The 68,186-nt window shown below is 46.1% G+C and overlaps 7 protein-coding genes across 17 annotated transcripts in view; 2 read left to right on the forward strand and 5 right to left on the reverse strand.

The window, feature by feature from the left end:
* The first annotated feature begins 9,173 nt into the window (after positions 1–9,173).
* PAIP2 (poly(A) binding protein interacting protein 2) lies at positions 9,174–29,330 on the forward strand. 2 transcript variants are annotated; one of them, XM_040444626.1, is made up of 4 exons: positions 9,174–9,293; positions 24,063–24,226; positions 25,848–26,027; positions 28,313–29,330. In XM_040444626.1, the coding sequence occupies exons 2-4, from the start codon at positions 24,089–24,091 to the stop codon at positions 28,367–28,369; spliced, it is 375 nt and encodes a 124-aa protein (XP_040300560.1). In that variant the 5' UTR covers positions 9,174–9,293; positions 24,063–24,088; the 3' UTR covers positions 28,370–29,330. The 2 variants fall into 2 exon arrangements, with proteins under 2 accessions (XP_040300560.1, XP_040300558.1); XM_040444624.1 differs by lacking the exon at positions 9,174–9,293 and adding an exon at positions 9,453–9,591.
* On the reverse strand, positions 21,809–42,978 carry SLC23A1 (solute carrier family 23 member 1). 5 transcript variants are annotated; one of them, XM_040444620.1, is made up of 16 exons: positions 42,693–42,972; positions 41,574–41,635; positions 40,800–40,934; positions 40,179–40,336; positions 39,349–39,437; positions 39,121–39,188; positions 38,754–38,935; positions 38,523–38,643; positions 38,070–38,226; positions 37,620–37,767; positions 36,965–37,070; positions 36,594–36,723; positions 36,351–36,494; positions 35,748–35,843; positions 32,764–33,027; positions 21,809–22,044 (listed from the first exon to the last, which is right to left on the reverse strand). In XM_040444620.1, exons 1-15 carry the CDS (start codon positions 42,772–42,774, stop codon positions 32,783–32,785), a joined length of 1,923 nt encoding a protein of 640 aa, XP_040300554.1. In that variant the 5' UTR covers positions 42,775–42,972; the 3' UTR covers positions 21,809–22,044; positions 32,764–32,782. The 5 variants fall into 5 exon arrangements, with proteins under 5 accessions (XP_040300554.1, XP_040300553.1, XP_040300555.1 ...); XM_040444619.1 differs by lacking the exon at positions 21,809–22,044 and adding an exon at positions 25,811–27,783 and having other exon boundaries at positions 42,693–42,971; XM_040444621.1 differs by lacking the exons at positions 21,809–22,044; positions 35,748–35,843 and adding an exon at positions 25,811–27,783 and having other exon boundaries at positions 42,693–42,976.
* On the forward strand, positions 22,035–22,522 carry LOC121010785 (protein BEX5-like). The gene has a single exon (XM_040444627.1). It carries the CDS (start codon positions 22,080–22,082, stop codon positions 22,419–22,421), a length of 342 nt encoding a protein of 113 aa, XP_040300561.1. The 5' UTR covers positions 22,035–22,079; the 3' UTR covers positions 22,422–22,522.
* A 1,428-nt stretch (positions 42,979–44,406) lies between the features above and the next one.
* MZB1 (marginal zone B and B1 cell specific protein) lies at positions 44,407–47,279 on the reverse strand. Its single transcript, XM_040444645.1, has 4 exons — positions 46,612–47,279; positions 45,360–45,484; positions 44,880–44,990; positions 44,407–44,782 (listed from the first exon to the last, which is right to left on the reverse strand). The coding sequence occupies exons 1-4, from the start codon at positions 46,813–46,815 to the stop codon at positions 44,626–44,628; spliced, it is 597 nt and encodes a 198-aa protein (XP_040300579.1). The 5' UTR covers positions 46,816–47,279; the 3' UTR covers positions 44,407–44,625.
* A 194-nt stretch (positions 47,280–47,473) lies between these two features.
* On the reverse strand, positions 47,474–52,106 carry PROB1 (proline rich basic protein 1). The gene has a single exon (XM_040444628.1). It carries the CDS (start codon positions 52,038–52,040, stop codon positions 48,975–48,977), a length of 3,066 nt encoding a protein of 1,021 aa, XP_040300562.1. The 5' UTR covers positions 52,041–52,106; the 3' UTR covers positions 47,474–48,974.
* A 1,404-nt stretch (positions 52,107–53,510) lies between these two features.
* SPATA24 (spermatogenesis associated 24) lies at positions 53,511–59,140 on the reverse strand. 4 transcript variants are annotated; one of them, XM_040444638.1, is made up of 6 exons: positions 58,639–58,899; positions 57,743–57,808; positions 57,385–57,515; positions 57,222–57,292; positions 54,237–54,339; positions 53,511–54,155 (listed from the first exon to the last, which is right to left on the reverse strand). In XM_040444638.1, the coding sequence occupies exons 1-6, from the start codon at positions 58,642–58,644 to the stop codon at positions 53,624–53,626; spliced, it is 909 nt and encodes a 302-aa protein (XP_040300572.1). In that variant the 5' UTR covers positions 58,645–58,899; the 3' UTR covers positions 53,511–53,623. The 4 variants fall into 4 exon arrangements, with proteins under 4 accessions (XP_040300572.1, XP_040300571.1, XP_040300573.1 ...); XM_040444637.1 differs by lacking the exon at positions 58,639–58,899 and adding an exon at positions 58,979–59,140 and having other exon boundaries at positions 53,536–54,155; XM_040444639.1 differs by lacking the exon at positions 58,639–58,899 and adding an exon at positions 58,979–59,130 and having other exon boundaries at positions 53,967–54,144.
* A 6,420-nt stretch (positions 59,141–65,560) lies between these two features.
* Positions 65,561–68,186, reverse strand: part of DNAJC18 (DnaJ heat shock protein family (Hsp40) member C18) — a 27,824-nt gene continuing 25,198 nt past the window's right edge. For all 3 annotated transcript variants that reach the window (XM_040444633.1, XM_040444632.1, XM_040444636.1), the window contains exon 9: positions 65,561–68,186. This exon is cut by the window's right edge and continues 772 nt beyond it. The gene's annotated coding sequence lies outside the window, so the exon portion shown is untranslated.

Genomic DNA, 68,186 nt, shown 5'->3' on the forward strand with positions numbered 1-68,186 from the left:
GTCTCCATTATAGAATATAGCTTAGTATAGCTGAAAGCTCAAGTATTGAATGGTAATGAGTTTGGGATTGTGTTCTCTGGCAACCCTGAGCTGTTTGTTAGCTGGGGTTAAAATGCCCTTCCAGGGACACCTGGCTGGCCCAGTGGGTAGATTTTGTGACTCCCCCCCCCCCCATGTTTATTTGCAAGAGAGAAGGAGACAATCCGAAGCAGGCTCCACACTCAGCTGCCAACACAGAGCCTGATGTGGGGCTTGAGCTCACGGATTAGGAGATGTGACCTGAGCCAAAGGTGGAAGCTCAACTGACTGAGCCACCCAGGTGCCCCTGAGCATGTGACTCTTGATCTTGGGATTTTAAGTTCGAGCTCCACATTGGGTATAGACGTTACTTAAAACCTTTTTAAAAGCAGAATGCCCTTCACTTTGATGCTAGTCCTGTGACTGTTAGGCATGAGGTCAAGATTTTTTTTTTTTAATTTTTTTTTAACGTTTATTTATTTTTGGGACAGAGAGAGACAGAGCATGAACGGGGGAGGGGCAGAGAGAGAGGGAGACACAGAATCGGAAACAGGCTCCAGGCTCTGAGCCATCAGCCCAGAGCCTGACGCGGGGCTCGAACTCACAGACCGCGAGATCGTGACCTGGCTGAAGTCGGACGCTTAACCGACTGCGCCACCCAGGCGCCCCATGAGGTCAAGATTTTTTAAGAGTTGGGGCACTTCAGTGGCTCAGTCAGTTGAGCATCCGACTGTTGATTTCAGCTCAGGTCATGGTCTTAGTTCATCAGAACAAGCCCCATGTCAGGCTCCACGCTAACAGTGCAGAGCTTCCTTGGGATTCTCAAATTTTTAAAAAAGATGCTTAGAGTCAACACTAGTAACAAAATGATAGTGTGAATTATTTTCCTTTAGTTTGGTTCTCAAATGTTAGCATGCATCAGAATTACCTGGAAATTTTGTTAAGACGTGGCTGTGGAGCACCTGGATGGCTCAGTTGGTTAAGCATCTGAATCTTGATTTTGGCTCAGGTCATCTCAGGATTCATGAGATCAGGCTCTGTGCTCACAGCTTGGAGCCTGCTTGGGATTCTCACTCTACCCTTTCCCCACTCAAGTGCTGTTGTGTGCTCTTTCTGAAAATAAAATGTGGCTGGGTCACTAGGCACTAGCTGGGTTAAATTTCTAATTTGCTAGTTTAGGGGTAGTCTTGATAATTTGCATTTTTAACAAGTTCCAGGTGATGGTGATGTCACATAAAGAGGCCACACTTTGAGAATGATTGTCTTACCTGTAGCTGAACAGAAGTATTTTGGTTAAGCAGTTGAAATCGAGCCTGCTTTAGGAACTCCTTTGGAAGTGCTGCTTTTGCTACTGTTGCAAACAACTACAGGAAATGGTGGAAAATAATCACCATTTGGAAGCCTGTGCAAAGCATTTTTATAAAAACTAATGGGAGATACTCCATTTCAGAACCCTAGATACTGCTTTCCCAAGTGTGTCTTTTATCTTTTGCTCAGAACATTCGAGTCGTAATTTTCTGAGGACTTGGTACAATCACATTTCAAGGAGAGCTAGTGCGGCAGAAACAACGTCTTGGGAATTCACTATTTTGCCTAACTGGATGTTTCTTTTCCTTTTTTCTCTTTTTCCACTGTGAATTACAACATAGTAACTAGTGAAAAAGCTTAGTAACAACTAGTTTGTTGAAGTTTCAAGTGAATAGCAAAATGAAAATAGCTACCTCAGTCCCTCAAGTATGTATAACTTGCTGATTGATTAACTGTCTTTGATACTGGGTGAGGCTCAAAGTGCTCATTATTAGGTAAAAATCTGAAGGTAAAAACAGGTATCAGATTACAGAGATTAAAATGAAAAAATTATGGGTGAGGACTGTTGGAATGTAATACTAATTTTTAAGATTATGTTAACGTACTACAGGATTTATCGTAAGATTTTTAGCACTGGCCTTTCTATGAACATAAAATTCTAGCCTTAGTTTATAATTTCAACATAATTTAAGAACTCCGTAAAGCCAAATGTACAATGAAGAATGTGAAAATTAATGAAAAGGAAAGGCAGTCTATATTGGATGTGGTAGACAAAAAAATGGACATTAATGCCCACCCCAGTAGCATATGTAAACTTGGAGTGGGATGGCATTAAGTACAGCTTTGAAGACCTCTGAGCCATGATGTCCTTTTGCTCCATACGTGGTAGCATTGATAATGAAGTATTGGCCCCAAAGACCTGATGCAAAGTGCGATGTGCCAAGAGCACCAGAGATATCCTACCTTTGATACAGGACAGTACTCAGGTTTCAGTCTTTGCACTTGTATATGCAGTGTTAAAGCAGGACCAATTCCTATTTGCTCAACTTTGCTAGCTTTCAATCAGAAGTAGGGGTTTCTCGGGGTGCCTTGGGTGGCTTATTTGGTTAAGCGTCCAACTTCAGCCCAGCTCGTGACCTCACAGTTGGTGAGTTCCAGTCCCACAACGGTCTCTGCTGTCAGCACAGAGCCCGCTTCCTCTGTCTCCCTCTCCCTGCTCCACCCCTGCCTCAAACTCTCTTTCAAAAGTAAATACTAAATAGATAAAAAACATTAAAAAATATTTTTAAAAAGCAGTAGTTTCTCATTGGCTATTTGACTCCAGATTTAAATGACTTTTGTGGGGCGCCTGGGTGGCGCAGTCGGTTAAGCGTCCGACTTCAGCCAGGTCACAATGTGAGTTCGAGCCCCGCGTCGGGCTCTGGGCTGATGGCTCAGAGCCTGGAGCCTGTTTCCGATTCTGTGTCTCCCTCTCTCTCTGCCCCTCCCCCGTTCATGCTCTGTCTCTCTCTGTCCCAAAAATAAATAAACGTTGAAAAAAATAATAAAAACATATTGGGAAAAAAAAATAAATAAATAAATGACTTTTGTTCCATTTCTAAAAGTTGGCTATAGCAGTGCCTGGCTGGCTCAGTCGGTAGAGTATACGAGGCTTGGCCTCAGGGTTGTTAAAGTTGAGCCTCACGTTGGGTGTAGAGATCATTTAAAAAGTTTTTTAATCTAGTTGTTTTTGAGAGAGAGCACGAGCAGGGGAGGGGCAGTGACGGAGACAGAATCTGAAGCAGAGTCAGGCTCTGAGCTGTCAGCACAAAGCCCAATGTGGGACTCGAACTCGTGAACCGTGAGTTCATGACCTGAGCTGAAGTTGGACGCTTAAACGACTGAGCCACCCAGGTGCCCCAAGGGTGTAGAGATCATTTAAAAATAAAATCTCCTGGGGCACCTGGATGACTCAGTTGGTTAAGCATTGGACTTCGGCTCAGGTCATGATCTCGCAGTTCACGAGTTCAAGCCCCACTTAGGGCTTTGTGCTGAAAGCTCAGAGCCTGGAGTCTGTTTTCTGATTCTGTCTCCCTCTCTCTCTGCCCCCTCTCCCCCCACTTGTGCTTTGTTTCTCTCTCACAAAAATAAAACAATAATTATTTTTTTTAAGTTGGCTATAAACATCAAAAGGCTTTAGCAATTGGATTACAGCTACTTTCTTGGCAACTACAAATCTATATGGACTTTCGTTTTCTATTTTTATTGCTCCAGTTGTATCAGGATAATCCCCAGTTTATCCTTTTTTTATGTGCATTCTGTAGTTTATTTTGCGGTGTCATGAGAGCCTGTGGGTGGGAAGGTATTGCAGTTCATTAGTGTGATGGATGGTGAAGCTGTAGTGATACCTCTTAATTCATTTTTCTGATTGTGGCTACTTATCACAAGCAGCAGGTATATCTCTGGCCTGGCTTTTTTCCTTTATTCATTTTAATGCTTTTAATTAGAGAAAGAGCACAACCAGGGGAGGGGCATTGAAAGAGAGGGAGAGAAAATCCCAAGTAGGTTCCACACTGCCAGCATGGAGCCTGGCACGGGGGCTCAAACTTACAAACCATGAGATCATGACCTGAGCCACAACCAAGAGTCAGTTGTTTAAATGAGCCACGCAGGCACCCCATGACCTGTCATTTTAAGCAGCAGCTTTGAGCTGTGTAAAGCAAGCACAATGGGTTTGGCCAGTCTTAGGGGAATTGCCTCTGCCCTTCCACCTTCCAGTATTCTGTAGTATGTAGACACACATCCACCTTCTGCAGAAACCTTTACCTACTCTGCATCTTCACCTTACTTTCTAACTCCTGTTCATCCTGCCTACTCCACCTATACAAATTTGATCCTCCTTTTAACTAAGGATAGGTTTTTTTTGGGGGGGGGAGGGGTAAAATCTATATAACAATTTATCATCTTAACCATTTTTAAGTATACGGTTCAGTGTTGTTACATTCACTTTGTTCTGCAACCGTCCTCCATCCCCATAACTCTTCCATCTTGTAAAACTGAAGCTATCTATTAAGCAATAACTCTCCACCCCTTCTCCGGGCCCCTCACAACCATCGTTACCTTGTTTTTAGGATTTTGACTCTCTTGTTTAAGTGGTATCCTACAGTATCTGTCTTATTGTCACTTATTTCACTTAATGTACGTAGGTTTCATCCATGATGTAGCATATTGCAGAATTCCCTCCTCAGAGACTAATACTTCATTGTATTTATATGCCATATTTTGCTTACCCACTAATCTGTTAATAGGCATGGGTTCTTTCCACATTTTAACTGTTCGTAATGCTATGAACATAGGTGTACAAATAATGTCTCTGAGAGCTGGCTTTCAATTGTTTTGGATATATACTCTGGAGTGGTATTGCTGGATCATATGGTAATGTTATTTTTAAATTTTTGAGGAACCTCCATGCTGTCTTCCGCAGCAGCTGTACCATATTACATTTCCACCAACTGCACAAGGGCTCCAGTTTCTCTACATTCTTGCCTTACTACGTTTTGCCTATTTGATAGTAGCTGTCCTAATGGGTGTGAGGTGGTATCAACAACTTTTCTAGGAAAAGATCATGCCAGTTACTGCCATGTGATGTCTATGTCTAGGACGCTTCTGGCACATGGTAGGTGTTCATAATTTGTTGCCTGATGCTCTTGTGTCCTCATCTGAATTATAAATATTCAGAGCAGGGGCCATTGCTAACCACCACAGTACAGTGCTAGGTCCTTTCTAAAGACTCGGTGATGCTGGGGTACATACTCTTCCCAGCTTCCACACGGTACAAATGAGCATAGGGACAAGACCATTACCAAACTGCTAAAGGAACATAAGATAGATTTTATTTAAGGTGTGATTTTTTTTTTTTCTGTTTATAAATGCAATTGAGAATTCAGACTATATGGGGCACCTGGGTAGCTCAGTGGGTTAAGTGCCCGACTTTGGCTCAGGTCATGATCTCTCAGTTTGTAAGTTCAAGCCTCATGTCAGGCTCTGTGCTAACAGCTCAGAAACTAGAGCCTGGTTCGGATTCTGTGTGTCTCCTCTCTCTGTCTCTCTCTGCCCCTCCCCCCACTCGTTCCCTCTCTCTGTCTCAAAAATACATAAAAACATTTAAAAATAGAAAAAAGGGCCCCTGGGTGGCTCAGTCAGTTAAGCGTCTGACTTCGGCTCAGGTCATGATCTCGCGGTCTGTGAGTTCGAGCACCGCATCCGGCTCTGTGCTGACAGCTCAGAGCGTGGAGCCTGTTTCGGATTCTGTGTCTCCCTCTCTCTGACCCTCCCTCGTTCATGCTCTGTCTCTCTCTGTCTCAAAAATAAATAAACGTTAAAAAAAATTTTTTTTAATTCAGAAGACAGTAAATCTTTGGAAATCTAAGGTACTTTTTATTCTAAGGTTTTGAAATCTAAAGAGACTATTACAGATACTGCTATGCCATCAGATATTTGCATTTATACCCACATACACTTATTCTTAAATATATAATTTTAGAAGCTTATGTGTGCTATTTTGCAGTCTTTTTTTAAAATCAAGTATCAAACCCTACCAAGGGATATATGCATCTTTTTAATAACTAATATTTTATTGTTACACCATAATTCATTTAAAGTTTAGAGTGGGAGCTTATTTACAGCCATCCTGGGACTTCATTACTATACTCTCTTCTGGTTCCTACTTAGATCTCCATCTCAAGTTAGTATTCATTTTACTAACTAAACCAAATAGGTTTCTGCACTGTATTTGAACTGGACCTCTAATAGTCTCATTGAAGTGTCTGTCCTTATAATTGGCAAAATGTTGATAGCGTCTGCTCTACTAACAGCACTTTGCATTCATAGATCATCACCACCACTATCCAGACATAGCATGAGCATTTTTGCAAATGAGCAGAGGGTCCTTTGAAGGATATCCAGAATATATCAAGGAAGTACTCTGGGCCCGTCAAGCTTCCTCAGCCACGATGGTGAACCCTCACTGTGAGCTGGGAATAGTATTTGAACTATATTCCCAATTTTTTTGTCTTTAAGTAAGCTCTATCCCCAAGATGGGGCTCAAACTCCCAAATCACAGTCAAGAGTCACATGCTTTTATGGGGCGCCTGGGTGGCGCAGTCGGTTAAGCGTCCGACTTCAGCCAGGTCACGATCTCGCGGTCCGTGAGTTCGAGCCCCGCGTTGGGCTCTGGGCTGATGGCTCGGAGCCTGGAGCCTGCTTCCGATTCTGTGTCTCCCTCTCTCTCTGCCCCTCCCCTGTTCATGCTCTGCCTCTCTCTGTCCCAAAAGTAAAATAAAAAACGTTGAAAAAAAATTAAAAAAAAAAAAAAAGAGTCACATGCTTTTATCTACTGAGGCAGCCAAGTGCCCCAGGAATTGAAATCTTAACCCCTTTGTGTGAGAAAGACAGTGCAAGCCTTTAAATGGTTCAGATTAAAATAAACCAGGATTTACTGGAGTCCCTGGGTGGCTCAGTCGGTTAAGCATCCAACTCTTGATTTTGGCTCACGCCAAGATTTCATGTTTTGTGGGTTTGAGCCCCCACATCGGGCTCTGCACTAACAGTATGGAGCCTGCTTGAGATTCTCTCTCTCTCTCTCTCTCTCTCTCTCTCTCTCTCTCTATCTCTATCTCTTTTTTCTGCCCCTCCACCACTGTCACGCTCTCTCTCTCTCAAACAAACTTTTAAAATAAATGAGAATTTATCAAAGATACTTTTCAATATTACCAGTATAATCAAGTAGTTTATACAAAGTCACAAATTCTAATATTTTGTGATTGGCTTCTAAGTGTCTGGTTCAACTACAGATTATATAAACATCTATTTTGGTTTTGTTCTCCTCACCTGTTCATGCCTCTTCCAGTCTCAGGTTGATAGTTTATCTTTCAGGTTCCTCAGATGAATCATATTCCACAGACCTGTAAAACCACACCATCTCCTTCTTCCCAAAGATGTTTGCCCAGCAAGCAACAAAGCCAAACCTTTCCTCCCAGTTTAGACTATAGCTCTGAAAATGTAGAGCCAAAGACGTTCACCCAGGGGCTATGGCAGAACAACTGTGTTCACTTCTTTGGGGCTTTGGATTGACCAAAAACAGAATTTTTTTTTTTAATTTTTTTTTCAACGTTTATTTATTTTTGGGACAGAGAGAGACAGAGCATGAACAGGAGGGGCAGAGAGAGAGAGGGAGACACAGAATCGGAAACAGGCTCCAGGCTCTGAGCCACCAGCCCAGAGCCCGATGCGGGGCTCGAACTCCCGGACCGCGAGATCGTGAACTGGCTGAAGTCGGACGCTTAACCGACTGCACCACCCAGGCGCCCCAAAACAATTTTTTTAAAGGTTTATTTATGTTTGAGAGAATATGAGCAGGGGAGGGGTAGAGAAAGGGGGACAGATGATCCAAAGCAGGCTCCACACTGATGGGAGTGAGCCCGACATGGGGCTCAAACTCACAAACCCTGAGATCATGACCTGAGCCAAAATCAGTCACTCAACCAACTGAGCCACCCAGGTGCCCCCCACCTTTTTTTTCTTAAGCAGATCTTCAATGAGTGAAATGGCCCTAAACGTGAGTAGCCCTCTTCTAGATTCCTTCCCGTGGAGGGAACTTTTTTTCTTTTTTTCTTACTTTTAGTAGACACTAAAAGCATGTTGGGGGTTTTTTGTTTGTTTTGTTTTGTTAAGTAAGCCCTATGCCAACATGGGGCCAAACTCACGACCCCAGACCCCCAGGATCAAGAGTCGAAACCTCTACCAACTAAGCTAGCCCAGGCACCCCTCTGTGCTTTAAAATTTTTTTTCTTTACATTTATTTATTTTTGAGAGACAGAGTGAGACAGAGCATGAGCAGGGAGGGACGGAGAGAGGAGACAATCTGAAGCAAGCTCCAGGCTGGGAGCAAGCGTTCCGCACAGAGCCCAACGCGGGGCTCAAACCCACAAACCCACGAACCATGAGATCATGACCTGAGCGAAAGTGGACACTTAACCCACTGAGCCACGCAGGCGCCCCCGGTCTGTGCTTTTTTAATATTCAAATTTTACAAAAGTAAAAAAGTAAATCTCAGTCCTTTATCTTCCTTCCCCAAAGGTAAGAAATTACTTTTTGTGCCTTTCTAATACAGTGTATACCTATTCAAACATCCAATTTTTTTTACACATACTATACACTATACATTGATTAGTATCAGTAAAAATATATATGTTGAGGCTTGCCAATGATGATTGCAAGGATTAATGTATGGAAGGCAGTGCAACCAGGATAATGGAAGAGGAAACTCTTGGACCTTGAGGTCCCACTCTTCTATATTATCTCTGGACAGAATATTTCCTTTCTTAGCTACAAAGAAGATTTCATATATTGCCTGAGGATCATATACACATAATTTGCGACTGTGTGCAAAGATCTAGCTTCAGAGTGTGTGTATGTGTGTGCCTGAACCTGACTAAGTGCAGATGCTTGTAGACGAGTTAGTATCCTTCTGTTAGTTTGTCTTAGCTTATTGTTTCTATATATTTTTTTAAAGTTTATTTATTTCGAGAGAAAGTGGGGTAGGGGCACAGAGGAAGGGGGACAGAATCCCAAGCAGGTTCTTCTCAGTCAGTGAGGAGCCCTACCAACTGAGCCACCCAGGCGCCCCTGTTGTTTGTTTCAGGATCTCTGGACGTCATTGGGTGGGTGTCACTGTTAGTGTGACACTGTGTATCACATACATACACCCAACAAATGGGCTGTTGTTATCTAGATTAGATGTTCCTGTTTCGTGTCAATGTATTGGAGGTAACGTAGTCTGTAAGGTGTATTCTTCAGTCCTCAGCTCCCCCACTCACTGCATGCCAACATTCTTGAAAGACGGGTGTCCGGCACAGGCTCGGCCCAGCTCCAGTCTCCCAGAAAGAATGCGACACGATTTCCCGACTTCCAGTATACCCGTGTGCCAGGTATGCAGAAGAGGTCGTTGCGCATGCACAAGTGTGCAGCCTGGGATATGAAGGGAACGTTGGGGTCGCTCGTTCTCTCGCGCGCTCTCTAGTGGCTTCAGAGAGCAGCGTTGACAGAACGAGGGGGCGGAGCCGACGGCGGCGGAAGTGAAGTCACTTCCGGGCTGGGGTGTTTGTTTGGACTGGAGAAGGGAGGCGGCGGGCGAAGCGCGCGTCGAGAGGGGGAGCGGCGCTGCCTGTGGAGATCCGTGGAGGCCGACCGGATTCGTTGGCTGCCGTCCCCGCTGCCGTGCACTGGGTGAGGGGTTCCCTCGGGTGGAGCGGCCAGAAGGGTGCGGCGTCCCCGGCGGTCGAGGGACAGCACCTTGGCGACGGTTGAGGGTCCCCTGGGTTGTTGGCCACCAAGCCTTGTATGGCTTTCTTACTCCTTGCGTCTTTCAGTCGGATCTGAGGGATGAGCTGGGACCGACTTAGACTCTTTCTTCTTTGAGAAATGGCCGTCGCTTTTTTTCTCATTGTCATTATTATTTATGATTTGGATCTCGCAGCACTCTATCCGGGTCCTCGGTAGCGCGCGAGGGTTGCCGGGATAGCACTTTCTCGTGGCCCCCCTTCCTCCCTCCACTTTCTTCACCTCCCCCTGGGTACCCTTTTCCCCTGCCCCCCACTGCCGCTTCGGCAACAAAGCTCATTGTTTCTCCCCAGTTTACGCCTGCGCGTCGCCACGCGCAGCCCATAGTTGCTGCGCGTGCGCGCTCCTCCCGTTGCCGGGGTTGGGGAAGAGAGGGGCGGAGGGACTGGCGGGCTGGCGAGCGTCCGAGGGGAGCTTTCTACAACCGTCCACTGGCCAGTACCTTTCGGATCCGCTTTCTCCCGTTTCTTCACCTTTCCTTACTCCTTATTGTTAGTTATATTGTTTCCCATGCTCCTGATAGAAGGGCTGGAATCCGTGCTCCGGAGTATTGGAAACCATATGAACTTCAACGGCCCGTCTAATCACATTCTTGGATTCCGGTCCTCCTTTTTAATTTCTCTTCCACTATACGCTTACTCCCCACTGCCACTAAACTTATATGGCTTGCGGTGAAGTTTGTTTTTTCAAAACATTTGTTGAAGCAGCCGGCAGTGGTATTTTCTGGTGACTCAAAAAGAGGCCTTTTCTGCTTCCTTTTGTTGTCTTGCACTCCCTGATTTTGCAGCCCCATCACCTCATGGAAACCGCAAACTCTAGAAAGAATTTGGCTTTCAGTTTGCCGTGGGAAAAAGTCTAACAGCTGACAGCTTTTGACGTTACAACAGAAGACAAATTCCCATTTTCGTGCGCTGGCAAATCTTGTAGTCTCGTGGCATGGTTTTTCACAAATTGCAGTTGAGCAGGTGTTGGTTTGCATTTTCAAGTTACGTTTATAAATAAGAAAAAGGTTTCTGTAAGGATTTAAATATGATTCCCAGTGTTTGCTGGTTTGTGCTTCTGATTCCAATTTGTGAAAGGATATTTGGGGCAAATTAGCTTGTTTATGCTGCTTGTTAATTGTGAACTTGTACAAAACAATTCTTTCTCACAAATAAGTGTCTACGATAAATAAAGATAGGTAACTTTACAAAAATTACAGCCTATTTATCTCTTTCTTTAAAGGATGGTTGTTAAGCAATGGAAGTAATGTTTAAAGTCCTGGGAGCTTAGAGAGTTTTTTTATAATGTCTATTACTGCTTAGGGTAGATGATCTCTACCCTCTTTGGAACAGAGTAAGTTTATCGTAGGCTTTTCCTTCAGTAGGCACTGTACACCTTATTCAGGTTTCCCCCTTTCTGACTGTAGAGAGTGATGCTCCACTTTTAATAGAAAATGTAAACATTTATAAAATGCTGTTAGCATAGCAATTTCATTGATAATGTGGGAGGTGAAAGAAGGTAGAAAATAAGGCTTCAGCCCCCTTTCTTTTGTGATTTTACATATTTTTGTAATTTACAGACTTTATTATAACTGTGAAAAAGGCAGAGCAAGTTTTATCTTGCCCATTTTGAAATTGAGGAAATACAGGTTTTAGAAATTATTTTATTAGGCACATATTTCCACAGCACTTAGTAATGCCAAGCATTGTTCTAAGTGTTTTTACAAGTATTTAATCTTCACCCTCCCTAGGTGGTAAGTACTACTGTAAAATAAAGCTAACAAGTGAGAGATGTGAATTAACTTGTCCAGTGTACACAGCTAGTAAGAGCTGGAATTCAAACCCAAGTAGTCCAGAGATTATGTGCTCTTAACCGTTTTACTGTTTAGTGACATACCCAGGATCTGGTAGGTTGTTAGTGGCGTATCTTAGTTTCGGACCCAGTGCAAGATTAAAGTTGCCCAGGCTATACCCTCTTGCATAGGTACATTAGTAATTTGCATGTGATACAGCCTAAGTTTCAGTTCCAGTAACAGTCTTTTTTTTGTTGTTCTAGATTTCCTTACTGTTTAGAGCAGTGCTGTCCAATAAGTACTAATAGCACATGTCTGTTGAGCATTTGAAATGTGGCAAGTGCAGCTAAAGAACTAAATTTTTTATTTTATTGAGTTTGAATTAATTTATTTTTATTTAGCCATACATAGCTGTTGGCCCCACCACATTCGATAGTGTGGATATAGAGGTTTGAATTCCTTCTGCTTATTTTTTGTGTCAGTTTTTATAAATAAGGCTGGTGTTTCTGATGTTCTTTGAGCTTTTATCCAGTAGTGATGATAGGCAGTGCTGACCCATCCTTACTCTCACCAGATCACCTTTGTTATACCTTGTTAAGATTACGATTATAGTCCTCCTTCCGGCACATTGTTTCACTCCTACAGGTTTTTGGACATGTGATTTTTTTACCTTATACCTTGCTCTAACAACCTTTAATTGCTATAAATGTTTAATAAGCCCCAAAATAGATAATACTGTTATGGCTGGGCTCTATGCATAGATACTATTATTATTACCATTTAATAGATGGGAAATCTGAGACGCTGAAAGGTTAAATAACTTGCCCTTGGGTTCCAGAGCCATTGCTTTTAATCATTATACTGCCAAACATTAAAACAAAAAATTCAAAGCTGCTTACAAACTTCAGTGGAAAACAAGCAGAAGCAGAGGTTTCTTTATCCTCTTTCACTGCTGGAGAAACAACTAATTATAGTAATGTGTGTGTATGCAAATAAGGTTAAGGAGTCACAATTGTTCAAAATAGAGTCCAATGGAATAAGAAAAGGTGTCTGTGGAGTCAGATTAAGGAAAGAAGAGAGAACTGTATTTGAATTTTAATGTGAATACTTTAGAGATGAAACTAGGGAGAAGTTTCTAAAACTCAAAAGATTTCTATAATTTAAAATTTCATAAAGAATATAAAAGAATGGACATTGCTGGAAACCTTATTTATTTGTTTACTTTAATGTTTATTTCTTTAGAGAGAGAGGGTGACAGCAGGGGAGGAGCTGAGAGAGAAAGGGAGAGAATCCCAAGCAGGCTCCACCCTCAGCTCAGAGCTGGATGCAGGGCTTGATCCTACAACCCTGAAATCATGAGCTCAGCTGAAATGAAGAGTCAGATGCTTAACCAACTAAGCCACCACACGCCCCATGAGCAGGATCTTTGCAAAAGAAAAACTAACACAATGAAAGCTGGAATCTTTGCAGATAATAGAAAAGACAGAAGTCTAAGTCTGTCCCATTTAATATTATTTAAATAGAAAAGCAAAAGACATTTTGAGACATGCAACAGCTGAGAAATTAATACTTTTGCATGACCTTTTGAAGAAATATTAAAGATGTCAAGTTAGGGGAAGATTGTGAATAAAAGAAACAATGATAATAATCTAGTAAAAATATAGACAATAATGTTAATTGTGTTTGGTTAAAAAATTCTAAAAGATCTATACCTAAAGAAAAACCAAACAGTATGGAACTAACACTGCTTAAGTTATTTCCACAAAACAAAGGAGATGGAGTGGGAGGAAGGAAATGGGATAAGTAAAATCATTCTAAAGGTTCTTTCCTTGTCTGGGAGCAGGGATTGGGTTGGAGACCCTGAACAAGGAAAAGCATTCTAAATGTCTTGAATTGTTTGGAGGTGTATAGAACATGTTTTTAATGAATAGGAATCTATGTAAATCTATTTTAATTTCACAATAGATGTAAGTCACATTATCATGCTCTACACCTTAAACTTACAGTACTGATCTCGATTATATTTCAGACACGGGAGAGAAAACCAACTGAGATTCCTTAGTAGTTTGTAAGTCACAGAAAATAAATCTGATATTTTTTAAAATAAGAGTTTATTACACTCACTGGTATGCAGAGTTCCTAAAAATAGGAAAATAAACACTACAGGAATACAATATGAGAAAGTATAAGAAAAATTTAAAAATTATGATGGAAGACATAAAACCAACCTTCAGTTATGAAAAATGATAAATCTCTGAGACTGGTTCAAATAGTCTAACTCTTAGAGTATAGGACTTGAATAGACCACTTTCAGAATTTAACAGATTAAGTAAAAAAAAAAAAAAGACCATTTATGTATCTATATTTAGATTTAGATATAAACGTAGATATGTAAATACATATTTTTTTGTACCTTAGAAATAGAAGTCACACATTTCTCTCTTTAGACCCAAGGGGTTTGCAAAAACCATAGTTGTCTGCAAACAAAACAATAATAAGCCCCAAAAGTGAAGGTTTTTCTAGCTGCATTTTAAAATATTTATTTTTGAGAGAGAACACAAGCAGGGGAGGAGCAGAGAGACAGAGAGAGGCACAGAATCTGAAGCAGGCTCCAGGCTCTGAACTGTCAGCACAGAGCCTGATTTGTGGTTTGAACCCACTAACCATGATCTTATGAGCTAAGTCAGACTTAACTGACTGAACCACCTAGGTGCTTCACTGGCTACATTTTATAACATAATGAAGTCAAACTAGAAATCAGGGAATCAAAGGGTAAACAAAAGAACCATTTGGAAATGTAAAAATATTCTTCGAAATAATCTCTGGCTCATTATAAATTAAATAATTTGTAAATACCTAAACTTGATGAGAACTAAATTCAAAATACATGGAAAATTTATAGATACAAATCATTTATTAAATGGAAGGTTGAAAATAAACACGTTTGTCGACTTAAAAATCAGAGTAACAAATTGGTAGAAATTTAGTGAAGGGAAAATAAAGTGAAAAAACAAATTGATAAAATAAAAATATGTAGAAAAAATGAATTAAAGTAGGGGCTTTGTTTATTAAAATTGAATTTTTAATAGGTATCCATTCAAAATTCAATGGATGAATGTAACAGTGTCTCTCCCCACCCAGTTATCTCTGTAGGCATTGAGTGTTGTTTTTTGACAGTTCTTTTTTTTTCTTCTTTAATGTTTGTTTATTTTTGAGAGACAGAGACAGAGTGCAAGTGGGAGAGGGGCAGAAAGAGGGAGACAGAATCTGAAACAGGATCCAGGCTCTGAGTTGTCAGTACAGAGCCTGACATGGGGCTGGAACTCATGGACCGTGACATCATGACCTGAGCTGAAGTCGGATGCTTAACCAACTGAGCCACCCAGGCGCCCCTTAACAGTTCTTACTGAGCTATAATTCACTGCCTGTAACTCATTTAAAGTATACAGTAGAGTTGTTTTTAGGATATTCAGAGAGTTGTGCATCCATTACCACAATTTTAGAACATTTTTGTTACCCCAGAAAGAAACCTCATACTCCTTAGGTGTCATACAGTATGTAGTGCTTTGTGACTGGCTTCTTTCACTTAGCATAATGTTTTCAGTGTTCATCCATGATACAGCATGTATCAAGTATTTCATTTCTTTTCATTGTCAAATAATATTCTGTTGTATGGAGATACCACATAGTATTTATCAATTGGTGGACCACTGGGTTTTATTCACTTTTTGGCTATTATGAATAATACTGATATGGAAATTTGTGTACAAGTTTTGTGTAGGGCATATATTTTCATTTCTCTTGGATGTATACTTAGTATAAATATCGGGTTCCATGTTTAATCTTTTGAGGAACTGCTAGACTTTTTCAAATCAGCTGCATCATTTTAACATGCCCATCAGCAGTAAACGAAGGTTCCAATTTCTCCACGTTTTCACCAATACTTATCTTTTTTTATTACAGCCATTCTAGTGTAAAGTGGCATCCCATTGTGATTTTGATTTGCATTTCCCCCACGATTAATGATTTTGAGTATTTTTTCATGTATTTATTGATATTTGTATGTTCTTTGGAAAACTGTTGTTTGCCCATTTTTAAATTGTGTCATTTTTATTGAGTTGTAATAGTTCTTTATATATTCTAAATACAAGTTCCTTATCAGATATGATTTGCTTCTCTGTTTTATATGTTCTCAGAGATTCTGTGCATTTGAAATGCACAGATCTTCCTCTTAATACATATATAGGAAGAGTTTATTAGACTCACGGGTATGCACATTGCAAACCTGGAGTTTTTTTTCTAAGATAAATCTCTAAATGAGGAAAAGGAACATATAATCAAATTATATGTAATGAAACAAGTTAGAATAGTTACATTCTTTGCAATTTTATAACAAAATTAAAATTGCGGAGAAAATGAAATTTTAATGAAATATAAATTACTGTAATTAACCAAAGAGGTAAAAAACCTGAATACACTAATCATAACAAGAAAAACAAAATTAAAGGTTGTTAAAGATATTTTAAGAGCACTGAGCCCATGTAACTTTAGATTCGTATGTCAGGATCCCATCATTCTTATTATTCAAACTATTCCTGAATAATAACAATGGAAATATTCTAGTTCATTTATGTTTGTAAGCTGTTTTCTGCCAGGGTCTGGCATTCTAGCAGTTTTCTTTCAGTTTAGTTTTTTGCTTTTTATTACTGAGAATATGATTTTTCTTGTCACTTGTTTGAAAATAATGTTTTTTGTCTTTTAAAAATTCCCTTTGATATTCTACACTTTGACTCTTGTATCTTGGTTTGTAAATATTTATCTTTTCTTTTTTTTTTTTAATTTTATTTTTGAGAGAGAGAATCCCAGGCAGGCTCCTCACTGCCAGTGCGGAGCCTGACACAGGCTCAAACTCACGAACCATGAGATCTTGACCGGAGCCAAAATCAAGAGTCAGATGCTTAACCTACTGAGCCACCCAGGCACCCCTGGCCTCTGTGGTTTCTAATGTGAAATCAACTGTTAATCTTGTTTTGAGGATTCCTTGTATTAAAGAGACACTTGTATTGCAGATAATCTCTTCTCTTTGTCTTTCAGTAATTTGATTATAATGTGTCTTAATTGTGGATCATTTTGAGTTTATACTGCATGGAATTTGTTGAGCTTTTGGATATGTAGAGTAATACATACAGATTTGTTATCAAGTGTGAGGAGTTTGGGGTCACTATTTTCTTTTTTTAAAGGTTTTATTTTTAGGGGCACCTGGGTGGCTCAGTCAGTCGTCTGTTTCTTGATTTCGGCTCAGGTTGTGGTCCCAGGGTCATGGGATCAAGCCCCACGTCGGGCTCTGTGCTGAGCATGGAGCCTGCTTGGGATTCTTTCTCTCTCCCTCTGCCCCTCTTCCCCTGCTTACTTATTCTCTCTTAAAAAATATATATATGTATATATTTTTAATCAATCTCTACACTTAATGCAGGCTCAAACCCACAACCCTGAGACCAAGAGTCCCAGGCTTCACTGACTGAGCCAGACAGGCATCCCAAGAGGCCGTTATTTCTTAAAATATTTTTTCTGGCCCCTTGTCTTCTTCTGAGAGTCCCATTATTTGTATGATAGTTGCCCACTGGTCTCTAAGGTTCTGTTCATTATTCTTCATTGTTTTACTTCCCTCCCAAAGCTCATTAATGTCAATTGATTTATCTTTAAATTTGCTGATTTTTTTTCTCCTTGATCAAATCTGTTGTAATCCTTTGATAAATTTTTCATTTCAGTTATTGTACTTTTCAACTCCAGAAATTCCATTTGGTTTCTTTTTAATAATTTTTCTATATTGATATTCTCTATTTTTTTCATGTTTATTTATTTTGAGAGAGAGCACATGAGCAGGGGAGGGGCAGAGAGGGACAGAGAGAGAGACTCGCAAGCAGGCTCTTGCTCAGTGCAGAGCCCAATGCAGGGCTTGATACCACGGCCGCAGGATCACAACTCAAGCTGAAATCAAGAGTCAGACATTTAACCAACTGAGCCACCCAGGTGACCCCCCACCTTTATTTAATGTTTGTTTGTTTATTTTGAGAGAGACAGCACTAGCAGGGGACTGGCAGAGAGAGAGGGAGAATCCCAAGCAGATGCTGCACTGTCTTCACAGAGCCGGATATAGGGCTTGAACCCACAAACTATGAGATCATGACCTGAGCCAAACCAACAGACACTTAACTGACTGAGCCATCCCATCACTCCTGATACTCTCTATTTGATGAGACCTCTTTATTATGGTTTCCTTTAGTTATTTTGTACTTGATGTAAAGTCTTATAAGTCCAATGTCTAGGCTTCCTCAAGGAAGTTTGTTTTTTCCTGTGTATAGGCCATATTTCTTCTTTTCATGACTCCTCATTTTTGTTGAAAACTGGACATTAATATTATAATGTAGTGCCATTAAAAATCAGATTCTCCTTTCCGCAGGGTTTTTGTTCTGCTTGTTATTGATCTGTTTAGTGATTTTTCTGAACTAATTTTATAAAAGTTTGAGTTCTTTCTGTATGTGTATGGCCGTTGAAGCCTTTTAGCTTAGTGGTCAGATAGTTATTTAAAAAGAGATTTTCTGAGGTCCCTGGCTGGCTCTGTCTGTACAGCATGCAACTCTTCATCTTGGAGTTGTGAATTAAAGCCCCACGTTGGGTGTAGAGATTGCTTAAAATAGAATAAAATAAAAATCTTTAAAAGATTTTTCTTTGGGTGCCCGGGTGGCACAGTCGGTTAAGTGTCTGACTGTGGCTCAGGTCATGATCTTGTGGTTTATGAGTCCGAGCCCTGCGTCGGGCTCTTTGCTGACAGCTCGGAGCCTGGAGCCTGCTTTGGATTCTGTGTCTCCCTCTTTGTCTCTGCCCCTCCTCCATTCCCTCCCTCTCTCTCTCAAAAATAAATAAACGTTAAAAAAATTTTTTTTAAATACAATGTTTCTTAAATACCTATGAACAAAAAAATTCAGTCTTTGTAGGTAGATTCTTGTTTATGTTGAGGCATACCTTCAACACTCAAGCAGTTCACAGCTTTCTTAGCCCTCATTTTATGTGCATATACTGAAGGTCAGCCAGAGTATAGGGCCTTCACAGGTCTTTTTTTTTTAATGTTTATTTATTTATTTTGAGAGAGAGAGTACTTGCGGGAGGGGCAGAGAGAGAGGAGGAGAGAGATAATTCCATGCAGACTCCGTGCTGTCACTACAGAGGCTGACATAGGGCTCTATATCACGAACCATGAGATCATGACCTGAGCTGAAATCAAGAGTCAGACGCTTAACTGACTGAGCCATCCAGGCACCCCTCAGGTCTTTTCTGAGCATGCTCTCAGCATTGGACTTGCCCAGGGCCTTGGTTCCCTAGAATATGCAGGAGTTTTTCAAAGCCCTTATGCCCAAAGTATTTACTTCACCCATCTTTTTTCCCATGCTTTTTTCTTGGTGTTTTGTTTGCCACATCTCTTCTTCCTTGCCCTAGGTGGCTTTGGCTGCTATATTTGCCTTTAACTGTTTTTAACAAATGCCAATCCGACACTTTAGAATCATAAATTTATATACACAATGGAATACGTGGCAATGAGAAAGAATGAAATATGGCCTTTTGTAGTAACATGGATGGAACTGGAGAGTGTTATGCTAAGTGAAATAAGTCATACAGAGAAAGACAGATACCATTTGTTTTCACTCTTATGTGGATCCTGAGAAACTTAACAGAAGACCATGGGGGAGGGAACGGGAGAAAAAAAAGTTAGGGAGGGAGGCAAACCTTAAGAGACTTAGAGACTGAGAACAAACCGAGGGTTGATGACGGGTGGGTGATGGGTATTGAGGAGGGCACCTGTTGGGATGAGCACTGGGTGTTGTATGGAAACCAATTTGACAATAAATTTCATATTAAAAAAATAAAATCATAAATTTTATGGTATTTGGGCTATATACCCAATTTTTAAAAAAATATTTATTTTTGAGAGAAAGAGAGAGCATGAGCAGGGGAGGGCCAGAGAGAGAGAGGGAGACACAGAATCAGAAGTAGACTCCAGGCTCTGAGCTGTCAGCACAGAGCCCAATGCAGAGCTTGAACTCACAAACTATGTATCATGACCTGAGCCAAAGTCAGACGTATAACTGACTGTGCCACCCAGGTGCCCCCTCCCCAATTTTTTTTTAATAAGCTCTATACCTAGCATGGGGCTTGAACTCAGGACCCCAAGATTAAGAGTCACATGCTCTATGAACTGAGCCAACTAGGTGATCCTATACGCAGTTGTTGGTTTGTTTTTTTTTTTAATGTTTACTTTTTGAGAGAGAGACAGAGTGTGAGTTGGGGAGGGGCAGAGAGAGAGAGGGAGACACAGAATCTGAAACAGACTCCAGGCTCCAAGTTGTAAGCACAGAGCCCAACATGGGGCTCGAACCCACGAATCATGAGATCATGACCTGAGCTGGAGTTAGACACTCAACCGACTCAGCCACCCAAGCACCCCATCCTATACCCAGTTTTTAAAAACAGCAGAACATGCAGAGGATCCAGTATGAAGAATGTGGTCCAAGAAGGGTCAAGAACAAGTCATAGAAAAAAATTTAAAATTTGATACATCACGTTATATTAGAATACCTTATGTTCAATAATTGTAAGTTGTCAACATTCTGAAAGAAAATGATCCTTACCCCTCTGGCTTTCACCTGGCTGGCTGTAGCCAGAAATTTGGTCAGCAGTTGTTCCTTCCCTCAGCTGTCTAAGATACAAGATTAGTGTTTGGGCTACAGTTTGTTCTTTTTGGTTTCAGTTATGATTTGTTTCCCAAATATTGCTTAATAAAATAGTTTTATTTAGTCCTTTATGGACTCTTTCTCTAGGATGTATGCCAAAGCCACAGCTTGTTTGATGAAGTGATAATGAGCAAAAAAGCTGACCTAGAGCCTTGTCAAATACAGGGATTGGGCCCTTTTTGCTAAGCACTGTTGATATTTTCTTTGTTTACTGGTAGGCATCAAAGAGAGAGGGGAGTCCTTTGGGATTCTCAGACTATAGAATTTCCTGAGCACATTTTTCATGGTTTACATAAGCTTGTGCTCATAAATTGAATGGACTTTAAAAAAAAAAATAGATTGCCTTTACATGTAGATATAATTTGATTACAGAGGCATATTTATTTAATTTTTTTTAAAGAGACATTTTATTTTTTTAATGTTTATTTTTGAGAGAGAGCACAAGCAGGAGAGGGGCAGAAAGAGAGGAAGACCTAGAATCAGAAGCAGGCTTGAGGCTCTGAGCTGTCAGCACAGAGCCCAGTGCGGGGCTTGAACTCACAAGATTGTGAGATCATGACCTGAGCCGAAGTTGGACGCTTAACCGACTGTGCCACCCAGGTGCCCTTGTTTTGCTATTTTTTTGAGAGCACATGCATGCAAGTCGGGGAGAGGTCAATAGAGGGGGTGACAGAGGATCCAAAGCAGGCTCTGCGCTGACAACAGACAGCCCAGTGTGGGGCTCAAACTCACAACCCCGAGATCAAGAGTCACATGCTTTACTGACTAAACTAGCCAGTTGCCCCTTTCTTAGATTCCTTTTATGGACTTAACCTTAAGAGTACGTATGTATAATGAAAACTCATACTATTCATATAATGTGAATTTAGTCTCTTAAGCTGGGGCTGGGGTGTTTATATCCTGAAACACACAGGTATTTTCTGAAATACTGAATACTACTGACAGTAGCATCATGGTAGTGACATCTGTATTTGTTAAGAGGTCCTCAAATATAAGTTACTAAGAACTGCTGCCCTAGTTATTTATTATTGTATACATGTGAAAGAGAAGCAGAGACAGACTGAGATTTATGTGCTAAGGTGTGGGTAGAATGAAAATAATAGAAGGCACTATAAAAGCAGACAGGACAGAAAACAGAGAATGAATATCTTTGATAAAAAAGTTTAAAAAAAATAATGAATTAGGACTGGCAATACATATAGAGCAAGTGCTCCCTGAACCTTACCCAAGGAAAAAACTATTTGTGGTAGGATGTTTTAGTTTTTAGTGTTTTTCTTGATTATAACTGGAGTAAGAACACCTGAAGTTTTTTAAACTCTATTCTCATATTAGGTATGCTGATTTCTTCCTTTGGCACAGGTCACGCTGCTGTTTGAATTTATGTACAAGTGACTCATGTAAACTCATTTTTAGCAATTTCATACTTAATGAATTGGTAGAATATTGTAGAATCTGACCCTTAAGTTTTACACTTTTAGCCAGCAGTGTATCAGCTGGTTTAGATCATGTTATCATTTAATGAATAGTATATAAGAAACCCAGTCTACTGTATTAGATATTGTTGTGTTTTTACTCACATAGAAAGAGATTAGATGCTTGAACTAGTTGGAGTCTGGTAGTCCTTTGTGGCTGTGCACCTGCTTGCTGTTGCTGTGAAGGTGGGTGAGTCTATAGCCCTGGGAAGGAAGAAGTCATAGAAGCTGACTTATCCATAACAGGTCTTTAGGTCCATTGGTGCAGCAAATTTCAAGGCTAAGAGAGGAAGACTGCTTCTGATCCCTGTAGGAAGGGGAAGCAGGAAAAGAAATCTCAACATGGAAAAGGTCTCCCAGGAAAGCATAGGAGAAAAGCAGGCTGCAGTGCAGAATAAAGAAGAAGCCCATCCTTTGGGAAGTGGTGAAGGCCAGGAGCTTGGAGGAAATATTAGAACAGGTTGGGCCTCACCTGCCCATGATGTTAGACAGGATATGCCCAATAGGCTTGTCAGTAACCTTGATATGATAGATGGAGTTGCTGATGATATGGAACGGTTCATGGAGGAGATGAGAGAGACAAGGAGGAAAATTAGGGAGCTTCATTTGAGGTACAGTTTGCACATTCTTATAGGACATCCCCCTCATCCTGACTATCGTGATGAGTTTTATCTTCTGCCTTGAATGCTGAGGTTAATATTAATAATAAAACCTCCTGCTTCCCAAAGTAACGTTTTCTTGATGTACCCTTTGCTGTGAATCTGGTGTTCTGTCATATTTCTTTCTTTCTTTTTTTTTTTTTTAATAAAGTTGTTTGTTTTTGTTTTGTTTTGGAAAGAGAAAACGGGAGGGGCAGAGAGAGGGGGAACAGAGGATCTGAAGCGGGCTGTCGTTTTTCTGTTTGGATATTTCATTTTGAGTTAGTCTGGAAGTTTTTCTGTCAGCAGGGGAGTTTCAGAAACTTGCATGGAAAAGCTTATTACATACTGTGAAGGTAGTAAAGCAGTTTAAAAAGCAGTCTGTAGATAAACTCTCTCATTTAAAAGCATGCATATTGGGGCACCTGGGTGGCTCAGTCACTTAACCATCCAGCTGTTGACAGTTGTGAGATTGAGCCCAAAGTTGGGCTCAGCACGGAGTGTGGAACCTGCTTGGGATTCATTCATTACCTCTCCCTCTCTCTCTCTCTCTCTCTCTCTGTCTCTCTCTGTCTCTCTCTCTCTAAACAAACTTTAAAAATAGATGCACCTGGGTGGCTCTGTCAGTTGAGAGTTCATCTCTTGGTTTCAGCTCAGGTCATGGTCCCAGGTCATGGGATTGAGCCACTTGCATAAGATTCTCTCTCTTCCTCTCTCTCTGCGCCTCTCCCCAGCTTGTGCTCTCTTTCTAAAAAAAAAAAAAAAAAAGAAGAATAGCACGCGCATATATATATATATATATACACACACACACACACACATATATATGAGATTTATATATATATATATACACACACACACACATATATATGAGATTACTTGGCTTGAAAATCATTGTACAGTGGACAGATCCAGACATGGAGAAATTCGACATGGACCCAGAGATACAAAGCAAATAGAGAGTGTGGTATGAAGTCTAGAGATCCACAGCATTCTTTACCTTGGGACTGAGGAACTAAGAGGTTATTAAAAGTCTGTTTTCATTTGCAATCTCTGAGCTTTTTAATATCACCTGTTAAAAGTAGAATTTGCTTTTCATAAAGTCACTTGATTTAGATCTTCCAGACCATGCTTGTTTTATAAAGCAAGAGATATCCTTGGGGCGCCTGGGTGGCGCAGTCGGTTGAGCGTCCGACTTCAGCCAGGTCACGATCTCGCGGTCCGTGAGTTCGAGCCCCGCGTCGGGCTCTGGGCTGATGGCTCAGAGCCTGGAGCCTGTTTCCGATTCTGTGTCTCCCTCTCTCTCTGCCCCTCCCCCATTCATGCTGTGTCTCTCTCCCAAAAATAAATAAATGTTGAAAAAAAATTAAAAAAAAAAATAAATAAAGCAAGAGATATCCAGTATTTAAAAAATTGGTTGATTTGGGAATTACGTTCAAGCTGTTGATTACTGTCATTTGCTGTTACCAGAAAGCACTAGATGAATCTAGGCTATTCTCAGCACTTTCTTAAATATTGAGATCATTTGAGAAAAAAAAAAAAAATTAAACTTTCCACTTGCTTGGTTTATCATGTGCCTTAATACATCATGTGCATATAATACCTAACCACGATTCCTGGAGATAATAGCTGCTCACTAAGAACCGAAAGAATGACTAACACAATTAACTATTGTTTTTCTTTTAAGGTTAAAAACGACAACTAACGCCAACCATGAAAGATCCAAGTCGCAGCAGTACTAGCCCAAGCATCATCAATGAAGATGTGATTATTAATGGTCATTCTCATGAAGATGACAATCCATTTGCAGAGTACATGTGGATGGAAAATGAAGAGGAATTCAACAGACAAGTTAGTTTTATGTACAAACATACTCTCTTTTGTAGCCCATAACAGCCCTCAGTACTTGACCCTGAAGCTTGTTTTATTTCATCCCTTATATATGAAATATATGAATTAATGTGCCACTAATCCTCTTTTATTTGGATGCTGATTACTACCAGGTTTATCTGCTCAATGAAATAATTTAGGGAGGTTTTTTCAGCATTCCACCCCAGATATTCTTATTCAGGAGGACTAGGGTAGAGCCTAGGAAACTTTTTTTTTTTAATTTTTTTTTTAACGTTTATTTATTTTTGAGACAGAGAGACAGAGCATGAACGGGGGAGGGGCAGAGAGAGAGGGAGGCACAGAATCAGAAGCAGGCTCCAGGCTCTGAGCCATCAGCCCAGAGCCCGATGCGGGGCTCGAACTCACGGACCGCGAGATCGTGACCTGAGCTGAAGTCGGACGCTTAACCGACTGAGCCACCCAGGCGCCCCGAAACTTGTTTTTTAAAAGCTCCAAGATGGGGTGCAACTAGATGGTTTATTTGGTGGATCATGCGACTCTTGATCTCAGGGTTGTGAGTTCGAGCCCCATATTGGGTGTAGAGACTACTTGAAAATAAAACTTAAAAAAATAAAGTTGGTTCCAGTGTACAGTTAGGTTTGGAATCCATTGCCATGCACCAATCAGATTGCTGTTAAAAGAGTAGAAAGCAGGAGGAGATAGTCCTAGCTACTAGGGTACAGAATTGTGTTGTGTTTCACCTGAGGTTCTCAATCTGATGAGCCTGAAAATCTGCCACCACTGTTCTCTTTAGAGAATGCTCAGACATTGATGAATGTTGTCTTTTATTTCCATATTTCTGGCATCTGTTCCCATGTTTTGTCTAGTTCCTCCCTGATCATGGCTTTGGTAATCAGTAGTCAGCTGGATTTCACCATATCCAGTAATGGATATTCTGGAGTAAAACAGTGTAGTCTTAATTCAGTGAGAATCATTTGGGCTGTTTTTGTTAGTTTGGATTTGTTTTTAATTACCCATGCCTTGACCCTACCCTGTACAGAATTTTAGTCATTTTTGGTTGGGTTTAGGGTTTTCGCAGTTGTAAAGTATCACAAGTAATTCCAATAGGCATTCCTCAGTGAAAGCACTCCTTTATTTAATACTTCCCCACTTTCTGCTACTACACATAAAGACAGCAAAACCTTAAACAGATCCTCCCTAGTCTTACAGTAAACGTTTTTTTTTCTTGGCACAGGAGCAGAGAAGAAGGTTAAAATAGTGTGTTTTTAAATGCTTTAAATTGCTTTTCTTGTTTCTGTTTTTTTTGTTTGTTTTTTTGTTTGTTTTTTTTTTTTGAGAGAGGAAGCATGCACATGAGCTGGTGAGGGGCAGAGGAAGAGAGTGAATCCTAACCTAAGCAGGCTCCACGTCCAGCACGGAGCCCAGTGCAGAGAGCTCAATCCTACAACCCTGGGATCATGACCTGAGCCAAAATCAAGAGTTGGATGCTCAGCCAACTGAGCCACCCAGGCACACCTTAAATGCCTTAATTCAGGATATTTTAAATCATTCCTAGTGACACATTCCTAGTGACACATTACCAAGTGTGCTATCAGTGATGCTTTATTTATTATAAATCCAGATAGAAGAGGAGTTATGGGAAGAAGAATTTATTGAACGCTGTTTCCAAGAAATGCTGGAAGAAGAAGAGGAACATGAGTGGTTTATTCCAGCTCGAGATCTCCCACAAACTATGGACCAAATCCAAGACCAATTTAATGACCTTGTTATCAGTGATGGCTCTTCTCTGGAAGATCTTGTGGTAAAAAGTTATTTTTCATCTTTTTAAAAAACTAGCTCATCTTTCCCTTAAGTGGAAAAGCCAGCAGTATCTGTTTAACAAGAGTTCTACATTTCTTCCCCTTCAGAAATTGTACTGCTTCTTTCTATGGAAGCAGGGGCCTCTCAGTCTCACTTATGACTTAGAGTGACTTCTGGCAACACTCTGGAGCTAGTCTGAGACTGCTAACAGACTTCTTGCCACTACTTTTAGTTTTGATAACTATATTACCCTAGGATATGTAAATATCTTAAAGCTTCAATCCAAAAGAAGTATATGGTATGTCCATGTGACTTGCCTATACAAAAGTAGCTTGATGAAGAAGTTTTGCTCATTAATTTTTTCTTAAACATTTGGCGAAATTTGCACATTTTTATCTGAAAGGTGAAAATTTGGAGATTTTTTTTTTTTCCTGCCCCAAGATTTTCATTGAGTTACCCTAACTCCATTTGGAACTGGGATTTAATATGGACTTCTACAAGCTTTTGGCAGAAAAGGAACAAAAACCTATTTACATTTTTACCTACTCTCTATGTCTCATTGCTGGGGACGGTAGATACATTTGCAGTAAATTTTTTCAGGAATTAAGATAAATAGGCATCAGTGCTAGAATAGAACATGATGAATCGTTTGCTAAAATTAAGATAAAATGATCTAAAGTCATAATGGTGACCTTTCTGTCCATATTGACAGTCTCTACTTGCTTTTACAATATAGTTCTCTGGGATTTACTCCTAGACTCACAAATATTTTTTGCAGTTATTTTTTGTTCACTGTGCATTGATTTCCTAACCTGGCGATATATCATCATTACCTGTGAAGGATTAAAACCAAAAATAAGTCCCTTAGCTAGATCCCAGACTTGCAAACCAGTTGTCTAGGCATAAAAAACACTCCTAGGGCATACTGCCAGCCTGCCCCATCAGGCATTTGGGAACCATTCTTCTAAAGGGCTGTATGGAGAACACTGAAATTTACATTGTAGTACAGATTTGTTGTAGTAAATGACAACCCAGTTGAGCAGATGTGTGATCTCAATAGTCTGTTGTGATATGCTTGCTTATGACTACATTAGTCATTCCACAAATAATCCTGGTTGCTCTGATGAGTGAAGTCCTTTGCTAGTCATAATGTATAACTTTAATCTGGACCCAATACAATTTCATTGTCTAGAAACTGGCTTGTTCTTCTTGGTCTATTTGAGATTGTTCTTGAATGTGCAATGCTTTTTTTAATTTAAACTTCACACTTTTAAAGTTTAGATAGATTTCCTTTGAGAGAAGTGAGAGTATGTCCTGTCCAAGGAAATGGCTGTGTATAAATTATAAAATTAATATTAAATTGTTGCTTCAAGATGTTATTTAATATACTTTGGTCATGAAGTAAGTGGCATAGGGGGATCATATTCAATCTAAAAGCCTACCAGTATTCTGACATTTCAGGCCCTGTAATACATTTTGATTTTTTTTCATCTTTATCAACTATGGTGGAGGCAGATTTCCACCTATTGTGGAATGTCTGACATGTCTGCTTAGGAAAGTCAAGATTTAGAGATCTAGAATACTGGCTCTTAAAGACTTTGGCCCATTCTTCCTCTAACTGATGCAGAAATAGGGTTCCAAAGAGAGTGACTTATCCAGGCTTTCATAGGAAGTTAGTTTAGAGCAGAGCTGGAATTCCATCTTAGGGTCTTCTCATTCCCCATGTAGTTTTCTTTTCCTTTTACAAACCTTGCTTCCTGTAGTAATTAGAATACAGCAGTTTTAGAAAGACAACTCTATATTTTCAATGAGGATCATAAGCAAAATTAATCCATAAACAATTCCCCAATCCACTTTAATCATCATTTCAATACTTGTTTAATATTTTTGCATAGTATGAAACTTAAAATCAAATATAGTTAAATGAACAGAATTCCTTATTCAGTGACACCTTTTTAGTTTGTGTGTAGATAGTGGGTTTCTGATTACACTTAAGCAAATTTAATTTCAATTTTTAGTTTCTCTTTAGAAGGCTATAAGTTTTCATATATTATGTATGCGTATATATATATATATATATGCATACATAATATATATAGTTTACTTCTGGTTCCTTCTTTCCCTTCTATAGATAAGATTTTTTGGGTTAAGTTTAACTGTACAACCTGAGTTCTTTTGTCTTACGTTTTTTGGAAGATATTTTTGCATGAGGATCTGGGTTGAATGCTTTTGAGTATCTGAAGCCATCTGTTAATGAACTTGATTTTTTATGTACTTATTTTCCAGGTCAAGAGCAATCTGAATCCAAATGCAAAGGAGTTTGTTCCTGGGGTGAAGTACTAAAATATTTGAGTAGACGGGGCCCTCTTTTGGTGGATGTAGCACAATTTCCACACTGTGAAGGCAGTATTAGAAGACTTAATTGTAAAAGCTCTCTCTTGTCACTGTGTTACACTTATGCATTGCCAAAGTTTTGTTAGTCTTGCATGCTTAATAAAAGTGCTGAGACTGTTATTAAGTAATAAGCTGTCAAACATTTACTGAAAATAGAATTGGCCCCATGGCTTGATGTGAAGACAGCGAGGAAAGAAGCACCAGTCAAGATGTAACAAAGCGCCAAATTAAAATGACCTCTAAATCTTCGTGAATTGCCTTTTTTGAGGCTAAACTGGTCCCTGAGCGTTAGCTAACCGTTGTTAATGTCCAAACTTTTTTTTTTTTTTTTAACGAGTAAATTTAAGTTCAAGTTGTTAGGCACATTTCTCAGTTCAGACTTACTAAATTTGCATTTGTCACTATCAAGAAGAATTTCCTTTTTCTGAAGAAGGCCTTGTTAATTAATTTGAAACAATTCATTATAGACAAGTAAGTCTTTGGTTACTGAGGTTATAAGGTAATGCTCATGATGAGAACTAACCCTGGCTTTTATGGTATGTTATCACGTAAGAAATGTGAATCCTTCTAGTGTTAGATCTGAGGAAGTATTGCATCTTCTCAGGTGTCACTGCATCATAGCCATGCCTATGTGAAGTGCAACATTTGACCCACCATAATCCAATTGAACAAAGAAATTGTAACATGATTTGAGTGGTGCTTTTCCTTGCTTTGTTAACCATCACTACAATGGTCTGCAGCACAACTTTTCTTTTAACAAAGCTAGAACAGTTTTGGCTTCTTAAACTTCATACTTGGGTAGGTTAAGCTGCCATACGTGTTCAGTGTGAATAGTGTTTAAGTTGAAAATATTGTAAAAAAATTATATTTTTTCAAAAATATTTAAAAAAATAAATAATAGTAGAACTGAGCTGATGGTTGTGTTTATTGGTGCTTGAGTGCAGACTCTCCTGTGGTGATTGATACTCACTGTATTGTGGGTTCAGTACTTCAGGACAACCCTACTGGCAAGAATTGCTAAGAGAGCAGGCTTTATTAAATTCCATAGTGTCAAGTGTGTCATTACGCATGTATCTGTCCAAAATGTAGCAGTAAAACAAACCTGATCTCCCCTTCTGTAAGCCACTGTGATTACCTCAGGCTGCAGTCAGTGTCAGGGCAGTTATGGATGTCCACCTTAAGAAGGTTTTTGGCTAACCAGTGTAATGGTAACCTTACTCTAGTATAATCTCCATTGGCTTCTGCCCTTCACAAGCCGTTGCTGTTCTGATTGGACTCGTATGCTATTTTGGTTCACCTGGACCATCCCTGTTTTCCCCTCACAAACTTATTTATATGTTTGTTCCTGAGGTGAAGTATTAAAGGAGTTTGTTCCTGGGGTGAAGTACTTTATTTTGGGATAATCATTATCTTGGGACAGGCTGTCAACCAACTAGCAATTCCCTGGTTCTACATACAATTCTACCTTATGGCCCTACTCAGTTATGCTTTTCTTGAGTTTGTTGGGCTCAGAATTGAGAAGGCCATATAGTCAGTCTGGTTCACATTCTTTGTGGGGGATCCTTTGGTGTGTCCAAATGCCCCAGTGTTTTTTAATAGCTACCTTAAAAGACAATAAACAAGTAGGTTGTTGTTTTTTTGTGGTTTGTGGTTTTTTTGTAATCTCAAGCACCTGGCTGGCTCAGTTGGTAGAGCATACAACTCTTGATCTCAGGGTTATGAGTTCAGGCTCCACATTGGGTGCAGAACTTACTTTAAAAACAAAAAATAATCTCTAAACCCAACATGGGGCTTGAACTCATGCCCCCAAGACTCAGATGCTCTACTGACTGAGCCAGCAAGGCACCCCAAAACAAGTGGATTTTTAAGAAACTTTGAAGCAGAAATGATTCTACTTGGCTCTCTTTCTTTTTGGAGCTTTGATACAGCCAGTCCCCTATGTCTCTTAATAGCTAAGTACCACAAGTGGCACAGCTGGCTGCCAAATGTATGAAGCTTACAGATCCTTTTTTCTCTAAGCTTAGACAGGGGCAGATGAGTTCATTTCTACATAATGCCAAATTATCATAGTGCAGTATAACTGGAGATTATAAACTCCAGTAATGATGTAAGCTAATGATAAAGAGCAAAGACTATGGGGCACCCTTCTTCCCCTGCTCACGCTCTTCTCTTTCTCTCTCTTTCTCAAAAATAAATAAACATTAAAAAAAATAGAAGTTCAGTTATTAAAATTAAAAAAAATTTTTTTTTAATCTTTATTTTTGAGAGAGAGACAGCATGAGCAGGGGAGAAACAGAGAGAGAAGGAAACACAGAATCTGAAGCAGGCTTCAGGCTCTGAGCTGTCAGTACACAGAGCCCAACGTGGGGCTCGAACTCATGAACTGTGAGATCATGACCTGAGACGAAGTCGGACGCTTAACTGACTGAGCCACCCAGGTGCCCCACAGTTAATAAATTACTAAAAAAAAAAAAAAGCAAAGACTAGCCAGACTTCCTAGATGTGAATCCATTGATCATGGACAAGTCGCTTTTCTATGCCTTAGTTTCCACCTCTTTAAAATGGTAGAAATAATGGGGCATATGGCTGGCTCAGTCAGAAAAGCATGTGACTCTTGATCTCAGGGTTGTGAGTTTGAGCCCCACAATGGGTGTAAAGGAGTACAAAAAAAATTTCTTAAATAAAACAGTAGTAATAACAGTATCTATCTTAGGATTGTGTGATTCGTTAATACACATCAAGCACTTAATATAGTCCTCAGCACATAGAAAGTTCTGTTTAAGTGATTGTTATTATTACTATTAAAAGAGTATTCTAATTTTTTAAAATGTTTATTTTTGAGAGAGAGACAGAGATTGAGGGAGACACGGAATCCAAAGCAGGCTCCAGGCTCTGAGCTATCAGCACAGAGCCTGAGGTGGGGCTCGACCCCACCAGCCTCGAGATAATGACCTGAGCCAAAGTCAGATATTTAACCAAATAGCCACCCAGGCATCCCTAGAGTATTCTAATTTTGTTGGAACTTTTTTTTTTTCAAATTTTAGTTAAATGCTACTTAACATACAGTGCAATATTGGTTTCAGGAGTAGAATTCAGTGATTCATCACTAATATACAACACCCAGTGCCCATCCTAATAGAGTGCCACCTCCCTCTATCAATCCTCAGTTTATTCTCTATTGTTAAGAGTCTCTTATGGTTTGTTTCCCTCTGTCTTTCTCTCCTCCTCCCATATGTTCATGTTTTGTTTCTCCCACATATAAATGAAATCGTATGGTATTTGTCTTTCTCTGACTTACTTAGCATAATACACTCTAGCTCCTTTTGGAACTTTTCTTGTCAGGGAAACTACACATTAAAACTACTTAGCTGTTTAACTGGAATCAGACATCTGCATTACAGGTAGAGATGGAAAGTTTCAGAGCATCAGCTATTCCATTTTGAAGCCCTTTGGACAGATCACCCCATTAGGGCCTGTGTGTCATAGTTTTAAGGTAATTGAAGTCATCCTGTTTTGATTTTGGGGTTCTTATTTTATGATCATTATTGAAACAAGGCAGCATATATGAGAGGAGCCCAACGGAGGGCTTGAACCTGCAACCCTGAGATCATGACCTGAGCTGAGATCAAGAGTCAGACGCTTAACCACTGAACCATCCAGGTGCCCCTGAGAGGATTTTTCGTGTTCTTGTGCATTGTCAGTATTTCTCAACCTATTCCATGTCATAAAGTATTATTTTTTTTTTTAGCATACTGGAGTGCAAGGATGGGGCTATCTGTGGCTAGAGTTTATGGTTCACGGGCTGCAGCTGACCCATTTCCTGCCTAGATACTCAGACTGCTGAAGGGGTCAGTGTGTCAGCATACTTGTAACTTCTTTTTTTTTTTTTAATTTTTTTTTTCAACGTTTATTTATTTTTGGGACAGAGAGAGACAGAGCATGAACGGGGGGAGGGGCAGAGAGAGAGGGAGACACAGAATCGGAAACAGGCTCCAGGCTCTGAGCCATCAGCCCAGAGCCCGACGCAGGGCTCGAACTCCCGGACCGCGAGATCGTGACCTGGCTGAAGTCGGACACTTAACCGACTGCGCCACCCAGGCGCCCCAGCATACTTGTAACTTCTTAGTGACCCACATCAGTTGGGAAGTTCTACTCTCATTATGAAATAACTAAGGAATTCCATTCAGAATCCATATTTTCACTTTGTACCCATCTACTTTCCCCTTAAAGACTGTGAAATAGGTCACAAAAGTGGAAATTGAGTAGTTTTGTTTTTCTTTGGTTAAAGCATAAGAATATGATTTTTCAACCCTCCCACAAAAGACCATCTTAACACATCCTACCTTTCCTAGAAGTAATTTTTCAGACTTTGGTGCACGCAGACCCAGTATGTATATTATCTGGAGTGTCTTCTGGAACTGGATGCTGGGCTTTTGACCTTGAAAATCCTCTGAAGACTGGGCAGATAGGAATGTATTTCAGAAAGGCAATCCTCTTTACCATGCTCATCCCAATGGGGAAGTCATAGCTCTTGAGGCTGGTAGACATCTCACTGTTGGCATGGGCCCCAGCTTTCCACTGTATTAGGCCTCGTTCCTCTGGGCTCCCTGGAAGAGGACAGAGAAATTACCAGGGCCAGCAACAATCCACTACCTCCCCTTCCCGTAACCCAGTCCTAAGGCAGACTTCTGGAATCCATGGTCTTCATTCTCAATTATTTTCTGGGACTGAAAAGTTACTGAATCCACAATTCTCAGCTCCTAAGTTGGCAAGAGCTCGAGGAAACCCTAAAAGGTACTGGTTATACTTAGTATTTATTGTGTATCTATAGTGTACCAGGCTCTGTGCTAAGTGCTTTCATTTCTTTATCTCATTTCTCCAAAACATTCCTGTGGGAAGTATACAGGTACTATTATACAAATTTATATGATGAAGAAACAGGCAGAAAGGTTAAGTAATGGTCAGTTTACATCTCTAGTGTGGAGCTAGTGTGTGCTAAGCTGATGGGGACCAGATAGTGCCCAGACCCGCTTTGGGGCCAAGCAGGGATATTCACAAACACTATAATCATTATTAATATTCAATATTATGATTCCATATTTAGAAAATACACTTGCTTTTATAATACAAACCTCAGAAAGTCAAGCTATTAAGTAAAATCTTTGTTGGAGGTATGGATACATAAAAGATTATTTATATCTAGGGGAGTATTTCCTCAAGAGGCAGGAAAGCAGTGCGTGAGATCTCTGAGGTTTTTACAAGAGGGCTGAGGTTAGAAAAGACTGATACAGTGTGAGTAGAAAGAGACTTCCACTAGCCCCACTAGCATTTCTTGAACTAAATTACCCCTCTTAGTTTCTGCTGTGGATGGGGAAAGAAAGAAAATGCAAGGCGGCCCATCAGCAAAATGTGCATCACACAGAAGAAAGTTGTATACAGGTAATTCCATGATTAAGGACCGGCTTCTGATTTAACCAGACCTGGGTTTGAATTCAGGTTGGCAATTAGGCAACTTGAATCAGGCAAGTGATTTGATCACTCAGCTTCAGATTCCTCAACAACGCACACTGAAGGACTATTGACGATTATGGAGCTCCTGGGTGGCTCAGTCGGTTGTGTCTAACTCTTTGATTTTTGACTCAAGTCACAATCTCACAGTTGGTTGTGCAGCTGAGCCCCTTGTCGGGCTCTGTGCTGACAGCGCAGAGCCTGCTTGAGATTCTCTCTCCTTCTCTGCCCCTCTCCTGCTTGTGTGCTCGCATTCTCTCTCTCAAAACAAACATTAAAACAAAAAAGGATTATGGGGCATAACATGTATAATGATCCCTGGTAGTCATGGTTGCTGATAGGGAGTTGGGTTGAAGGATGGGAATGTGAGAATCTCAGCAAGGCAGTCTGAGGCTATTAAAATCTGAGGTAGCTTAATCCAGCTACCCAAATCACAAAGTCCGTCAGTATACAGTCCAGCTGATGCCCTCTACCTCCTCAGATTCCATGAGCATAGAGGCTGCCACTTCTCTTTCTCATGTCCACAGCCAGCCTTCTAAATGGGGAGGAGCGGGTACCACCTGTTAGTCCATGGGGTAACTGCTACCAAGAGTTCTCTCATCATCTGATGCTGTCTGGAATTCCTAAAAGTGCCATGGCACTTAGGCCTTGCCTGCCCTCCAACCCTGCAGCTGTGTTCAGGCTGGGAAGTGGTGGGCGATGGAGGGCCATCATCCTTCTACTTCCATCCCTCATCTTCCTGGAATGATGCAGTCTTTAACCTCTGCCTCCGTGGGGCTTTCCCTGATCCATCAGATCCCCCGAAACCCTCTACAGAGGCAGTATGGTGCAATTGTTGGGACACAAGTCCTAGACTGCATCAAATGGACTTGGTAAAAATCCCAGATTTGCAACCTGTTAAATCTTCAAATGCTGTGAACTTTGGTAAGTCACTTAACCTCTCTGATTCTGTTTCCTTGTGAAATGGTGTTGATAGTATCTACCAGGATAGTCTTTTTTTTTTTTTTCAACGTTTATTTATTTTTGGGACAGAGAGAGACAGAGCATGAACGGGGGAGGGGCAGAGAGAGAGGGAGATACAGAATCGGAAACAGGCTCCAGGCTCTGAGCCATCAGCCCAGAGCCCGACGCGGGGCTCGAAATCACGGACCGCGAGATCGTGACCTGGCTGAAGTCGGACGCTTAACCGACTGCGCCACCCAGGCGCCCCCAGGATAGTCTTTGAGAATGAAATGAGACACATAGTTTCATGCCTGACCCATAGTAGACCTTTGGTAAACGTTAACTGTGCTTGTTACTCATAAGCAACTGGTGACAGTTTTTATATTTTACAGGGAACATAAACATGAGCCAGGAGGGTTCTCAGGGACTCACTAAGTTATCTTCCACAATCCCTGCAAAAAGCCGTAACATCAAAGAGAAATAAATGTTAGGGGCCCTTCTAGTAGCTAGTATTACTTGGTAGTGGGTGTTGCCAACAAACCGATGCTTCATTTGTATCTGCCCTAATCTAAGAAAGCAAAGGCTACCAAAGGCACCCCTCAACCTGGCTATCAAGAATTGGAAGGAAACAACTCACAGGGCCCCAGAATGACTTCTCTAGACCCATCCTCTTCAAGACCTATGAGGCATGACTGTACCACTGTCTAGCCACTAGTCTCCGTCCAGCCAGTGGGCACTCCACCAGCCCAAACTTCCTGTTTCTCCTTGCACGTCCTGCATTGCATGGGTCCTGGCCACACTTCTGATCGAGGGACCATTTGTTAGAGTGCATGTGAGCCCAGCCTAGTTCTGTTTCCCTCCCAGAGGTGACCCATACCTGGCACTGTGTTGTCCAGTATGAAAGCGAGGCACCCACCCACAAACATCTCTGTGGTCAGCAGCACAGTCAGAATCTGATCCACTTCAGGAATGCCTGTGGAATAGGTCAAGGGCCAGTGGACATCTTGGCCTCACCTGAAGACCAGAGCTCAGGGACTTTGTCCCCACTTGTGGAGTTTACTGACTTCCTTGAGTGGGCAGGGAGATGAAGTGGTACAAACCCCAACTTTCTAACCTATCTATACCCTGTCCCACCCTTGGATTCAAATCCCAGTTTTGCCAATTGCTACTTATTTTGGGACAAATCATTTAACTTCTCTGAGCCTCACTTTCCTCTTCTGTAAGGTGGAAATGATAATACTATCTGTCTCCTGGAGCTGTTGTGAATATTAAATGAGCACATGTAAAGCTCCATAGCTGTCCATAGAAAGTGTCTTAGTAAAGGACAGTTGCTAATCACTTCTCAGCTTCTGGTTCACGTCTAGAGTTGGGCAGGATCTGTGGTTCTGTCCTATGGTGCCTTTGACCGAGGGAGCTGTGCCCAGAGTCGAGCCCACCATACCTCCCCTATCGACCGAGATACTCAGACTAGCGGAGGCACCTGTGTTGATGACGCCGGGGTTGGACTCCAGGTAATTGGGCAGCGTGAGCCCGAAGAACATGGAAAATCCGAGCACGAACAGGTTGCGAGAGGAGTTCATGTCCACGAACTGCAAGTTGGATAGCCCCACAGCCGTAATCATGCCTGAGGGCGCAAGAGAACTGCTGAAGGTGTCCCGCAGGCCCGATGGGCTCCACCACTCCGCGACCGCGCAGAGACCCACGGCGCACACGCGGCACTCACCGAAAAGGGTGCAGAACATGCCCCCCAGGATGGGGTCAGGGAGCGAGGCAAAAAGGGCGGTGAATTTGCCAACAGTGCCCAGGACTAGCATGATGCCCGCACCATATTGCACCACGCGCCGGCTGCCCACCTGCAAGGGAGTCGGGGGGCAGGGTTAGACTCCAGGCGCGAAGCCTGACGGGATGAGTCGAGAGGACAGGAAGGTGGGCGGGGCCTGTTATAAAAGTGAGCACAAAAGGGCCGGGGCTTGATGCGGGGCGGGACCTCTCGAAGACAGGGCGTGGCTAGGCCAAAGTGGGGGAAGCTTGGGGCAAGTCTGTGGCACAGGGAATGGGGGTGGGGCTTTGTGCCGCTCCGGCTTGTCTTGGCACCTTGGTAATCCCTAGAACGCCAATGTTGGGACTAGACGAGGTGGACCCGTTGCCTGTGCCCAGCAGACCTGCGATAATGCAGCAGATGCCTTCCGTGAAGATGCCCCTATAAGGAAAGGGTGAGTTTGGGCCTCGGTCCAGCCTCTGCCCTGGCTTATGTCCTCCCATCACCCTGGGCGGGCTGCTCGCCTTCTTGGGGACTGGGCAAGCTGCAACTATCTGTCCGTAGTACTCCCCACTCCAGGCCAGAGGTGGGTCTGGGAGCCAAGAGCCCACGTCCGAGCGCTAGTCCCAGGGCCCTGGAACTTACTCCCTTAGGCGACTCTGGGCTTCAATTTCCTCATCTGTAAAATGGGCACAATAAGGGTACCTTGTCTCACAGAGTCGTTAGATTGCATAAGAGAATACACATGGAGGGCTATGCACATGAAAGGTTGTCAATGACCACAGTTTCCCTTAGGCGTCTTTATCTCAACTACTGGTGACACTCAGAGTGAGTGATGTGAGTATTCCATTTCATAAGTAAGGAGAATGAGATCTGGAAAGTATTAGTGACTTGACCAACTCCACACCTTTGAGACTCAACCTTGTCCCTACATTTGCTTCCTGAATGGCCCCTGAGGGATCAGATATTGGAGAGGACAGGTGGCCATACCTGTTGATAGCATGTACTGGAGGGGGTGGTGCACCAGCCAGGCGGGCACAAGCATAGTAATCTCCGATGGATTCAATGATGCCGGCCAGTGTGGCACTGAACATTCCCAGGACAGCAGCCGCAGTCACTGTGGGCAGGCCCCACTGACCTGGATAGGGAGGGAGAAGGGAGGATGGGTGCAGTAACCTCTGGGATGCAGGGAGTGGACAAGACAGTATGTGGGGGTTAAGATGTCTCACGCTGGGGTGGGAGCTATACAGCTGTGGGAGCTTATTTGGGATCACTCAGAGTCATGAAGCTGGAGTGAGGCTTTGAGGAAAATACCACTCTGCCTGCCACACTATAAATGTACAGCTAATGCCAAGTGCATCACTGGCTGCGTTGGGATCATCAGGGACCATCATGGATGGTCTTAGCTGGAAGTGGAAGGGCCCAGGTGGGGTGTCTCACAGGGGTAGGGGATGCGGATCCAGGGCGCAATAGCCATGATGTCCCCTCGGGCGTCCGTTCGTGCCTGGAATCCATAAGCTGTGGGGTCTGAGGGCAGCACATTCGTCAGGGTCAGGATATAGCAGAGCAGCCACACGGTCATGATGGCCAGCACAATCTGAAGTGGGGTGGGGTGAGGGGAGCATTGAGGGCCCTGGAAGTCTTGGTCCAGGCTAAGCAGCCCCTACCGCAGCCCTAGCTCCAGCTCCAGCCCCAGCCCCAGCCCTAGCCTTCGCCCCCACACCAGCTCAGACCTGGACCCCAATACCTACTCTAGCCGCTGACTGGGACCTCACCTGTGCTCTGGCTCTAGCTCCTCTGCTGTCCTGGACCTGACCGCCCCCCGACCTTTGCCCTGGCCCCAGGTCCAGCCCCTGCCCTAGTCCCAGCCCCAGCTGTCTGTCAGCTCCTCACAGGAAACATCTTGAAGATCTGGATGCGGAAGAGAGTGAGGCCTTTGCCCCAACGGTAGACAGGCAGCAGGAAGGTGAGGTTACGCAGGTACTGGGAGAAGAGGACGATCAGGAGAATGGAACTGGGGGCAGAGGCACAAAGGAAAGATGGCTGGTAGGCTGGACTGGGGCCAGGACACGAAAGGGGTGAAAGGGCTGGGGCTGGGAAAGATCAGGCTTAATGCCTGCTCACCAAGCTGAGATGCCCCAGTGGGAGCCAGCTCGGTCGCCAGCAGCTTGGAAGACAGAGAGGCCAATGAGGGAGACCGTGGGGGTGACCGTGAGAGGCCCTATGTAGCTGAGCAGGGCCCCAGGCAGCCCCATCAGCCCGATCACCACCTCCACCATGCTGGATACCATGATTGCACCCTGGACCTGGAAAAGCAAATAATGGTACTATAAGTCACTGTTTAGAGGCTATGACCTCTACATTAAAAAAAAAAAAAAAAAGAAAAAAGGTCCTGGACCACCTCCTTGAATCCTCCAACTCATCATTGGCCCTCACTCCCAACTAGCCCCCTACTCAGGTCCAGATCCCTTCTACCCAGGTACAAACCCACCTCACGTATCCGTGGGTGCCAGATATGAGAAGTGTTCAGGGGAAGACTCCAGTTACCGTAGATCTCCTCTGGGATCAGAGACAGGGACACACACATAGCCAGGGAACACAGAGAAGAAGAGAAGGTGCTGCCATGAATGCAGTCTGGTGTCTGGACTCAGGACAGTCGCCCAGACTTCCAGGCCCCTGGGCCTCCCCTCTCCAGCACAGACCCCAGAAGTGTGCCCACCTTCTGGGGGGCATTTCCATCTCTCCAGGCCCAGGATGGCTTTCGCTGGGACGAGAAATGCAAAGGCGCTGGCCTGGAACAGCGGCAGCCTGGAAGGAGAGGCAAAGAGCAACAGGGCAGGGCCAGGGGAGGGCAGGGACACAGAGACAGCGGAGATGGGGAGAGAGGGGCACAGAGAGAAGGAAAGAAAGAATCACATCCAGGGACAGAGACACAGGGACAAGGGCAGGGCAAAGCTGAGAGAAGTCGCTGTGGCCCCAGGCAGGCCTCTAACGTTTTGGGGGCCCAAGGGAGAAAACAAATGCAGTCTCTGGCCTACAACATGCTCCCTTTCCTTCCCAACCCCACTTCCTGCACTGTGAGGGGCCATGTACAGGGAAGCAAACAGCTCAGCTCTTGCATCCAAGCCCCACTCACAACCTTCCTCCATCCCCCCGTCACAAAAACAACCATCTTGTGGCCACCCAAGCCTAGAGCTGTGCACACAGGGGCAGGGGCCCCTGGGCAACAGGCCACTGAAGAAGCCCACACAGGCCCTAAAAGGGAGGAGTGGGTGGTCCTGATTACCCAGAGTAGGGCTTCACAGGAGGAGAGCCCAGCTAGGGTATATTCCCTTAAACCCGCAGACTTCTCGCCTTTGAGGAACGTCAGGGGCCTAATGTGGGATCCCAGCTTACGGGCTCTAAGGCTGGCTTGGGAGTAGGAGTAGCGGGTGGTGACAGATAGCAGCTTTTTCCCCCAAAGAAACAGCCCTCAGAGAAAACACCTTCTCCCACTGTGTGGATCACTGTGTATGTTGAGGGTGGGGAGGCAGAGGCAGGACAGCTCACCGGATGCCCAGTGTGGTCTGGATGAGGGTGGTGATGCCCACGCAGGTGAAGATAGTACCGATGAGTTGGCTGACCATGTACTGGTCGCGGCCCACACACAGTGCCTCAGCCAGGAGGAAGGGCACAGCAATGGTGCCACTGAAGCATGTCAAGTAATGCTGGGGGATGGTGGGGGGGGGGGGGGAGAGTGTATGAGGTGGGGCCCATAGGGCTCAAAGGGAAACAGGGGCGTCCTAACCATCCTTATGCCTGCCTCCGTGGGCCTGAACCCATGCTGCCCCTGGCAGCTCACCCAGGGCTGATACTCCTGCAAGGGATTCCCAGAGACCTACGCCTCACCTCTCTCTGGGTTAGTAATCTGCCTCCAAGTTATTCCTGTGGCTTCAGTGGAGTGAGTCCTCTTCCCTGTGACTGCCACTCTGCCTGGCAGGTGACATGTTCCTGGGGATAATCTCTCAGGCTCCATCAGACCCCCTCCCCACCCCTGCTTGGTGACCGTCACTGTTGCTGACCTTAGGTTTCTCTTCCTGTTACCCAAGATAAACTTGTTGGCCCGGAAAGGGGTGGGGATTCTGGGGAGCATGCAGAGTGGGGGTGGCGAAGCCCTCCCGAGAAGCCCACCTGGAAGCCCAGCAGAATGCACAGGTACCAGGGTGGCACATCCTCAATCTTGTACAACATGTCAAACTTGGGTTCTGTAGGCAGGGACATCGTGGGATCCCTCGTGGAGGTCCCTGCTGAGCCCAGGGACTCATGCTGGGGCAGCAGAGAGAAGGAACTCAGGGTGGAGTGATGAGGACCAGCTAAGTCCATTCTGCTCCAGAATCAATCAGGTAGCCCAAGTGGCTGTCAGATCCTCAGAAAGAGGTCCAAACCACACCCTCCCTCTCGGTTCAGCCACCCAACTGCCGCTTGGCCTGGCTACTCCCTGCTCGCTCTTCACATTCCTTTGTGCAGGGATGAGTCCACTCTGCTGGCTCCTGGAGGGCTTGGGACCAGGGCATTCCAACCAAGGGGATGGGCCCCTAAGTCAGAATGCCTTGGGGAGCAACAGAGGAGGGGACCAAGAAGGCTGAAGTCTGTGGACAGGCCCTCTTGGGCACACTGTGGTTTCACTCTTGCCCCCTTGGAGGTCCTCGGGGTTTCCCTGGCGGTGGGAGAGGTTGGGTCCCTGCTGGCCCTCAAGCTGGAGTCCGCCAGTCCTAAAGCTGATGACCCCTGCACCCACTGCCACCCACACACCATCCCCCAATTGCTACGTTCAGCTTGGGATAGTCACTCTCGATCAAGTTCATCAGAACTTTTGTCTCTTGCTTCCCGGGAGAAGGCCTAAGAAGGCTCTCTAGCTCCCACCCAACCCTGCCCCCCACCCAGGTCCCACCCGTTCCCCAGCACCTGTGTCTGGCCCTCGGGGTCCTCCTGGGCCCTCATCTTTGGGGCACAGGTGTGAGCGGTTCCTGAGGAAAAGAGGGGATTGGCTTTACGAAGGCCAAGAAGGACTTTAGTCCACACATCAGACATTGTTTGAAGTAAATCTGTAACCAGATCCCCAGCTCTGATTGCGAAAGGAGGACCTGGGCGGAGATAACGTATTAACTCTGGCCATGGTGGTAAAGGCCACCCAAGCCTCTGCCGTCTGAGCACGCCCTTCCCTGACTGCACCTGAGCCTGGGCATGGGACCTGTTCTTGTTTCCAAGAGAGGGTCAGAGTGCTGGTGAGGGGTGGGCAGTCTGGGAAGTTTACCAACCCCAGGGTGAGGTGGTAGTAGCGGGGGGCATTTACTAGGTCACACAATAACAAGTTAATAATTATCATTACCATAACCACTGTCTTTAATGAGGAATGACTGTATGCCAAGCAATTGCTATGTACTGCCGTGTTTAACCCCAGGCACTAGGCGGTATTAACCTCTTTTATAGCTGAAGAAACAGATCTAGGAGATGTGATCTGACCAAGGCCACATAGGTGCATGATTTTAGAAAAACATTCCAAAAACTCAGGTTGGCCTGAACTCTGGAGCTCATGCTATAAATCAGCCATTAAATTTGATAAAGGCCTGCCCTCCCCACACAGCCACTAATCCCTCAGTTTCTCAGAGGCCCAAAACAGATGGGCCAGCCTTGCCTGTTCCCTATGTCAAGACAATGATTCCCTTCCCCTCCCGGGCAGGACTGGCTACATAATTCACAGGCCGCTGTGCAAAATGAAAATTTGGGACCCCCGTTCCAAAAGCATTATGAATTTTAACACAGCAGTAGTAGAATATTAAACCAAATATAAGGCCTTTCTAAGCACTGGGCTCTGTGTGAGTGCATGTCACTGAAACCTGCCCTCGACTCAGCCTGTCTTCTCCTCCTGGCAGGCCTACCAGCCTGATCATGGGACCTGGGGGCTAAAGGTGGTTGGGAGGGTCTGAGGAGCTGAGGCTCTTCAGCTGGTGGGGATGGACCTAAAGTTCCTGGTTCTGCTTCCCTCTGGGCTGCCCCAGCCCCAGCCCTCCAGGGCCCACCTACTTCTGGGTTGCTGTGCCCACGGCCAGGCCCTGTTCCAAGGACCCACAGGCAGCAGTGCTCTCCACCTGGGCAGCAGCTTCATCCCACGGCCGTGAATCCGTCGTCAGCTTCTCCAGTCCCCAGCTGTTCCTCTGTCTGCCTATCTTCTCCTCTCCCTTCTCGGCTCTTGCTGCCAGGTTCCCCAAAGTCGTCTGACCAGTTTGAAGCTTCAAACTTCTCCTTAGCATTTTCCTCCCCACCTGCCTCTCTCCACCCCAGTACTCCCCAGGGGGCTATGGATGGAGACTGAGCTCCACCCCTTACACTTAGGTGCACAAGTCCCACAGACATTCAGTTCAACCCAGCCACATGCCACACACACAGAAACAAGGCAGATATGTTGTACATGGTTTCAGGTACACAAACAAATGGATCCACTGCACTCAGACTGTGCTGCAGTGTATCTAAATCACTCCATGTAGGGGCGCCTGGGTGGCTCAGTTGGTTGAGTGTCCGACTTCGGCTCAGGTCATGATCTCACAGTCAGTGGGTTCTAGCCCCTTGTCGGGCTCTGTGCTGACAGCTCAGAGCCTGGAGCCTGTTTCAGATTCTGTGTCTCCCTCTCTCTGTGCCCCTCCCCTGTTTGCGCTTTCTGTCTCTGTCTCAAGAATAAATAAACTTTAGAAAAATTAAAAAAAAAAAAACCTCAAAAAAAAATAAATAAATCACTCCATGTAATCACAGGGCCACACAGATCCATGTCATAGGATCCCATCTCCACACCCAATACACTGGCAGCTCAGCTGGTTCCTTGGGCCCTGGCTCTCTTCCTGGTGACTAGGGGTTCTCTCCTGGGGTGAAGGCCAGGGAGGAGGGGCCTCAGGCAGATAGGGACCAGGTAATGGAATGTAGGGGACCAGGCTGCAGTATAGCTCATAAAATCTGGAGGGGTCAGGTCCTGCCTGGGGCACCCCTATTCCTCCAGCAATGACTTCCCCCCCAATTCCCCAAATCTGAATCCCCTCCCAGACCTGTCACTACTCAAACTTGGACTTGGTTTGAGCCTCTTTTATTTTCTAAGCCTTGGTTTCGGTGTCTGTCAACTGGGGATTAGAGTGTCTGTTCTGTCCACCTCCCAGGGCTTCAGCAGATCAGAGAGACACCCACAAAAGAAACTACAAGGTATAGCACTGCCTGCCCACAGGTTCCCAGACTTAGGTGGGGCCCAGGTGGAACCATTTCCTCCATTGCTAAGGAAAGGTCTCAGGCTAGAAGAATTTCTGGGGAGAGCGGGACTTAGAATCAAGATACTGAATCCAGCACGTTCCAGGAACCCTGCCCTCCCCAGTCCCAGGCAGACACCTAGGGCTCAATCATGCCAGCTAGGGTCAGAGGTAGAGTCTGGAAACTGAGCAGCTGCTGGGCATAGACCCAGTTAGACCAGTGTTCAGGGAGGGGCACAGATAGCAGAGTGCTAAGTAGGCGTGTCCACAGGTAGTCTGCTCATGGAGTTTTCCTTTTCTCTCCTGATGGATCTGGGTTTTATCATTCATATAACAGATTCCATATGCCTTTGACAGCTTGCTCACATTTCTAGCCATGACAGGTCTCACCTACCTCTGGAAAACTGTATGGAAGTGTATTTGGCCCTCTCTAGGTACAACCTCAGCAGAAATACCAAAGTCTGACTTTCCAGCCCCATGAGCACATTTTGCAGACGGAAGGAATCAAGAAATGGAGGTCACTGGGTTTTATTTGAGTCCAGAAGGGAAGGCCTCGCCTCACACACCAGGCCCCAGTGTTCTAAAGCCTGAGGAGGGGGGTGGTGGCCATGGCAGCACAGAAAAGCATGGCCTCCCTGCCCTCCAGGCAGCCTGCACAAAGGAGTAGGACAGATCCAGAGGAAGCCCAGCTCCCTTCAGGGGCTGACCAGGAAGGGGAAGGAGCAGTTGGACTAGAGCTCTGTCTTCGTGACAGGTGCCTCCTCTGAGCAGGCCCCCTGGGGGCCTCCACACAGCAACGCCTCCAGAGCCTCTCGGCCTTGTTGGTGGGCTTTGTAGATCTGGTCTTCTCCAAACTCCCCCAGGTAGTGCAAACATGTCATGGAGAGCCTAGGGGAGCCCAGCAAGAGCCTCAGACTTTGCCTGCCCCACAGGGGGCTGATCAAGGCTCCAAAGTCTCCATTCCACCCCCCATTCCTGCCATCACCTGGTGGGCCAGGGGCCCCCTGTGATCATCACGCTGATGTTTGGCTCTGGCCCCTTGCTGAGTCCTGGGCCCGTGAGACGTTTCACCTGGTTCACTTCTCGGACCCCGTAGCTGGAAGCAGTGGGGAGGAGAGATTCAGCATTAGTGGGAGCCCTGCCAGCAAGGGATCCATCCCCACATGACGCTGAGCACACTGGGCATTTGCTGAAGCCAGAGCCCAGATTCTGATCTTCCCTGATGGAAAACTGAGGACCAGAGAGGGAAAGCCCCTGGCCCAAGGTCACACAGCAACCATATATCCTGGCCACCTACGATTCTACTTGCTCCTAGCTCCAGAGCTCAGACTGCCTCACAGCCAGCCCCCTACCTTAGACCAGAGCCCTAGTGGATTGTGTGTCTGGCGTGAGTGGGAGAATGAGAACCTCTACCCATCATCCCTTCCCCTGGGGGAGGGTGGTAGGGACCAGACTTTTGACTCACCCCTGCCAGGTCTGGGAGCAGCTCTGGTCCAGGATGTCTGTGTATACTGATTCACTCAGCTCCTGCTGCCCTCCTGAGTCCCGGGTGTGAAGCTTGGCCTCTGCCTTTGCCAAATGTTGCCACATCTAGAACAAGGAGGGGCTGAGAGCCAGGACTTTTGGACTGCTCAATGGTGGGAGAGGGGCAGACAGGAGCCTGGGTCTCCGGGAGAAAGTGAGGTGAGCCTTTTGAGCAGGAAACTCCTGTGAACAGGCTTCATGGCCCTCCCTCAGGCTCGGAAAGCTGAGACTGGGTCTGCTGAGATAGGATCCACTTCCCTGGAATGGGGTGGGTGGGAGACTCTGAAGTGGAAAGTTAGGCCTGAGCACTGGGCCTCCTTCCCCAGGGCACACCTGCCCATCAGCACATGATATTTTATTTTATTTTTTTAAATTCATTTATTTTTAAGAGAGAGAGAGAGAAAGAATCCCAAGCAGACTCCTGCACTGTCAGTGCAGAGCCCGACATGGGGCTCAAGCCCAGAAAATGCAAGATCATGACCTGAACTGAAACCAAAAGTCGATGCTTAGCTGACAGAGCCATTCTTCTTCTTAAACCACAAGAAGGAAAGAAAAAAAGAAAAAAAAAAAAAAACCAGAGCCCAGTCTTCAATGACACGTGTGCTCATAGGCTCCCCTCCCCCCATAGAGATATTCAGGCATGCTTGACAGGCTTGTGCATGAACAAGAGATACACACATACTCATATATTCATGTACTCAACCCACATGCACACATGCACATATACACCAGTGCTCCCTGGTCATATTTTGGGAAGAAGCCCCAACCTGAGGATAAGCCTGGAAAAGAAAGAGTCCAAGGGGACAAGCTCGTGACTCCCTAGAGTCTCAAGATATTGTGGAATGGGTGTCCCAGATAATCTGCTTGCTGTTGGGCAGAGAGATGGGTAAACTGAGGCATGGAGGTTTAGGTGAGGTGAAGGTGGAAATATCATGGAAGGCTGAATCTAACTCGATACCCTGGGATTGAGAGTTTAGAAATCAAAGGCCAGGGGCGCCTGGGTGGTTCAGTCAGTTGAGCGTCCCACTTTTGATTTCGGCTCAGGTCATGATCTCACATATATAAATAAATATTAAAAAAAAAGAGAGAAAAAGAAATCAAAAGCCAATAGTAGAATCTGAGGTAGAAGGAGGGGACTGTCTTCAAGAGGGGCCTGGATAGGGTCAGGGGAACTGCTGGGGGGAGGTACTCACCTGGTAGGCCACCGCCCTGCAGGCATCACAGCGCAGGTGAGCAGGCATATGAGCTGAGTACTTCTCCTCATCGTCCAGCTGCGGGGCAGTGGCTGTGAGTGGAGGCCTGTCTCCAAGGCCCCCTGGGATGCCCCAGGCTCCCAGCAGCAGCAGTGTCAGTGTCAGTGACAGCCTCATGGTTTGTGGAGCTGGCTCAGTGAGCATGGGCTGTGGTTGGGGTGCAGGTGTGCATGTGTATGTGTGCAGTGGGGGCCGCCCCGGAACTCCTGACCCGACCAATGGGGAACCAACACCTCACCCCTCCCACTCTCTCCCTTCCCCCAGGGCCCTGAAGATGCCACGTGTGCACCTCCTCTAGTGGGATCCTTGCTTCAGCCAACTCAACTCCATTTCACAGATAGGGAACAATGATGTAAGGAGGGGGACTGAGCGTGGGCAAGAACACATGGGAGCTGATACCTCCCATGTCCTGGGATCTGGCAACTCAGTGGGCACTGTCCTGAGTACCTTGGGGGAAGAGGTACTTGGTTAGTGTTATTTTTATGAGCACATGAAGGCTCAGAGAGAAGTGACAAATCCAAGACCATACAGCTACAAGGGCCATACTGAAACTGGAATCCAAACCTGATTGACCCCAAAGCCACTGGCCACTCAGCCACCAGGAGGAATTAGGTCACAGGCATGGCTGCCAGCCTAGGGCTCCCTCCCTGGGAGGCAAGTTTGCTGAGGCAAGGATGCCACGGCACACGAAAGACACACATGGGCTCCTTCCCTGAGCCTGAGGGCCATACCAAGGCATGGAAGAGCATTATGGGAGGTGTTAGGGGTTGTGATAGGAAATCAGAAATCAGACAAGTTACACTAGTCATTCCGACCATCATGGCTCATTGGGTCAGTGATTTATTGCACACCAGGATGAGGTGAGGGGACCAGGAGCAGCCCAGGGCCCTTCATGTCATCAGAACCAGCATCTCTGGCCATAAGATGATGTTCAGGTTATTCTGACTCATAGTTCTCCTGGTCAGCTTCCAGTCCAAGGCAGAGAGGCAGACAGGTAGACTTCAAGGGACCCAGACCCCCCAGAGGCCTGGAACCTAAGTAAGGCATCCATCTCTGTCCCCAACAACTGCTTCTAATGGGAACTCTTCTTCCACAAACTCATCACATCATCACTTATCAGTTCAACAAGCTTCTGCCAATTCAAGCTCAGAACTCCACACAGACCCCCATGCAGAGCATCTCCTACCCCATTCATCTCTCTCAGGTCTCCTCAGAGGCTCCTACAATCTCAGGGCAATTAGAACACAGGCCCTTCCTTGCTGTGCCCAGCCTGCAGAGCCACCGCCTCTCTGGGCATGGTTGCCACAACTGTTACTGAGGCAGTTGAACCAGTTGAGGCTCCATGTCTCTGTCCCCGCCCTCATCCCGACCCCAGGGGCATCCCTTTTACTGCCAGCCTTAACTCATCCTCCATTACACCCAGAACCCAGAATGGTCAAGAGGCTCTGCTTGTAAGTCCTTCCTGATGATTCACTTCATCTGCTTTCCACTCTGGGTAGGGATGGCTTAAGCCCCCCCCACTCCTGGCCCTAGGATGAGCCAGCTCAGCTCTGAGGGCTTAGAGAAGCCAAGTCAGATGTTGAGGTTAAGGGGAGGATGAGAGTTCGGGCTCCCAGTTGGAGACTATAGCTGCCTCCCCACCCAACCCCCATCCCCAGGCTGACTGTCCATAACCATAACCATTTCCATGTTACTTCCTTGCTCTGCCTCCACCTGCTGTCTCAACAGCTCTCCTTCTCAGACCCTGCCTGGCCTAGGGGCTGCACTGGCCACTTTCCCACACAGTCTCCCAGGCCAAGGCTCACACCCTCTTCCAAAGAATAACAAAGTTTCTAGCCAGAGTCCTTCTCCTTCCATCCCACCAGTGCTCACTAGCCTGCTCCACCTCAGCTGGGTCCACCATTCAGGGAGGGACAGACAGCTCACTACCTCTGGGAGCAGCCCAGCCCTCTGCTGCTCCTATTTCTTGTTCCCCCTAGCAAACCCCAACAGCCCCTCAAATTGGCTCCTGGGGACAACTCTTGAGACCCCTCACTTTTACACACACACAAACACACTACACTCTGGGAATGCTTGGGAAAGGAGTATACAATTTTGTTGGGGGAGGAAGTAGGCAGCCACTTTCTGAATTCCAGCTCCATCAGTCCCAAAGTTTCAGATACATTCTCTGAAGGTAACTTCCGGTCTGAAGACTGGATGCGATGAGTAAAAGAAAGAGGTGATAGAAGGAAAGAAGGGCAGGGGACTGGATGCCAGAACCTCCAAGGCTACCAACAGGCCCCAACACCATGAGGGATCAGACCTCACACTGGGAACAAGGACCCTTTGCCGGGCTGGGCTGAACCTGAGCTGTTGGGTGGAGCACAGAGGAGCAGAGGGGGTGCGGGGCTGGGGGTTCCACTCACTGGCAGATAATACATCCCGTCCAGGTGCCCCGCCTCAGAGGCCCAGGGTAGCGGGGGGCCGCTGAAGGCCGGCGGGCCCGGGGATGGCGGCATCGACAGGCTGGGGATAGGCCCATAGGCGGGCGGGTAGAGGCTGGAGCCCAGGGCCAGCGGGGTGTAGACGCGGCGGGGTGGCCCTGGGGGCGATGGCGGCAGCAGCACCTCTACATATTGCCCGCTCTCTGGGTCGAAGAGCAGCCGTAGCCGAGGCTGTCGCGGCGCCTCCACAAAGTAGTATCGGCCGCTCTCGGGGTCCACCAGGACCTTCCCCGGATACGCGGTCCCAGGTGGCTTCCGCGCCCCCTGGAAAGGGCCTTCTGGGGACCGGTCCATCGGTGGCGCTGACGCGGCGCGGGGCTGGGGCGGGGCCGTTCTGCCTGCCGACGCCTGGGGCTCCCGCGGGAGAGACGACTGGACAGCAGTCGCGGTCTCGGGGGCCACACGAGGCGTCTCCAATTTGGGTGCTATCCCAGGGCTCAAGCTAGGGTTCGCCTGAGGGGAGCTGGGACAGGGTGGTCTGGATGGTTGGGGCCCGGCTGGCCCTATGGGCGACTGCTGGGGTGAAGTGCGAGCGCCTCCTAGAGGGCTGGTCCGCCCCTGGCCGTCAGGGACCAGGCGCTGGACCTCCGCATCCCGGTTCTCTACGCCAGAACCGCGCACCAGGACTCCCCCAGGTCCCTCCCGCCGGCGGCCCAAGGCCAGTGCACCAGGCAGGCGGATCTCAGTGCGCGCGAAGGGTTTTGCCGTGCTGTTCTCTGCTCTCCGCCTCAGGACCCCGTTGGGCTGTGAAGCGTCCCGGGGGACTGTGTCGGGGGACGGCTCTGGGGGCTCGTAGGGGTGCGTCACGACAGGCAGAAAGTCCTTCAGATAAACAGAAGTGTAGTGAGCTGGGGCTGGGGACTCCAGCGCCTGGAACTCTTGTGTCTTGGATGAGCCGCCCTCCTCTCCGCGGGGTTCCGCCGGAGGCGCAGGCAGCCCCGAACCTGGTGTTCCCGGAGGAAAGCTTGGCGCGTACGTGGTCTTCACCATCTTGCGCACGTCGCGGGGCCGTGGAATGGCCACGCGCGGTCGTCCCGAGGCTGCTTCTCCAGGGCCCGAGACTTCCCGGTGCACATCGGCATCCAAGGTGCCCACGAGGCGACTGAGGGGCAGCTCGAGTGCATCCACTTCTGGCGACGGCTGACTGCCTCGGAAGGCAAGATTCCGCATCTCCCGCGTGGACGGACTCTGCGCGTCTGTGAGCTCGGGGGTCCTGGGGGCGGACGGTCTAGGCAGCGCCAGCTCCTCCTGTCCTATCCCATTTAGAGCTTCCGATGTAGGTACTATCGATGAGCCCTGCAGTGTGGGATCCCACGTCTCTTGGGGAGATGGGTTCCACGTCCCATTAGTACGATCTGGAGCCTCCAGTGAGGACAAGGCCGGCGGGGACGGGCTCCTATTGCCCTCTGCGGTATTCCCAACTGCAGGTTTCGGAACCTCCCACAGGGAAGGAGCTTCGGGGGATGGGCTTCTTGTTCTGGCAACACCCTGATTCCACTGAGAACGGATCGGTGGGGAAGGGCTTCTTCTGCTGACAGTTTCCTTGATAGCAGGATCCTGATTTCCCCAGGCAGAGGATGCCTCGGGAAACGACGGGCTACTTACTCTCCGAATAGCTCGATTCCACGGAGGCAGATTCTGGGGGGACGGGCAGTGAGGACCCCGTACGGTCCCATTTGGAGCCTGCCACAGTGGGGACGAGCTCCTAGGTTTTCCAGCCTTACTCAGAACCTCCCGGGGGTCCCTAGACTCAAAAGGCGGAGACGGTTCTCTCAGGATGGTTCGATCCAGAGTCTCTCGCGGGAACCGAGTCTTGAGTTCCTGACTGTGCGCCTCCTGAATCTTCTCCCCTGACTGCAGGAAGATGCTGGAACTAACCGGACCCAGCGGCTCGGTCCCCGGCGCGGGCTTGTCACGCCGAATCGCGCGCTCTCGGAGGCTAGGCCACGGCCGTGGTGCCCTGGCGGGGGCTGAACTATGATGCACGCGGGGTGGCCGAGACCTGGCCTCCTCCAGGACCTTTCGGGTACTGCGGGCCGTTTCCCGGGTCGCACACTCCAGCCGCCCCGTGGGCCCGAAGGTGGCGCTGCTCCGGGCAGGGGCCGCAGGGCTTAGTTTTCTGGCCAGTGCTGTCTGCACTAGATCCGCGGCTTCCTGCAGGCGGCCCAGAGACTCATCCAGGGAGCCAGTGCGCAGAAGCAGTCGGGGGCGCGGCGCGCCCGCCTCCCGCGGGGGGCTCCGGGGTCGGGGGCGCAGCTCAATTTGACGCTTGGGCACAGTCCGGGGTCTGGCGGGCTCGGCACGTTCCTCCAGCGCCACCTCCACACACTCGAACTGCGCTGGGGTCCCAGGACTTGGACCGCGGGGCCGCAGCTCCAGGTAAGTGGCCCAGCGGGAGCCACCGTTCGGGGCCTGAGGCGTCGGTGTTGCTGGAGCAGGAGTCGCGGGCCCGGGCGGAGAGAGGCTGCGGAAAGCTCGAGCGGTGAGCTGTTGCACCTCGCTATCCGCCGCGTCGGAGCGGCTGAACAGGGCCCCGGCGCCGAAGATGACTTCCATCTCCCCCGACGGCAGCATGCGCAGCTGGGGCTGGGGTGGCCGCGGGCCGGAGCCCGGGCCTCGCGGGAAACCCGAGCTGGTCCCGAGCTGCTGGCGGCTATTCTGGGCGCTGACGGACAGGCGAGGCTGCGCGCCCGCCCCCAGCGCAGGGGCCACCCCGGGCCAATTCGCTCGGCACTCCGCGTCCGGCCCAACGTCCGGGGGCTCTGGAGAACCCGGAGCCGTGTGGTAGGAACCTGACGAACCGGAGGAGTCCTGGCGCCGGGCGGGGACCTCAGGCAGGCGCCCTGGGAGCCCAGGCAGGGCTGGCGGTGCGAACGCGGTCAGCATGGTGGGGCTGGACGCCGCGCACTACCTCCCTCACGTTAGCCTCGGCCGGTGCCGCGGACGCCCGCACTGTCCCCGCCCCGCCCGCGGGTGTCGTGGGGTCACCGCGCCTTAAAGCGGCCGCGTCCGCTCGCGAAGCGGTGGCGTCGCTAGCAGGAGAGACTTGGGCCCTAGGCTCTACCTTTCCAGCTTTCTCCCCTGGCGCGGGCCAGAAGCCTAGGGTGCGTCGCCAGGCTTTGGCTGACATGAAGGTGAGGGAAAGGCAGGTGTGCAACTTGAAGCCAGGGGCTAGGCCCATCTCCACTCCTCCACAGGCTAGGAAACAGGCTGAGCAGGGGTCTGCCTAACAAGGACCATGGTGGTATGGATTAGAATGTGAGCCAGGGGGCCAGGACCACACTTTCAGACCAGGCAACTCAGATCTTGTGAGCAATTTCATCTTCTCCTTAGCCCCCAGTGTCTTCCCATCACCTCAGTGCACCCCTTCTCCCCAGCCTTATCACTTGTACTAGCTAGAGTTCATAAGGGTGTACCCACCACCTTCCTTGACCCATCAGCCCCAATCCGATAGAAAGCATTGCTTGGTAAGCTCCCTCGATCCGGAAAGTTGTGCCAGGGCCTCAGGTAGGTGCTGTCCCTGGCTGGACCCATTGCCTTTAGTGGGAACATCCTGGATGGGGCTGGAGTGCATAGCTCTAGCATTCCCATTCTGCCTTGGCACCTAGAACAAGCCCTGGATGCCTATGTGGGGGTCTCCTAGGAACCTCTGGGGGTAGCTGTGGCCCCCTGTATAAAGACTCTGAGGCAGAAAGAGCTCTGTGCTCTCCCAGGCACTTGCAAGGCCCTCACTCCAGCACCCTGGGGACAGGAACAGATTGGGAAGGAGTCACCACCCGTCATAGCCCTGGGACAATGACAATGGGCACCATTTACCCTTAAACTTCTGGCTTCGAGTTCCTACTATGATTCAGGCTCCAGGTGGCCTTGGAGCAAATGCATCAGCACCCCCATCCCCATTGTACTCATCCTCACACTGACCCAGGTTAGGCTAGACTTGACAGATCTGACTCAGCCTCTGAGTGGGTCTCCTGCCTGGGTATGTCTCCATGATCACCTAGCCATCAGAGATGGCTTGTGAAAGGATCAAACCTGCCTATCATCTAGCCCTGCATATGCAACTTTAGTGAGTCTTAGACCCTTCGCAGACTTCCCCCACCTTAAAAATAGACATAGCATGGTCCTTTTCCCTTCCTTCCCTTTGGGAAGACTCGAGCTTCTGTTTGGAGGAAGTGTAAGAAGGTGCAAGTGTGATTCACAGGTATAACATAACATTATATGATGGAAATTGATTTCCCAAATTCATTGTGGTCGTGGAACCCATGATCTTTGATGTCTCTGGTCAGGACTTCACACACACACACACACACACACACACACACAGCCCTTCCTGCTCTATAGCCAAGTTGGGAGAGTTAAATTTACCAAGGCACTGGGAGTGGGGTGGGGTGTTTACAGGTAACCAGGGGTAACCAGAGCTGTTTACATAGGGAGGGATTAAATACCAAGAGTAGGAAGGACAGTGCCTATTAGATAACAAAGTAGTCCTCCCCTACGCTATACCACCACACTTTCACTCCCCCTACTATCCAAGGGAGGGAGGGAAGTGGCAGGGGCTGGAGACTTGAGCAGCATCCTTTTCTGAGCCAAGGAGTGGCCTGGAAGGTAGTGGTCCAAGGCCTGTCCCCCACCCAGTCCCTGGTAACTTGATTCTCCCTTCTGTCATGAAGGCCCAGGAGGCAGGCAGGGAGAAAAAAAAGAGTGCCTTCTGCCTCTTCTCTGGGAGTCAGGGCACCGGTGAGGCCTGACGTGGCAGAAGCAGAAACCCACAGGGATGGGGACCCCCACAGCAGAGAAGGCAGAGGTCCAGCATTACAGCTACAGAACAGGAAGGTGAAGACAATTTTATTTTTCCCTGGGATGTTGGTGGCTCCGGGCCTGACGCGTCCCCAAGGCTTTCTTATGCTTCTGGTCCAGCACTTGGGCCATGTAGTTCTCCTGTTGCTTCTGGATCCGGTAGTCAGACATGTGATTCCTGCAATGGAGCTGGCTGGGCATGGGCTGGGGACAGTCTAGGGTAGGGACCAGAGAGCTGGCTCCCTACTTCCATCAACAACCCCCAGCCTAGCCCAGACGCCTCACCTGAAGATCTGTTTCTGCTGGCTGATAACTTGCTGCAACTCCTTAATCTCATTCTCTTTGCCATTAAGTATATCTTCTTGCTTTATAATGTGAGACTCAATTTCTGTGGGGGAGAGAGGCAGGGAGAATGCGTGGTTCCCATCCGAAGAGCTCCTTCCTGAGATAAGGCATTCATTCCCTTATGGGTCTTTTTAGAACTTGGCTCTCCTGACCCAGGGGTTCTCCACAAGTAGCTGTTAACATCATGGTAAGAATGAGTTTATTATGGCGTTTTGATAGGATGGTGACTGAGCGGCACAATGTCTGCTGAATGTGTCAGTGACTTTACAACTCTATTCTGGACCAGGTGACTCACATGAGGGCAGGAAAAGGCCTCTGCAGAGAGGTGGACAGTGCTGCCCAAAGGCAGGAGGATGAATGGCTCCTGTCCCTAACTCCTGCTGATCTTCACAGCTATCACCCCCTTGGCAAGACATTTCCTAGTTTAAAGTACAACCTCTCCCAATAGTTCCTATCCCTTTTTCCTGCTTTCTTTTTCTTCTTAGCACTTATACCTAACATACCACATATTTTACTCACTTTTCTTCTCTACTAGGATTTACATCCATGAAATCCATAATGATAAATATTATTTAAATTTACTGCTTTAACCCTAAGGCCTAAAATCGTACCTGGCACATAGAAGGTGCACAATAAATTTATTTGTGGAATGAATGACCAGGATATCCTCTGGGGAGTTAGGACTTAGAAACATCACTTAGTTCAGTCATCTCAATCCAACCAGACGTACTGAGGGCCAGCTGGATGCCCAGACTTGTGCTAGGGCTTAAGGAGAGAAGACAGGGCCCCTACCCTCAAGGAGGCAGCTCCTGAAAGAGAGTTAAAACTCAGGAACTGATCAGAGAACAGAGGGTGATGTTTTAGCAGTGTTAATATTGATGAGACAGTATTGCTACTTTGGGCAAGTTGCCTCCTCTTCTAGACCCATTTTCTCATCTGTAATATGGGGACAGGGACAACGAGGGGCATGAGGTGAGAGGAGACAGTGGTGACAAAGCTTACCCCAAATTAAGTGCTCATTAGATGCAAGGATGATTTTTGTGTCTTGCATCAAATCGAAAGAGGTTGTAGGGATGGGGGGGGAGGCGGTGCTTCATTTACATAAACTGACCCTTACGGAGCTCTGGAAAATTCTGATCCTCCTAGAAAGAAAATCCCACCACCTTTAAAGATTAGACAAACATTAACTAGAACACAAGGTCTAAAAAATGTAGAAATGCTGAAGTATTTAAGGTTTCAGAAGAGAAGATTTGGTAAAAAGTTAATGCACAGCATAGAAAAGAGGAGACAAAGACACAGGAGAAGGAAGAGAATGAAAATGAGCTCACTCGGTCATAGGACCATTCCTATTGAACCTTCTTCCCCAGGTCACGCAGATTGATTGATTGTGAAGTTCTTTTGGGAAAAGGCATCAGAAATTTATGTGAATCTTTTAAAATAAATTAGAGATGAATTTAAAATAAATAGCACCCACAGAGAGAATGGTTAGAAAATCCCTTTGAGAAAAATAAGAAACTATGTAAGTATAAAAAACAAACTAAAACCACAAAAAGGGAGGTTCCCCAACCTGGCCAACAGGCCAGGGGGAGGCTCAGGTCATGAGATTTGCTCAGGTGAGGGCTTGTGTCCCACTGGAGGGGTCTGGGACATTTTGGGGGAGGGCAGCCAGGTTCCATCCCCATAGCATACACACACACACACACACCTTCCACAAGCAGACATAGAACCCCGTGGCCTTGGCTGATCGCTAGGAAATGCTCGAGTACCACCAGAAAAGAACTCTAGGTTTCTTTTAGGGAAGTATGGGGACAGGCAGAGAGACAGGAAGGAGTGGGGTCTGGTGGCCTTGGGTACAGAGGCAGTGACTGCCTGTTAGGCCCCAGGAGGCCCTACTGAGAGCCCTTGGTCAAACAGCCACAAGGCCTGTCAGCCCACCTAGTCAAATCAAGATATCGGCCTGTTGGCATCTTATTAGTAAGAGTACTCACCAAGGGAGAGAGAGGGCTGGATTGGTGGGTATGGGGTGCCCAAGACTTCAGGTGACAATCCATCAGAAGGGACTCTGAATCTCTTTTGGAATTGGGCTCTGGTCTCTGGCCTACTCAAAATCTGCTGCAATGTATGAAGCAGATGTTGCATGTGGAATTCAGATCTGTTCCTTAAACCAGGTAAGGGGAATTTAGTGTTCTGGGAAACTGAAAGGCATTCCTGGGATCTAGAGACACTGGGTGGCTGACAGAAAGTGCCCCACAGCTCATGGCACCAAGTGAGCCAACAAGGAGACACATACATCTGCACAGAGCAGAGATGAAAACTAATGGCCTATGGACATATTATACTTAGCCTATACAATAGTTTTAAAATTTCTAAATCAGTTGCCAACACTAAAAAGTCAGAAAAGTTTCCATGAAAAACTGGCTTCCAGTTTCTTTTTTAAGGGTCTGACAATACTGCCCCCCTCCTCCCCAGAGCAGAGGCACTAAGCCCTTGAGAGAGGGCACGGCTCTTCCTGTCACCACAGTCCCTACCCCTCCCTACTGGGTCCCTAGCATTCAGCTCCCAGATAGGACTGTGCTTGCCCTGCTGTTCCTCTTGTAACAGGTATGAGTGAAGTACACTATTTCTAATACCCATCAAAAGTGGGAAAACAAAAGTTGGACTAAAAGGTCGTATGTTTCAAGAAAAATGGGAGCGAGCCCATTCCTTTATGGCCATGAAGAATATTGTACACCAACTGCTTCCCTCATTTCCGTGGCCTGCCTGGTCCCTGAAGGCCTTTGCGATGGTGTGGCCCGCCTGGGCCTCCTGGTATCCTCAGCCGGGGGCAGAAGTTGGGGTGAAACCCTGCCCTTGACACAGGCACTGCGCTGTTAGGGAAGAGCCCATGTATGTAAGCGTGGGGGGGAGCACGGGCCTCCCGCCTACCATTGCACTTGGTGATGAGCTGGTCCTTCTTACTGGATTCCTGCAGGGCTCTGCTCTTGACACTGGAGAGCCTGAGTGGAGAAGATAAGACAAGAGAGGGTGGGAAGGCTGACAGGCAGCCTGGACCCCCAACCCTTCACAACCCTTTGAAAGGCCCACTCACGCTTTTTCAAAAGCCAGCTTCTCTTTCTCCAGCTGTTTAGATAGCACCTCTACCTCTCCGAGGGCAAACTGCAACTTCTCCTCTTCCTTGGCCAGGAGGACCTTGGTCTTGGCATGGGCAGCTTTCTCTTCCTGCAGGAACAGAAAGCAGTGACCTCATTACCCCTGAGCTACCCTAGGTCTCCTAGGTTCCATTAACAGCTCCATTTCTCAGACAGGCATATAGAAGCCAGGGTACAGGAAGATTCTGTCCTCACTACTAGGGCAGGAAGCTGTCAGAGGCCAATAATAACTGTGCCCATCCACAGGGATCCCAGGAAATGGGGGAAGATCAGGAGCCCACAGAGGCCCTTACTTACCACCAGCTTCTTTTCCACTGCCTGGAACTCTTCTTTACTGACAAAATTTTCATCCTGGAGAACCATCTGCAACAGAGCCTGGCTCAGGGAGGGCCTGGGGCTGGTGTTGAAGGGGTACTCTCTAGGGACCAGGACCAAGGTTAGACAATGGGATGATACCCAGGGCACCTAGGATGAGACTTGGGCTCTGAACAGGGAGAATTTGGTTCCATAAGATTCACAGAGGCTCAGCTCTAGGTCCTGCCCTCAAGGAGCAACCAGTTTGATATAGGAGATAGCCCATGGCCAGTACTTCTAACACAGTGTGCACTATGACGGAGAAGCACAAAAGGCTGTGGTGCCCAGAGGAGGCCCCTGGTCTGGGGAAGGGTCAGACCTGCTTCTGGAGAAGGGGTCATCAGACATGAGCTCTGACTGGTAAACAGGGGTGGGCAAGAAGAGGGGGTGGAACAGAAAAGTGTTCTAGATGGTGAGAACATACAAGCAAAGGCCAGCTGCAAAGAAGAGCTGGGTACCCTCAGGGAATTGCAGGTAATTGAATGCCTAGAGCTGCACGCACCCCTCAGGGTGAGAAATAATGTTAAGTCAGTTTTGTTTCTGAGATGGAGATATCTCCCAGCTCTCTTATCAAGATAGAAAATAAAAACAGAAAAACCATGAACTTCAGCTGGCCAAGACTTTACCATGCCTGTCCAGGTAATCTGTGGCTCCAATGCTTTGAACTCATGAACTAGGATTTGACTCAGAAGGCAAAAGCAAAGGGGCATTAAAGGGTCGCAGGCCCTTAAGTTAACATGTGCAAGGGACAAACCTGTGCTTACTGCACTCAAAATGGCGCTGCATTAGACACTGGGGAGGAGATGTCCATAATGGAAAACGCGTTATAGTTTCAATACCTGCATTTGAGAACCCCGGGGAAGCCAATGAAGTCATCTCCAGTTGGAAGTGGGGAAAGTGAGGCTCAGTGAATACACGGGGAGATATCTAGTAGGCCTTACACAACCAGGCAGAGAGTAGAAAGCAACTTAATTTTGTTTAAATTCCCTGGAAAATAATCATGAAGACCTTGACCCTTTTTGGCTCCACCCCTACCAGCCAGAACATACTCGGGCCCCGCCTCCTCCTGATGACGCCATTGGCAATGTGCTCTAAGCTCGACATCGGGACAGGGTCTGGCCCCGTCCCCGCCATTTAGGTGTCCGGTCCGGCCCTCCCCCAGCTCTTCGGGCTGCATACCACATTCCTCAGCTGGTGAATCAGTTCCTCCTGAGACTCGATCACGTCCCGCAGTTGATCGAAAGCGAGACACACTGATCCTGACCCCCCCTGCGACCACCCGAGGGGCGTCGCCATCTTTCCCCCCCGCCAGCTCGTTGGAAATGTCTCTGGGCGCCTCACCCACCGACGTTCACCAATGAGGATGGGACGCCATAGAGCACCTTGGCAACCGGGGGCGGGGACTTTCTTTGTTAGTAGGGATGGAGCCCGCCTCTTAAAGCAGCCACTCTCTTAAAAGCACAGCCTTCCCGTGGAGGAAGTTCTAACAACCCTTAGGGATTTAAGTTTATAGTTTATGTGCACACCTGTTTTATCTTGTGTTCGTCACGCAGACCTGAGGAGCAGACGGGGCACGGTTTGGTGAACAGCCCTCACTCAGACAAGGCCCTTAGCCTTATCCCAGGGCCTGTTAAACTGCAAGACCTGTGAAGCAAGAGCCAGCTAAGGCAACTCCTGCATTTTTAACGTTAACAGCCCTCTTTCTCCCACCCTAATCTCTGGATTTCACCCAGAGTATGAGACTCCAGGCTCCTGTGATTTCTTTTACAAGTACGAATACATTTAGTGTTTAGGTAATCTGAACCCAAGCAATGAAGGGAAGCACAGACCAGAAAAGGAGAGTGGCCTCACCTAAGATGAAGAGTCCTCCTACTCTGGTACCAGGTTGTTGGTAGCCACATTGGAGCCGGGTGCCACCATGTCAAAGTGCCAGGGACGGCCCTGAGAGATCAGGAGAACTGAAGAGGAGCATGCAAGACACGGAGAATGGAGGTAGACAAGGATAAAGTGATCACACATCCCCATTGAGGATATAGGGGGATCATATCCCCATTGAAGGCTTTCTTCAAAACCCAAATAAGATTAAATAAGCTTAGGAAAAATCGGAGCGAATATTCACTGAGTATTCACTATTCTGTGGCACCATTAAGCTTTTTCATGTGATCTTCACAATAACTTTGGGAAGTAGGTTATAATACCCTTAACCAGGTTCTATGAGAATGAGTAACTTGCCAAGGTCAGGTTTTAACACAGAAAGTTTGATTTCAGAGTCCATGTTCTTTTTTTTTTTTAATTTTTTTTCAACGTTTTTATTTATTTATGGGACAGACAGAGACAGAGCATGAACGGGGGAGGGGCAGAGAGAGAGGGAGACACAGAATCGGAAACAGGCTCCAGGCTCCGAGCCATCAGCCCAGAGCCCGACGCGGGGCTCGAACTCACGGACCGTGAGATCGTGACCTGGCTGAAGTCGGACGCTCAACCGACTGCGCCACCCAGGCGCCCCTCAGAGTCCATGTTCTTAACCATGATGCTGTGTTACATTTTTGTTGAACATATTGGATACTAAAGTTATGGAAATTGAAACCCCCCAGGCAAGAAATGACTATATTAAGGAGTTTGGAAAAAGTATTATCAGTGACCAGGAAGGGAAGCTGAAAATTCAGGTGGGCCACTCAGGCTGCTCCCCAAAGCTCCTTAAGGACCTATTTTGGGGTTGGAATTTGTGGCCTGATAAATGTGACCATTCCTGTGAGTCTCCCAGTGGTAGCCCTTGTTTTATCTTTCCTTGTTTCTTGTTTTTGTTCTCACATCCTTGAGAGCAAGGCCTTTTCTGTTGACCAATCTTAAAGGGCCTAGAGCAGTACCATCCAATAAAATGTAGGTGATGGATATAGTCTATATCTGCACTGTCCAATACTGCAGCCACTAGCCACATTTGGCTGTTTAGCACTTGAAATGTGGCTCATGAGACTTGAGGAATTGTTTTAAATTATTAAAAGTTTTGATTAGTTAACATTTTAATTTAAATAGCCATAATGGCTTGTGGCTACTGTGTTGGACAGCAAGGGCCTAGAAGGTGTCTTGTAGGTTGCGTGGCTCAGCACAGCGCCTTCTTGGAGTTTTGTCTATTGAATGTGAGTGTTCATCTGAATCACCCTGGACAAAGCTGCACATTCCTCTGGGGCAGGAATACCTGGATTCCCCCCTTGAACTGTCTCTTCTCTCTCAAGTCTTTAATGAGATGCTACTTCTTTTTTTTAAGTTTATTTATTTATTTGGGGGGAGAGAGAAAGCATGAGCAGGGGAGGGGCGGTGGTTGGGGGAAAAAGACTGAATCCCCAGCGCAGAGCCTGCTGCAGGGCTTGAACCCACGTAACCATAAGATCATGACCTGAGCCAAAATCAAGAGTCAGACTCTTAACCAACAGAGCCACCCAGGCACCCCTGAAATGCTAATTTGATAACCCTTGCCATTCACATTCACCTCCAGAAGTTGGAATAGGCTGCCCCTCAGGGCAAAACTCTGCAGTGTATTAGTCTCCACCAGCCAATTCCCTGGGGAGGGAAGGTTGTGAGCAAGAGAGAACCCTGGATCCAGGTCTGCACCCTGCATACCAGCATGAACATGACAGATTGTCCTCTGGTTGAGGACTGCCACAGACTCCCCCTCTGTATGTCAACAAACACTCCAGGCTCCTGGCCGGCCAGGGCTCAGTAAGACTCAGGATGGCATGACATCACAAACAGCTCTGTGATCCTGCCCCGGAAAGTGTTGCCTTTCTGCACAGGGTTGTCCTTCTGGTTGATGTTCCCATTTTCTGTTGCTGTATAACTAACCACCTAAAATTTACAGCTTAAAAAAAAAAAATCATTTTGCTCAGGAATCTTCCATATATGCGGGGTTCAATAGTGAAAATTCATCTCTGATCCATGATGTAGTATCAGATGGGATTTTGGTGGGGGGACTGGGAAAGGAGAGGCTAGAAATTCTGTTTCCAAGGTGGCTCATTGATATAACTGGCAAATTTAGTGCTATCAGCAGGGAACGCATTTGAGCCTGAGGACCAAGTTTCTTGTCCCTCTCCATGGGCTATTTAGGCTTTCTCATAGCATGGTGATTAGGTTTAAGAGAAAGCATCCAAAGTGATAGGAAATGGAAGATGGCCGGGGCACCTGGGTGGCTCACTCGGCTGAGTGTCCGACTTCGGCTCAGGTCATGATCTCACAGTTTGTGGGTTTGAGCCCCGCTTCGGGCTATGTGCTGACATCTTGCTCAGAGCCTGGAGTCTGCTTCAGATTCTGTGTCTCCTTCTCTCTCTGCCCCTCCCCTGCTTGCTCTCTGTCTCTCAAAAATAAATAAATGTTAAAAAAAAAACTAACAACAAAAAAAAGGAAATGGAAGATGGCCACTTCCTTAAGGCTTAGGCCTAAAAAACAGTACAATGTAATTTCTGCTATTTTCTATTTGTCAGGAGGCCTCAGGGCTCAGATTCAAGGAGAGGGGACACATCCCACTGTAGTTTCAAAGAATTTGGGCTGCACTTCCAGCCAATGTGCAGATGACTTGTCATTTCTTTAACGTTCAGCTCAGATAAACCCAGAATGAAACTTAGTCTAGTGGGGGAGACAATCATCAAATAAATACTTACTTAAATCCTAAATTAAGTCATTATCCAAATAAATAACATTATAGCTATGACAGGTGCTGAGAGGAATGGGTATTTTTTTAAAATGTTTACTTATATTTAAGAGAAAGAGAAAGACAGCACAAGCGGCAGAGGGGCAGAGACAGGGAGAGAGACAGACAGAATCTGAAGCAGGCTCCGGGCTCTGAGCTGTCAGCAGAGCCTGTTGTGGGGCTTGAACTCACAAACTACAAGATCATAACCTGAGCTGAAGTCAGACGCTTAACTGACTGAGCCACCCAGGCGCCCCTGTATTTTTTTTTTTTTTTTAAGTAGGCTCCAGGCCTGACGTGGGACTTGAACTGACGACCTGCTATTAATAAGAGTCATATGCTCTACCTAGGGGTGACTCTGCTGACAGCACAGAGCTCGCTTTGGATCCTCTGTCTCCCTCTCTCTCTGCCCCTCCCCAGCTTGTGCTCTCTTTCTCTCAAAAATAAATAAACATTAAAAAAAAAAAAAGTCATATTCTCTTTTAAATGAGCCAGCTAGGTGCCCTGGAATGAAAGTATTTTAAAGGGAGATTTTGCCCCGTCTGGAGTGTCAGGGAAGGCTTCTGTGTGGAAGTGGGATTTTGAGCTGAAACCTATTAAGATAAACCAGGAGGCACTTAACAAAGCAGGCAGGGGCAGGTGAGTGGGAAAGGGTTTCAGAAAGAGAGAATAGTATATGTAAGTTCCCTGGGGCAAAAGGGATTGGCAGAGTGTAGTAATTAAGAGGCTAGTATGGGGGCACCCGGGTGGCTCAGTCAGTTTAGCGTCTGATTCTTGATTGCAGCTCAGGTCATGATCTCATTCTCTTCTCTCTCAAAAAATAAAATTAAAAAAAAAAAAAAACCCTCAAAAAAAGAAAAAAAGGCTAGTTTGGCAGAAAAGAAAAAGATAGATGTACAGGGCAAGCAGGGTCAGTGGCCAGAAACTTGGTAGAACCTTGTTAAGCATTAGACCCCGTAAAGAACTTTGATGGTTTTTATTCTTGGAGCAAAAGAAAGCTACTGAAATATTTTAAGCGAGAGGGTGACATAATTTGTGCTCTGGGAAGATCTCTCAGGTTGCAGCAAGGTGTACAGATTGGAAGTGGCCCTGAGTAGATGCACAGAGACTACTTAAGAAACTATTGCAGTTTTTATCAGAAAAAGCGGCTGGTAGTTTGGGAGTCAGATGGTGTCAGAGGAGATGAAGAGAGTAGTTGGATTTAGAATGTTCTGGAGGTCAAACTGATAGGATTTAACGAAGGAGGGGTTACAAGACAAAGGAAGCCAAGGTGTTTGGTTGTCTACTGCTGCAAACTACCCCAAAATGTAACGACTTAAAACAGTAACTATATTGTCATTTGCTCATGACCCGGCGGTTTGAACAGGGCTTGGTGGGACAGGTTATTTCTGTTCTGCCCATCAGCTAAGGTGGCCCAAACAGCTCAGCTTGGATCTTCTGTCTGGATTCTCAGTCCTTGCTGCCAGCTCACTTGTTTGGTTCTCCTGTCCTCTCCTCTGCCTGGTTTCTCCATGTGGTTAGCTTAGTGGTCTCAGGGTGGTTGGACTTACATGGCAGCTGACTTCTCCTAAGTGCAAAAATGGAAGCTGCTAGTTTTGCCACATTCTTTTGGTTAAAGATCAAAGGCCAGTCCAGATTAGAAAGGGGATTATGCAAGGGCACAAATATTAAGCATGGTCCTTTGGGAGACTTCAAATTAAGTCTACCACACGGTTTCTTGGCTTTCTGACTTTCACACCTGGATCAATGGTGGTGTTATTCATGGAAATGGGAGCACTCAGAGTATTTTTCTGTCTTCTCTTAAAAAAAGAAATCACTGCAGGGACGCCTGGGTGGCTCAGTCAGTTAAGCATCCAACTTGGGCTCAGGTCATGATCTCACATCTGTGGGTTCGAGCCCCGCATCAGGCTTTGTGCTGACAGTGCGGAGTGTGCTTGGGATTCTCTGTCCCTCTCTCTCTGCCCTTCCCCCACTCTCTCTCTCTCTCTCTTAAAAATAAACATTAAAAAAAATCACTGCATTCTGTAAGAAGGATGATTATATTTCAGGTCTCTCTCCCTCAGAGTTGATTTCACTGAAGCCTCAAACTGGATCACATTCCTGTTAAAGAACCTGAAGGTTTTCTTGATTTCCCCTTTGACATTCATCCCACTGGGGAGCTAACTTGTCTGAAGTTAGCTTTGCCCTCAGATATGAGCTCCAGGAGCTGGAGCTGTGGTGCTGGGTCTCACTTATTCCCCAACCCCCATCCCCAAAGCTCAGCCCACTGGACACACAGTAAGTTCTCCATCTTTGCTGAATTGAATCTCATCTCTATCTTTCTTCAAATGAAAGATATTGTTATGAACCATGTACTCTATATTTTGAATTTGTGTTTTTGTTTAGTAATCTCTACGCTCAAAGTGGGGCTTGAACGCATGACCCTGAGATCAAAAGTCACGTGCTCTTCCGACTGAGCCACACAGGCACCCCCATGTACTGTTTTTTTTGTTTTTTTTTTTTTAGTATTTATTTTTGAGAGAGAGAGAGAGAGAGAAAGAGACCGACAGAGTGTGAACAGGGGAGGAGCAGAGAGAGAGGGAGACACAGAATCTGAAGCAGGCTCCAGGCTCTGAGCTGTCAGCACGGAGCCCAATGCAGGGCTCGAACCCACTAGACGTGAAATCATGACCTGAGCCGAAGTTGGACGCTTAACTGACTGAGCCACCCAGGAGCCCCTGTACTGTATTTTTTAAACCAAGACTTTCCTAAATATGGGTCGTTGGGAACAAGGCCATTAGGGAACTGGGATAACACCTGATTTGGGGGCTAAGTAGTTTAGCTCTGTATGTAGGCTATAATATCCTGCAGCTGCTAGCATCTGATAGACAAGAAATACAGAATTGGTGATGCCACCAATGTTATCTATTGTTCTAAACATCAATAATTCCACTGATGGATGAGGAAGACTGTAGCAGAGGAGCGACACTAAGCCTTCTCTAGTCCAACTGGCTCCAAGGGAGTCCAGCATTCTGTGGTGCCTAAGGGTGCCATGGACAAGGGTAAAAGAACAAAGGAAAAATATAGAGCCATTCTTTTTATATAAAATCGTTTAATTTCTTTCTCCGTTAAAATACACTCAATCCAGATGCAATGGATCAGGTGACCAGAGTTCCCAAGATTCGTATTCCACCAGGAGCTGATTCCACCTCTGTCAAACCTGGCTCTGGTCACAGAACATTCACATCTTTAATTCCCAATACTGAGTGTGATGCAAGTGACGTCGTCAATATCGAACACATGGGTATAAAGTTACGTGGTGGTCACTGCACGAGGTATCAACAATGCAGGCTCAAACATAGGATGTAGAGTAACTTGGCCCTTCCCCAAAATAAATATATTAGAGCACTAAGCTTATACCATAAATAAGTCCAAAATAAATACTAATTAAGAGCTAGCTTCTGTGAGGAACAGGGCATGCAGAGACAATGAACTTGCAGGTGTGGCCAGTTGTAACAGAAAGCTTCCGGAATCCCAACAATGCCTCCTCACAAAGTCAGTCCTGAGCATGAGGATGAAAATGAGAACAAGGCAAGGCTTGGCCAGGCTGCGGGATCCCATGTTCCAGTGGGGTTTGGAGTTCAGTATAATTTCTAACAGTTTCCAACAGAAAGCATAGCAGTGGCATTTTCTTACCAGTCACTTGTCCCAAGTTGTGAGGCCTGGAGCTGATCAAGGAAATTCAGAAGTTTTCTGGTTTGAGCAGATGAACCTCAGGGTTGCTAATCTGGGGACATGGATTCCTTGAAGTTGCAGTGTCCTCTGTGTGAGAAGGGTTTTCACCCTCCCCTCCTCACTGCTGATCAGGCAGCGTGAAGAGCACTTTCATTCTCATGAATGGGAGCTTCACCTTCTGCTTAAGCCACGAGCCCTGCTTTACCCCACTTCCCCACCTCACACATCCCCATTCTGCATTAATGCTCACACAAACATGTGGAGCTGCACGCCAAGACAGCAAGAATAAGCCTTACCTAAAGAGTTTATATGTGATCAGGAAACCTTCCAGAAGATGGAGGCAAGAGGAAGACGCTTATTTTACCACCACGTGGACAACCCATCTAAAATAGAACCCAGGAAGTCATAGTTTAGCCATATTTTGGACCATACGAAGTAGATTAAACTATTCTTCAGCCAAAGGCAAATACTGTTCTACTGAGGAAAGCCAGATGTGAGTGTTGTAGTCTATTAGGTAATAAACACAACACTACCATCAGTGCTTTAAAAACAGACAAGAGACCTGACATTTAATGGAGTTAGTTTTGCCTCTATTTAGTATCATCACAGATAATTCATCTCTGCCATGAAATCTATGTCAAGTCAATTTAATTATGGCCCATTTTCTAGCAGAGATTGGAGTTGGGGAGAGAAGAGCTTTGATTTTCATGTGTATAGGAAAACTTTCCATCGGCCTGTTTGGCTCACAGGCATATTGTATAGTATAAATCCCCTCAATTACTCAGAAAGGATCAAGGAAGTCCCCCAAACCAGAAAGATAGATCTAGTTGGGCAGAAAAATCTGGCGTTTCTAGAACTGCTCCCTCCCACAGCTGAGCAATTGCCCCCTACCAGCCACCAAAGATCCACTCTTCACCTCTAGACCCATCTCCTGACCCTGTGGAATGTCCATGTTGAACCATACTAGACACATCTGCCTAAATTATGGCTATGAATCTGAAAGGAGAAACTCTACTTTGGAAATCAGTTTTAATAAGGGAACTTTTCTTTCATCCTGGAGTCCAGACTACAGTCACCTACTGATTTTCCAGGTTCTGATTCATAATGATCTAGGCGGTTCAATCCTGGCAGCTCACCTTGGCCAGGCTAAGGGATCCCATGTTCCAGTGGGGTTTGGAGGGCCAAGAGGGCCCAGAGGGCCCAAGAGGGACAAGAGGGCCCAGAACCACAAGGCCAAGGAAACAGCTTACTTCTTCCTTGTCATCAGTGGGAGTGGCTACCTGCCTTTGAGTGGCTATTCTGCTTTGTATACAGAATTATTTTAGAGAGGGTCTTGTTTCTAAAGACCAAGGAAGAAGTGTCCTGAATGAATGCAGGACTGCCATAAAAAGGATACAGGGTTACAGTGTCAGGGGGGACCAGGGCATCCTAAGATTATGCCTTAACAATCTGGCTAGAATCACCAGACAAATGGGAATGATCTCACACTTCCTTCTTGATAATCAGCCTAGCTCTGCCACTACCAATTGTATGACTGGGTCAACCATTCATCCTCTCTGGGCTAACGGTCTCTTTCATAAAGAAAGGGGGGGGGGGGGGGAACATGTCTCCTTCACAGCATTATGAGGAGGCTAAAGTAAGAAACTATATGTGGGAGCCCCTGCTTCATACCAGGCACTCAATAAATGTTGACTACGTGGAAAAGTATCTCATATAACAAAATGTAGGGCATTGGGTTAAACACAGTGACTGCTTGGGACCAATACCAGACCTCCAAAGCCACAGAAACAGGGTCTTTCCCTTCTAGATCTAGGCTTGAGCAACCATCCTGGTTGGCTGGCAATGCCTATTCTTAGGTCTGACTTCTCTGGGGTGGAGGGACTCTGGTCAAATGTCATGCTGCAAGAGGAAACTCAGTCTTGCATTTTTACCTTTATCTCCGTACCCCTGCTCTCTGCTGCTGAGTTGTCCATGGAACTGTTTCACCCAATA

The sequence above is a fragment of the Herpailurus yagouaroundi genome, unplaced genomic scaffold, assembly GCF_014898765.1.
Source record: "Herpailurus yagouaroundi ecotype Mexico unplaced genomic scaffold, PumYag 192, whole genome shotgun sequence".
Taxonomy (NCBI): domain Eukaryota; kingdom Metazoa; phylum Chordata; class Mammalia; order Carnivora; family Felidae; genus Herpailurus; species Herpailurus yagouaroundi.

Excerpts from the sequence above, each read along its gene's own strand:
- LOC121010785 (XM_040444627.1), top strand. The coding sequence starts at position 22,080 with ATGGAAAAGGTCTCCCAGGAAAGCATAGGAGAAAAGCAGGCTGCAGTG.
- PAIP2 (XM_040444626.1), top strand. The coding sequence starts at position 24,089 with ATGAAAGATCCAAGTCGCAGCAGTACTAGCCCAAGCATCATCAATGAA. Across the intron at positions 24,227-25,847 it reads AAGAGGAATTCAACAGACAA|ATAGAAGAGGAGTTATGGGA; the intron begins GTTAGTTTTATG and ends TTATAAATCCAG. Across the intron at positions 26,028-28,312 it reads CTTCTCTGGAAGATCTTGTG|GTCAAGAGCAATCTGAATCC; the intron begins GTAAAAAGTTAT and ends CTTATTTTCCAG.
- SLC23A1 (XM_040444620.1), bottom strand. The coding sequence starts at position 42,774 with ATGAAGCTGCTGCCCAGGTGGAGAGCACTGCTGCCTGTGGGTCCTTGG. Across the intron at positions 41,636-42,692 it reads GTGGGCACAGCAACCCAGAA|GAACCGCTCACACCTGTGCC; the intron begins GTAGGTGGGCCC and ends TCTTTTCCTCAG. Across the intron at positions 36,495-36,593 it reads CATGTTCTGCACCCTTTTCG|GCATGATTACGGCTGTGGGG; the intron begins GTGAGTGCCGCG and ends TTGCGCCCTCAG.
- MZB1 (XM_040444645.1), bottom strand. The coding sequence starts at position 46,815 with ATGCTCACTGAGCCAGCTCCACAAACCATGAGGCTGTCACTGACACTG. Across the intron at positions 44,991-45,359 it reads TGCTCCCAGACCTGGCAGGG|CTACGGGGTCCGAGAAGTGA; the intron begins GTGAGTCAAAAG and ends CACTGCTTCCAG. Across the intron at positions 44,783-44,879 it reads GGGGGCCCCTGGCCCACCAG|GCTCTCCATGACATGTTTGC; the intron begins GTGATGGCAGGA and ends GGGCTCCCCTAG.
- PROB1 (XM_040444628.1), bottom strand. The coding sequence starts at position 52,040 with ATGCTGACCGCGTTCGCACCGCCAGCCCTGCCTGGGCTCCCAGGGCGC.
- SPATA24 (XM_040444637.1), bottom strand. The coding sequence starts at position 59,095 with ATGGCGACGCCCCTCGGGTGGTCGCAGGGGGGGTCAGGATCAGTGTGT. Across the intron at positions 57,293-57,384 it reads AAGCTGGCTTTTGAAAAAGC|GCTCTCCAGTGTCAAGAGCA; the intron begins GTGAGTGGGCCT and ends TTCTCCACTCAG. Across the intron at positions 54,340-57,221 it reads GCTCATCACCAAGTGCAATG|AAATTGAGTCTCACATTATA; the intron begins GTAGGCGGGAGG and ends TCTCCCCCACAG.